This window comes from Hippopotamus amphibius, chromosome 9 (assembly GCF_030028045.1).
Source record: "Hippopotamus amphibius kiboko isolate mHipAmp2 chromosome 9, mHipAmp2.hap2, whole genome shotgun sequence".
In the NCBI taxonomy this organism is placed as follows: domain Eukaryota; kingdom Metazoa; phylum Chordata; class Mammalia; order Artiodactyla; family Hippopotamidae; genus Hippopotamus; species Hippopotamus amphibius.
In genome coordinates, this window is record NC_080194.1 from 38,405,429 (window position 1) to 38,477,517 (window position 72,089).

Below are 72,089 nucleotides of genomic sequence, written 5' to 3' on the forward strand. Positions count from 1 at the left end.
CTACTAAATGGTAATTCTAGGGAAAAGGTTGAAAAAATTCAAAATAATAGTGTGTGTTTGCAATTGTTGATTTCATTTGAGAAATAAATGATCTTAGCAGAAAGCCAGTTTTCAAGCAGAAATTAATCATAATAGATAAAGCCCATATATATGTCTTGAAGAACTTTCCTAATACTTAGGAAGTCAAAGGTTAAGAGAAAGATTTAAATGCCTTTGAGTAACAAAGATGCATAGAAAATAGCCCTAAGAAGAGACTACATTATGTGCATAGCTGTCCTACTAAAGTGTGGTAGCCTTAGGTAGACACCATTATGTAGAAAAGCAGTGGCTGGGGAAAGCAAAAAGACATAGAAAAGGGAAAAAAGTTTTAAATTTTACCTAAGAAAATTCTTGTTAAATTTTTGAGGGGGTTCATTGCCGAAGAAACATGAGCTAGGCTTTTAAAAAAGCCTTTGATTAAAAATTAAAACAATTATTGATTTTAATATTTTACAGCCATGAAGCAGTCTCCAAATGTAGTATCTTCAAAAGAAGTCACATTCTCCAATGTCTGCTTCATATAAGACAATGGGGGGCACTGAGGAAAGAACAATCTCACATATGCAGAAAAAGGGACATAGAAAACAGTGGCCAGGAGGGGTTCTCCCAGAGTCATATCCAGTGTCTAGGCAAGGGAACTTACCCAACTGCCAGGAGATAAAACTATTGCAATGCCTGACCCCAAAGTATTCCAGAATGACCACTGAGAATTCTTTCTAAATGTATACCATGCTTCACCTCCACTGGGAATCTTTTTGACTGGTATCCAGTTTCTGCTCCACTATTGAATGTGTGGTAGGAGGAGCCAGATGCTGATCCAAGAGGAACCACATCAGGACCTGATGGAGAGCACCACACACTCCTGGAGACCCTGGACTCTGTGCTGCATACAGGAACTAGATAAGAGTTTGGTTAGCCTCATTTGGGAAGAGGTTACGTATGTTTTACATGTGAGGGTCTCTTTTACATCATTTCTCTTAAGAAATAAATATTTAGTCACCTGGTCTCTCCAGCTAGATTTATGTGAAGATTCTGGCCAATGAAATGATAGAGAAAATGATGTAAATCTATCCCAGACCGAGTCCCTAAAACCTCCTACAAAATCCTGCACATTCTCTCCCTTCACTTGCCTGACAGATTCAGAAGCGCGAGTGGCAGTCTGTAAGGGACTAGAACATGAAGGAGCCAACTAGTGAAAGAAGCATGGGTCTCTAAATGCTGATGTCAAGCAAAGCCCACGGCATCGGGATGGTATGTGGATGGGAAGTAAAACTTTATTGCGTTAAGTTACTGTGATATGTTTGTTGGAGAAACTACCTTTACTTGCATTGACTAATTCAGTATGTGTTGAGTTGTGTAGTGCTCTGCCTTTGCTGTTTATAATCTGGAGCATGAAAAACTTCAGGAAACTACAAATCTATTCAGTTGAAGTCTAACAATGCAGCTCACTCCTCAAAAATGTAATAGGAAAAATAGATTTATGTAGCAAATGTGCCTAATGTCTCACTCTTGACTCTGGTCACTATTAATTAGATGATCATTAGTAATTTATCTTTTTGCTCAATTGCCTAATCTGCAAGACTGGAAATAATGATAATTTGTGTGCTGTTTTGAAAATAATCTCCCTGAAAGTAGTTTACTTCTTGGTAACTATGTATGCTAACCACTACTGTGCTAATTACATAGAAAGCACTCAACTAATTTTTGGTTGAAAAATGAAGAAATTAATACATTTTACTATTATATGTAGTCCTTAGTCAAATATTGTTAATAAAACATCTTATAAAATATTGAGATATAGTCTATCCTTATGAATACTTGACTCATGTCATTGATTTGATATTGACTCTTCAATGTCAATGGAGAAAAGAAAATCAGAGTATAAATTGTTACATATCTTTTATTTTTTAAATTAATCATTAAAATCCCCACGTGCCTTATGATCATGAAGTACAATATTTTCTTCTTTAAGCCATCCACTGCCCCTCCCCTAGTGTTGGAAATCGCAGGAGTTTTCTGATTTCAAAGTTGTCAGTTTCCTTTCAAACCCTCAGCAGAGGTTAAGTGGAATCACTCCAGAATTGCTATTCTGGTTAATAGCCACAAGGAAGCACTGTTGAGTTGCCAGCAAAGAGGCGTCTATTTGCTCCTGGCAGTAATGCCCTGCTGTTTAGAATCCTTGGCTGCACAGTGTGCGGCACACTGGGCCTCCCAGGTCACAGCTCTTGTCGTTAACACCCACATGCTTAGATTATATCTGGAGCAAAATAGAGTATCAGATGACTATGTACTAAGAGGCTCCCAAACTCCACTTTATGCTATGTGGAATACATAGTTTTATTTCCTCAACAATATTTAGGTCTTTGTCTTGAGTATTGGTTACCAGGATAGACTTCTTTTTTCTCTAGATATTTAACTCCCAGGTAACTTGTTGCTCTCTCTTGCTACTGGGTCTTGATTTAAATTTGCTCTGTTCAATGGTTTCAGATCATTTTTCTCAAAAGGATCTGTGCTGCTCATGCAAATTCCTTATGCAAATACAACAAAGCTGCAAACCAGTGTTGCAGAAATCAGTCCCTCGAGAAACCAAGCACCACACTTGGAGGGTTGGAGAACTCAGGTTTATTAAGCTGGCGGCCCCAGACGAGCTAACACTCCAAAGTTCTGGGCCCCGAACTCAAGGTGAGCTTTACTTTTATGGTGCACATGTTTACAGAGCATGGAAGTTTCCAAACAGAAACTTATAAGAGCAGGTGCAGAACATTCCATTTTTTAGCAAAACATCTTAAAGTTACATTGAATTGTTAGGTCATCCTGTTTTTCTGTTTTTCTCGGCGCAGCAAGCATACTTCACAAAAGCAAAACAAGCATGGAGTTGTTTTTAGCTGAGTGTAAGTTTCTAACTTTCCTCTTCACCAGGGAGTGGGGTGAGAGGCTTTGGTAGGTCCCACCTTCCTCTTCTCTTGTTCTTAATATATCTTCTTCCAGTACAGTTGGACCCTGGTCAGACTATAGTAGCAAGGTGACTTCACAGATTTTCTCAATTAAATTGACAAAACATTTAACTGAGTTTACTAATTTAAAATGCATTTAGTTAGTACTAAATCTAGCCAATCAAGACTGTGCTAAGAGGACATTTTTTAATACTGCTGGAATTTCATGGCAGAGTTGAATCTGCCCTTTCAGATCTGGCCCTTGGAGTAATCCTGCCCCCCATCTCCTTTACCTGTATGTAGACTCATCCCAAAGCCTGTCTTAGGACCATTGCGTCCAGTTCCTTGAACCACCTGCACTGGGTCTGACAATTCTGTGAGAACCTGTGGTCCTCTTTAACCTCTCTCCTTAGAACCAGAGCAGAGAGCCACCCTTAGGTATGTAGCTTGTCTGTTCCTTATATTTAGGGCTTGACTTCTGCGGAACTAGAGATCCGTCGTAGACACTATTTGTTAACTCTGCACTTAGACACTTCAATATCATAAGTAAAGGAATGTTTACTGAGCTCCTTCATGTGCCAAATTATGCTAGTTATTCTGAGGAATGACACCTGGTGTATCGGTCCCTACATCCTTTAAAAATCCCTACAACAGGTTGGTAGTACCTATCCTTGTGTACACCCACTCTGAGTCAAACTTCTCATAACTGTGTTGTCATTTGCATTGATTTAGAGAATCTGTATTTCCTCTATTTTCTGATTTTGTCATCAGGATAGTGTTAATTTTCTAATGATTTAGAAAGCTTTGCAAATTTTTTGATATTGCAAAACAGTTAATATAGTATAAGAAACACATGAAAAGCTATCATGACCTACCATCTTACTTGAATGAAAATCTGCAATGACATTTTTGATCATCTTCCTTTATCATTTTGATCTGTTTAGTTTTTATTTAAATCTTGTTTGTGTCAATATTATAATTTCTATTTAGAAACTGGTCATTTTTCTTTATAAATTTATACAAAGTACCATTTTTTCAGTTCACTTCCTCTCTTAGTTTACATTACCATTACCCTAACCTTACTCTCTCTATATTCCTTGCTCACTCTACCTTGAATTTCAACCAGGGTCGCATTTCCAATTAGAAGCCAACTTCATGTTTTTGCAGCTCCTAGAATACCCAAAGAAATCAATTATCCTATCTAGCTTCCATACTCAAATGAGAATGACTTTATATTATGTCAGCAGTCACTCTATTACATTCTGCCCTGAAGCTCACCCTAACCAGACCATAGGGTACGAGGTTTGCTGAAGCCTCAAGCCCAGAGAAAGCCCTCTTAACTCTTCAGGCTTTATAGTTTTCTAAATGAAAGGATCTGACCAAGGTAAGGGCTGAGTCTCTAAAGACCCCCCAAGCTCTGGGGTCATCTGGAGCTGGAGACCTCACTTCATACCAGTGACTGTACTTAAGATTGGATTTAGCAAGTTACATCTACATGCACCAGAAGTAACAACCACACTAGAAATACATGTGTTTATTTTCAAATCTTTTTATGTTTTAGAAGCTGGAAAGATTTTCACAACAGTTTTGTTTTTTTTTTGTTTGTTTGTTTGTTTTTTTTGAGTTATTTTATTGGTAAAGATATTGAAGCTCAAAGAGCTCTAAGTGACGTTCTCAGGTAAATCTTCCAGTCAAGCCCAGAGCCTGAATTTAAACCTGGATCTCATGACTCCTCATGCATTTCTCTTAGCATTGTATCCTGCTTAGTTTTCATGAAATTCATCATTTTTATAGTCCTGAACTTCAGCTTTTGACATGTGAATGAAGAAAATCCCCATGAGAAAGAAAAGCATTTAGGGTAGTTACTGGGGGCAAACTTTTTCAAACCTTTTTCTCCCTTTAGGAATTTTGTAGTATCAGTGAGGTTTATTTATTTATTTTTGTTTTTTATTTTTTTAAAGATTTTGTTTAATTAATTAATTTATTTAGGCTACGGGGGGTCTTAGTTGTGGCATGCAGGATCTTCATTGCAACATGTGGGATCTTTTAGTTGCAGCCTGTGGATTTCTGAGTTGCAGCATGTGGGCTTCTTAGTTGCAGCATGTAGACTCTTAGTTGTGGCATGCAGACACTTAGATGCGGCATGCATGTGGGATCTAGTTCCCTGAGCAGGGATTGAACCCAGGCCCACTGCATTGGGAGCTCAGAGTCTTACCCACTGGACCACCAGGAAAGTCCCTTAGTAGGGTTTAAATGTGAAAGTTTTTCCTTGTACTTTTCCTGTGGCAAAAATTAGAGTGATTATTTTGGAATCTTTAAGCTATGCCTTCTAATGTGGTGTACATTATGACTAATGAGGAAAATGCAGTGTGAGTGGCTCGTGTGGGAATGCCAGAGGATCTTAACAAAAATATTCCAGTGTTTACTTCAGTTTTGACCTTATCCTCCCACTGAACTGTCATGGAAGATCCTTTTGGGGCTAAATATCAGTAGCTTTTCGGGTTAAGCATCCTAAGTACCCGCTCTCTTATCTGCTTTGTCCTGACCCCATAGATGACAGGGTTAAGGGCAGGGGGAACAACCACATATAGATTGGCCAGAAGTATGTGGATGTAATGAGGGATGTTGTGGCCAAAGCGGTGTGTCATGAAGGAGAAGAGTGCTGGCAGGTAGAAGGCCAACATGACGCAGACATGGGAGCCACACGTGCTGAGTGCCTTGAGCCGGGCATCCCAGGACGGGAGGTGGAAGACTGCTCTGAGGATTTGGACATAGGAAAATCCAATCACAGAGAGGTCAACGTATCCCACAGAGAAAGCAATCAAGCCGTAGATAACATTGACCCTTATACTGGCACAAGCTAACTTTGCCAAACCCATGTGTTCACAATAGGTGTGAGGGATAATCCGTACATCACAGAAAGGCAATCTCAGGATAAGGAATATAAATGGAGTCACGAACACCAAAGTCCTGACTATGATGACTGTGCCCAGGATGGCTATCACCTTACTGGTGAGGATCACGCTGTACCTCAGGGGGCTGCAGATGGCAATGTACCGGTCTATGGCCATGACTGTCAGCACCACAGATTCCAGGCCGGTGCATATGTGTATTGTGTACATCTGTGTGATGCAAGCACCAAACGCAATCTCCCTGAGATTGAACCAGAAAATGCCTAGCATCTTGGGGATGGTGGCTGTGGACAGGCCAAGGTCAGTGCAGGCCAACATGGCCAGGAAGTAAAACATAGGTTGGTGGAGGCTGCTTTCACTCTGGATCACAAATAGCACGGTGATGTTTCCCAGGAGGGCTGTTAGATACACTGCAAAGAAGGGGAAGCCAATCCAGATGTGCACATCTTCCAGCCCTGGAATCCCTATTAGAAGGAAGGAAGAAGGATGGACCTGTGTATTGTTGGGGTGCAGCATATCAGTGGGAATTGGTTATAGATACATTTTTTGTAGGAGTTTTCTTGCTTCCAGCGAGAGACCGTGACCTCTTTCAGAGCATGTTGCCTATTTTCTGGAGGAATAGGAAATCCATTCTTTAATTCTATAATATGGCAGAGGAGACCTAGAGAGTGAATATGAGGCAGAGTTAAAAAGATACCCTCACTTCAAAGTTTTTGCCTCACCTACGTAGAAAGCCATGTAGAAAATTTCCAAAAACAGCAATTCTGCACTTCACTTCTTATGCCTTTTTTCCCTTCAGTCTCTAAGGAAGGTCCTACATATGGCTAGAAAATAACAAATATTTATTGTTAATTATATCTGTTAATCATGATGTAAAGCCTAAACAAGATGGTGGTGGTGGTGGTGGTGGGGTGTGTGTGTGTGTGTGTGTGTGTGTGTATGTATGTAAAATCACAGGACTTGGATTGAAGCGGATGATGCATTCTTCCAAAATAGGTCTGAAAATTAAGAAGACGCTATGCAGATGGATAAACAACAAGTTCATGCTGTGTAGCACAGAAAACTATATTTAATGTTGTGTAATAAAGCATAATGGAAAAGAATATGAAAAAGTATATATATGTGCGTAACTGAGTCACTTTGCTGTACAACAGAAATTAACACAGCATTGTAAATCCAGTATACTTCAATTAAATTAAAAAAGAAGAAGGAATTGCTAAATGAAAAAAGAAAAGATGGTATGTGGGAGGGAACCCAGTAAAAGCGGAGGATTGAATAGCTAAGGAATGCCATTAAGAAATTTTGACATATTGGGAGACTATTCTATAATTCCAGCAAAACAATAGTCCCTCTCAGAACTACAAAATCTTATTGCTTTTCCCTTCTAGCGCCAATCACCAAAATATTTCTTAACCCAGATTTAATAACATACTATCCACAGAGCCTTCTCCAGTTGGCTTACTTCATGATTATTTATTCTTTTCATTATCTTCCAGAGGTCTATTTATCTGGATGTTACAGTAGTTATCATTGGTTATCAGCGGTTCTTAGAGTGTAGTCCCTGGGCCATGGGTATCGGCATCACCTGATACTGTGTTATAAGTGCTAATTATTGGACACTACCCCAGACTCACTAAATCAGAATCTCTGGGGCTGGGACCTAGTAATATGTTAATAAATCCTACAGGTGATCCTGATGCTCATTCTAGCTTAACAAAAAACTGCTAGATTTTTACCACTAGGGTATAATCTCATTGAGGTCAAAATCAGTGTCAAATTTATCTTCGTGGTGTAATTTATGTAATGATAGGCAGTGACCAGCAATAATTAGCAAATGAAAGTTAAAAGTTTAGTGGAAACCATCTTTTCAATTATTATATATAAGGTCCTAGATAAACACAAACTGTGTTATAGAATAGTATGCACAGGAGATCTCTGAGGAATTATACTTATAAAAAACTAGTAATGTGTGATTGGACAAAAGGAGAAGCTGACTCACCATGAGGTTGCATCTGGGGCCTCCAGTGATACTACGGGAAGCTCTGGTGCTGGAACGGCCCTTCTGCGTTATCCCACAATGAGGCAAGGAAGCCAGTTATGTGTATTCCCATGGTATCCTGTGAGTTACCCTGTGTGATGGGACAAAACTTTGGATGAGGTAGTTCCTTAGGTCTGAGGACAATTCCTGGGAGGTGTGCAGTTGTGAGCTTCCCAGAAAAGCAGATCGGGAAGATGTGTTACAGGGTATACTACAGCTGGCGTGTGCTTCTACTCTCTCTTGGCTATATGTTTTCCTTCTGTCTTGGGAAAATTACTCTCTTCTTATTCACTTGTCTGCATTTAAACTTCATACCTTTGTCTTCTTTCTCTACCTGCAAATGTTCTCTGTATTTCTTGTGACAGAGGCAAAGCTTTAATTTGCTCCTATACATGGCTTGGAATAAAGTTCATGGTTACTTCTAGTTAAACAAAAAATTCCTCTTAGATACATCAGGCATAACCCCCACTCCCAAGGCACACAAACTCATGCAGTCATGCACACACACATATGCATATTTTGCTATACTGCAGAAAGGCTTAAAATCTTGGTTCGTTCCAAGCAACTTGCCTTACAATGCATGCTCTGTTTTTGTTTTTTCTGGACTTGAGACTGAATCTCATGCCATCCTCATAACGCCATCTTTCTTGTTATCTGGAGGCCAGAAATAACTAAAGATTTTGTGTGTGGCATGCAAACCGGAGAATGAGAAATCCCTCATCTATTAACATCCTTTTCATCGTCACGAAATGTTCTTATCTCTCAGCTTTTAAATCACTTCTCCCTTCTGTTTTCCTTCTAACTCTCAGATTACTACCTGAACTTTGTTTACTCAGTAAACGTCTTTCTTCATCTTTCCCTTAAGTAGTATTTTGTTCTAGACCACAGTCTCTACTCACCCAGTATGCCTCACAAGGGTGAGTTCATTCACTTCCCTGACTGCAAATACCACATTTTTTCCCTTGTGATTCTAAGAAATGTGTTTCTAGAAGACTTCTTCCCCAATTCTCTACATTCCCTCATGCTTCAGATCCAAACATTCATCAATTTCTATCTATTCTCTATTTAAACACACAAATATAATTGGGTAACATCTAGGTGCTTAGTACTAGTGTTCAAGGTGCTAGGTGGGCAAAATCAAATTCAGGTCCTGTTCTCATGAGCCATATAGTCTAGTGAGGGAGACTAACATTAATCAAATCACTTAAATAATGTAAAGTAACAACTGACTACTATTAAGTGTTACTGTACATTCCGAGCTTACTTAACCCAGTCAGAGTTCACGGGGGATGCTTCCTGAGGAGGTGTCAACTAAACTGATGGCCGAAGGATAAGAACCTGCTAATAAGTAGAAAGGAAAATGAGCAGAGAAATAATACTTCTAGTAACAGGAACAAAAGGTGCAAAGGCTGAGTGATAGAAAATTGCATGGTAAACATTAGGGAGTGAAAGGCCTAGGGCTTAGAAAGCAAGCACAGGGTAGCTGAGATGAGATAGAGGTAGGAAAAGGTTATGTAAACCCTTGTGGTTAATTTTAAGAAGTTTATCTTTATCCAAGAAACAAAAGGAAGAGATTGCCACATATACATTACTAGTAAGAAAAAAAAACCAAATTGTACACTGTAAATATGTGCAGTTTATTGCCTGTTAAAAGAAAAAAGAAGAAATGAAGGGAAGAAATGGTAGGATTTTAAGCTGCAGTGTAACATGATCCAATTTCCATTTCAAAAATATCACTGCAGAATCTTAAAAAATGACACAAATGAGCTTATTTACAAAACAGAAACGGACTCACAGATTTAGGGAATGAATTTATGGTTACCGGGGAGAAGGTGCGGGGGGAAGACAGGAGTTTGGGATTGATGTGTACACACTGCTATATTTAAAATAGATAACCAACAAGGACCCACTGTAAAATAAATAAATAAATTAATTAAAAAATGCCACTCTGGTTGCACTGTCAAAAATGTATTAAAAGCAGCAAGTGCCTTTGTAGTCAGACAATTTAGAAGGTTATCACAGATGTCCAGGTTGAATGTGATGCTATGTTGTACCATGATGTTAGTGCTGGAGTTTGATTGCAACAGGTAAACTTTATAGCTGTTTAATAAGGTTAGTCTTTAGAAATAGCTATCAAATCTATTTTTCATCCCCCTCACAACTACTGAGTTAATTAAGACTTCTATTATCTTTCATCTTAACTTTTTCTATAATTCATCCCTCTTCACCAGTGACTCTCAGTATTTTTCCTTTTGAAATACATGTAACTGATCAATATAGTACTGTCAATAAAATGTGACTGAGAAGCAGTGATTCATATCCTCGGCAAAGGGAGCAAAGGGCTCTGTGCAGAACTGGGGGAGAGGGATTGAGGTCTTCCATGTAGTTTGAGCAGTCCTCTCTTCACTCCTGGTGACTTAGATGGGCAGGAGTTTAGGGTTTATTGCACCTAGTTGGACTTATCTGATTCTTGCAATAAAAGATTAAGCTTATGTATCAAGTTCATAAAATTGTATAGGTTGTTACATGTTCTAATAACTACTTCCAATGACTTGCATTTTCCACTTTTAATATTTAGGATCATCTTTAAACATGTTATCACCACCCTCTGCCCTTGACTGTTATACTATAGAAATTCCCAGTTGTTAATCCTTTAAATCACTTAACAAGTATATTAGAGTACTTATTATCTGCCAGGTAGTGTTCCAAATTGTAGGCATGCCACAGGGATGTGTCTAAGTTCCCAACCTCATAGAGCTTAAAATCTAGTAATGCCAGTATTTTCTTTCTTGGTCTCATAAAAGGTTTCTACTGTCTTAGTTATCCTTACATTTTTTAAAACATTCTTTGTAGGGAAACCTTCTAAAAAGTACTTGGTATTCTAAATATATTATGGATTCAGAATGTTCCTGGTCAATATTAGCTTATTGTTATTGGCAGAAAGTACTGTCTATCTAGGTCACTGCCTCTGTTGCAACCCTTATCATTACTATGACCACTACTGATGCAGTCACCTTCACCTTTTGTGTGCTTAATATTTTTTTTCTGTTTAATAAGCACATCCATGTATATTTTTAAAGTTTATGTTCACCATAACTCTCTGATGATCTTTCTTTCTCTCCCTTTCTGAACCTCTCTTCCTTTTTAAACACTCAATTCCTCAGGTAAACTGTGCTGAGCTTCTCCCAAGGACTGGCTTCCATCTTTTGCAGCAGAATCGAATAATCTCTTTGCCCAGGTTTCCAGGCTTCCCATCTCTCAACCCCTCTGTGCCTTAACTCCCACTAGGATGACTGTGCCCAGTTAAGAGGTTCTCTTCTGAGACAACAAAATAGAAGGATGTAGGGAAGGAAGGATTTCATTTGTGCCGGTTAATGAGTTACCATTGTGTTTTTCCCACCTGTTTGCATATCATTCATTGTTCATATGTTTGAATCTATCTATCATCTATTTATCTATCTATCATCTATCATCTATCTATCTATCATCTATCTATCTATCTATCTATCATCTATCTATCTATCTATCTATCTATCTATCTATCTATCTATCATCATCTATCTATCTCCTGGGCTTGTTAATATCACTTTGCATATTTAGCACTGTGAGTGGTTTTGTGAGTGGTTCTGCTGTGTGGTTTTGTGTTTGACTGATGTGCAGCTACAGATTCAGGTTCTCCTCAACACAACTCCTCTCTCTCTTCTTGCTACTCTGCTGGGAGATGGCCTTATGTACAGAGACTCTTGCTGAATCGCTGGAATTCCATCATCCCGTGAATCACTTTAGTTACTGTCATTGTGATCCCTCTTCCAGCATAACCAGAAACTGACTCACCTGCCTCCGGTCAGCATGGGAGAAATCATTTGTGAAGAACTGGATGCGACAGACTGCAGCCTGCACGTGACTGAATTCTCAACAGCCAGGGCCAAGGAGTTATACGAGAACTCTAGCCCCCTGGGAAGGGCCTCCCCACCGTGAGTTCTGTGCCTGTCGTGTGGTACAGAAAATTTCCACATCCCTGAGGATAAATTTACATATTTTCTGGTCAGAGATTCATTCTGATTACAGATGATCTGTAATCTGCATCCTTCAGCAAGTACCCTCCTGAACAGGTCCCAGGAGTCAGTCAGTCAGAGGAATGACTCCCACCAACACTTTATTATTTTTTAAAGCTCTTAATTGGAATGTAATTGCTTTACACTGTTGTGCTAGTTTTTGCTGTACAACAAAGTGAATCAGCTGCATCCATACATATATCCCCGTATCCCCTCCCTCCTGTGGCTCCCTCCCACCCTCCCTATCCCACCCCTCTAAGTCATCCCCCACCATCGAGTTGATCTCCTTGTGCTATGCAGCAGCTTCCCACTAGTTATCTATTTTACATTTGGTCGTGTATATATGTCAATACTACTCCAGCACTCTAAATCTCACTGTGGATCAGGCAAACAGTTACTTTTGGAAGACAGGCAGGGAAGGCAGGGAAGAAGCGCTGTAGGAAAAAACCAGCATATCTCAAACTTGGCTCAGAAATATATGTACATGGCAGAGCCAGAATTCTTATGTAACTTTACAAACCCTGAAGCTACATCTGTTTTAAGAATTACACTAAATGATCTTTGTGAGAGTATAGCACCTCTAACATTTTATATATATGATATTAATTATGTGTCATACACATTAAGAACGTGACCTCTTTGTCCATCTCTTTGTTCTGTGACTTTGGTCAATTCAATTTGCCATTTGAGCTTTGGTTTTCTCACAGGGAAAATGAGAAAAAAATCATAGCGACTTAACAGGATTGTTGTAATGATACCATAGGATAATGCCTAGAAGGTGCTCAGCCACTGTTTATTAGAAGTTAATTGATAAATAAACACTGGGTATTATAATTATTTTATGGCATTATCTCTGGAGTCAAAGTTTTAGAGTCAGAAAACTTGTTTAAATCCCTTTTTTGCAATGCAATAGTGGAGAGATGCTGAGCACATTTCTTGGCCTCTCTGAGCCTCACCTTCCCCCTTATAGAGTCACAAGGTGATGAAAATGACAATATACATGTCACATGGTTTTTCTCCGAATTAAGTGAGATAATGCATTGAGATAGAATAGTGTTCTGCAATAGGTCCAAGCTACTATTAAAATGCATGTTGTCTTTATTATTTTATTTTTTTCTAAGTATTCTGCTTTTTTTTTTTATAAATTTATTTATTTATTTATTTTATTGGCTATGTTGGGTCTTGGTTGCTGCACACAGGCTTTCTCTAGTTGCAGCGAGTGGGGGCCACTCTTCACTGTGGTGTGCGGGCCTCTCATTGCGGTGGCCTCTCCTGCTGCAGAGCACGGGCGCCAGGCGCGTGGGCTTCAGTAGTTGCGGCACATGGGCTCGACAGTTGTGGCTCACGGGCTCTAGAGCTCAGGCTCAATAGTTGTGGCGCACGGGCTTTGTTGCTCCGCAGGCATGTGGTATCCTCCTGGGGCAGGGATCAAACCCGTGTCCCCTGCATTGGCAGGCGGATGCCTATCCACTGCGCCATCTAGGAAGTCCTTTATTACTTACTTTAAATAGATGTTTTTGATGGAACTTGAATAGAACAACTGCAGTTACTTTTTAGTTCACTAGATTGCTCTTATGAAGGACTTTTTATTTAAGAAATGCATTTAGCTTGACCACTAGGTGTCAGTAATGTTCACATAATAAGCAAACATTCCTTGATTCAACCTACACTTAACTAAGCTCTTACTGTGAGTAAGGCAACACATTATTTAGGTACTCAATAAGTACAAACTAAATCAAAAAAGTTTGCTTGTAATTTTAGCATTATATAGATGCAATGGTCAAATCAACTACCTTCCTTGAGCAAGTAACAAAAGATCTCATGTGAGGTATCAGGTAACAGTAATTTTTCAAGATATTTTAAATATATCTTTTCTTGTATGGCTCCAAAGTGAATAACCATCTTATCTTCAGAAAGCTTTGATTTATTTTATGATAAAAGAGTGTAAAGCTAAAAAGTTAGTGACTCTTCTTGATCATTTATACTATTCTCCACAAAATGTGTTACATCTCGTTATACATTTTCATATCAATGTTTTTGAATTTTAATTCTAGTTAAAGCTTTAGAAAGCTCAATATTTCCTTCAATATTCATGGATCTTATAAAACATAAGGTAAACATGGTAGATTTGATTTCAAACTGTATTAGTAACATGATTTTTTAAAATCAGCATTATTTTAGATAACTTTTCGGTTATCTAAAAGGATAAAAAAATTTCAGATCTCTTCTAAGGGGACTCTGAGAACAAAAAGGGAGACAGTATCAAGTATCACAGATATAATCCTGAAAAAATAGTATAGAATAGTAATTGAAAGGAGAATACATGAAAATGCTGGTCTTCAAGTTTTTGTTCAGAATTTTTCTCCAGCTCTTCGTTTATGTGGGCCAATGTGCTGCATGTCTTCTCTGCCTCTCTAGGACCACTCCATACTCTGTATTATCCTGAAGGACTCACAGGTATGTACTGTACTGATAGCCTCCTTTGCACTTTGACATCTGGTTGGGTTCAGAAAATAGAAAACACCAGCAGGAGGGTAGGAGGGAGGAAAGTCAGGGTATTCACTCTGGGTTCCACGTGCTTTCTTCTTGTAGATGAACCAAAGGTCATCACAGGCTGGGTGAGTTCCTCAAAATAATTCCTGACTCCTGTCAGGTAGGTTCCTTCACAGTGTCTCTGAGTCTCTAGATTCCAGGAAACACATGGTGCCTATAGCTTGCCAGAGTTTAAGGGCCTCAGATTGAATTTTCCAGACTTTTTTTTATGAAACGTTGACTAATACAGCCAGTAAGCAGCCTTATCTTTTACTGCAGATGTTTTCTATTTAAACTTACTTTTGCTTTGCATAATAATATACCATACATAAAATATAATATATAATTATGTGTGTGTATATATATATATATATATATATATATATTTTACTGGTCTTACTTTTGACACAGGCAGTTTTATCTTTGAACTCTAATTTCTCAAAGGCTTTTGAACTGCATTCAAATATATATCAAAGTAGCTAATTTTGTAGTTACTGGAAAAGACTATTACAAACTTCACAAAAGAAGACAAAAATGGCCAATAAGTATTGAAAGTATGATCAACATTAGTTGTCATCAGGGAAATGAAAATCAAAACTATGATGAGATACTGATTCCCACTCACTAGAATAGCTAAAGTTCAAAAGATCAAAAACCCCTCAAATATTGGTGAGAATATGGAGCAACTGGAATTCTCATACTTGTTGATAGGAGTACAAAATCATGAAACCACTTTGGATAATTGTTGGTAATTTTCTTCAAAATTTCCAGCTTGGCACCTGGAAAATGGAAATATCTGCAAGTATCTGAAATTTTGCAAGTTTTTTTTTTATATCAAAGCTCTGCCTAAATATTATGAATTATGGATCAATAAACCAAATGAGTAGATCAAACCTGGAACAGATCTGAGAGAGATTGTATCTGGGTTAAATGTCATGAAAGTTTACTTCTTTAAATTAGACTGAGTTATGTCTGCTCTCAAGGTGCTTGTGCATAATATAGAAAGAAACAACACTAATATTCCATGAGCTAGACTGGTTTCTGTACTCTGTGAAGTACCTTGTGATGTGTAAAGGGTTCGAATAGAGAAGGGGCATCTGGGAGCGTAAAGAATGTGTTTGGGAAATGGAATTGTCTTGGAACATTTAATCTAATAGAATATAATTAAATCTGGAGTTATTTTTCTTTTGTCACCATTCCCTTAACTATTTTTATCATTTGTATATTTTTCTTCTTATTGTATCATATATATTTGCTGTTAGGCCTATATGTCCCGTATATAAATGCATTTAGCATTCAGATACTAGCAAATTTATACCATGTGTAACACAAACATAAGCATCTGTGCACACGTACACTTACAGATAGCATCGTACACAAATCAGTAGCCAAACTGCATACATATTATTCCCAGAACATTGGGATCCTTCTCAGGTCCAGGACAGTATCACCTTGACCCAGATCACAGGAGTGAAATGGAAAGGTAGAAACTGGGTTCTCAGAGGCTGAATGTAAAAATGTATGAAGGACCTGACCTATCTCTGTATGTGGTGCCTAAGGCAAATAATTTTTGTGGGGGTTACTGAATATAAAAAAGGTTTGACTAAAAACAGTATGATAAATACTATGTTATATTGTAACTTATCAATGAAGATGTAAGATAATGAGTAGAGAAGAATTAATTATATATTTGGTTTTTGTCCAATCACTGCATATAAAGATCCTTTGTAGTTTCCAGTTACTTTCTTCTTTCTGTTCAGCTCCATGAACCATCTACTTGTTTTTTAATTGTGAAAAAAGGCTATTTCTGGCCATTTCATTTTTCCTGCTACAAAAAGAAGGTACTAACATGGCTGTTATTTACAATGACATGGCTGTTCAGAATGATATAGGTCACCCTGCTTCTAGCATTTCCAGATTCCACTTGTCTAATGCTGATGGCATTGTTAGTGGGATGCTACATCCTCCACTGTGCTTCCAATGAACAACAGCTTCCAAGGACTCTCTCCAAGGTTCTTTCTGTGCTTCACTGGTGATGACTACAAATGCCAGACTTAACCAAATCCGTCAGGGAAATGTGAATGCTTATTTTTTACTGTTTACATTAAATTTATCTTTTTGGGCCTTATAACAATGTAGAAAAGCACATCTTTTGCCACCTAAAATATGTACTTCCTAATGACTGCATGTCTAGAAGATGATCTCTTTCAATTCCTTCTGCATTGCTTCCTTTCAAAAGTCTCACCAGCTTGAAGAATAGGTGAGGCATCTGTGGGAAGAGTGAGAACATTCTTGCTCATATAAGGAATACCCCTATCTCATCTGGCTTTATTTAACATTGACTCCTGATGGCATGTCATCATATCAATTGGATGTAAAACAGGACATATTGAAAATACTTGGTGGCATTGCAGAGCAATGGTTGCAAGTCTTTTATAGTAGATAGGTACAGCTACTTCAGGAAGAATAGCTGACAGGTAGTAAGGAGCCTGTGGAGGGGGTGGGATGGTCATTCTAAGTACCAGTGCCATGGTGAGGAAGGCAGTGAGGCAAAGGAGGTCTGCTGTTCCCCTTGATACCTTTGGGTGCTGTAGCTGGGAGGCAGGATGAGAGTGCAAATGTAGATGGTTGAGAGTCAGTGAACAGCTCTAACTCATAGCTCAAGCCCAAGGTTTAGGAATGGACCATTGGTAAATCAGAGCCCTGAATTTATCCTATGTCTGCCATGAGTGATAAGTAAAAGTCACCTCCAGTCAACATGTCAGAACTCTTCTGGTGGCTTCATTTCATGTGATTCCATGAAAGTTTACTCCATCCAGAAAGACTAACCTGCTCACCAAGGCACTCTCCCGAAACCAGGTTCCAGCCATGAGATCCCAAGACAGCCCTGTAGACCTGGGTCACAGAGCTCCTTAGGGCAAATGACTGACTCCATAAGATAGTGGGTGTTGGAAAAAGAGAATCTTAGAATTATATGAAGGGGAGAATTAATGATTAGGCCTATGTGTGTTTGGTCCCAATTTAGGGCATCCTGCACAGACAACGTTGCTATCCCCAGCTGGCCCCAAGCACCAGAAGTGGACTTAGAAAATTTTGAGGAAGCTACTCCCAAGCACAGAGTTCCCCTGAGAAGGGAGCTTAGGGCAGGGGCTCTGCTCAGCCAGGTCCAAGCATGTCACTGCAGGCTGATCGTGAATCATCTCAGGGCCAGCATTACTCTGCACATCAATCCACATTGTGTACACTCTACTTTAACATTCAATTTTTCCCAATAACAGAAGTAGATTTAGTTAGAAAGTTGCTTTATATGTGTCACAGACCACTTAATAGCATTGACAGTAGAGAGAAAACATTGTCTTTATTTAGTCTGCTTATATGTGATACAGATACTGATGACCAGGGAGCTGGTCAGTCTTCACCACTCAGAATTTATGGCCATAGTGATGAGTCCTAGACCATTTCAGTCACTCCTTGCCACTACTCTGCTTGCACCTGAACTCAGAGTTTCTGTAGTCTCCTTTTTCTCATTACCAACACCAATCCTAGGCTACGTGCTCTGTCTCCCTCTTTCCTAGCTATCTCCACCTGGAACTAAAGGTGGAACTTCACTTATAAACATGGAGTATTTTCCATTCAAATGTCTTACAAGAATTCAGAGTTTGTGGTCAAATGGATTTATCTGAGTGCTCTTTTCTTGTTACATCAAAATGATGCCAAATACAGATACGTTTTATGCACAAAGTTCCTGCCTTTCTTTGAACCTTGGTTTTCTTATTTGTAAAATACAGGGGATAGATTAGATCTTCCCATCTTTAAAATTCTAGCTTCCCATAAAATTTTAGGGGCGTGAGATAGAGGCCTAAACAAAACAAAACAATTTATAACTCATGCAGACAGGCCGAAGGAAATTCCACAAGGTGTTACAGAATACAAGAATTGTACTTAGCCAATGTTAAATTTCAAAGCAAGAGCTGCCAGATTTACAAATATTGTTGCTTTCCTTGTCTTGTTGACTGTATCTGTCCCAGTTTCCTGATACCAACTCTGATGTGCTTTGTGTATTTTGCCTATCTTCATCGAACCTAAAGAATGGTTCTAAAACATACAATATGATGGAGACTTCTCCTGATTTCTACACAAGAGCATCCTGGTCAGTCACAAATTTCAATTCAGTGCCCCTTTCACCTAGTTTATCCAAACCACGTTCTCCAGCTATATCTAGAGTTTGGAAATTAGACTATATGTGTGAAATCTACAGGATTAATAAATTATAGTGAGATTATTCTGAACTTGATACCAAGACTGGCCTTATTCTTAAACCATAGGATGATTCTGATTCCTTTCTAAGTTTTCTTAAGTCCTGTATATCTGAAGGTAAATGGTGTGGCAAACAAGAAAAATTTTAAGTAGAACTCAGCTGGAATTAGACACAGTATGCACAATTATTCACATCTAAAATGACCTTGCTTCAAGGTGGAAAACGATATCATGTATTCTTTTCTTTTTAAGCTCTTTATTGGAATATAATTGCTTTACACTCTTGTAGCAGCTTTTGAGGTACACCAAAGTGAATCAGCTGTATTTATACATATATCCCCATATCCCCTCCCTCCCGTGACTCCCTCCCACCCTCCTTGTCCTGGCCCGCTAAGGCATCACCCATCATCGAGTAGATCTCCCTTTGTTATACAGCAACTTCCCACTAGCTATCTATTTTACAGTTGGTATTGTAAATATGTCTATGCTACTCTCTCACTTCCTCCCAGCTTCCCCTTCACCCCTCGCCCCCTCAACCACGTGTCCTCCAGTCCATTCTCTGCATCTGCATCCTTATTCTTGTCTTGTCACTGGGTTCATCTGTACCTTTTTTTTTTTTTTAGATTCTGTATATATGAGTTAGCACGTGGTATTTGTTTTTCTCTTTCTGGCTTACTTCACTCTGTATGACAGACTCTAGGTCTATCCACCTCATTACATATAGCTCCATTTCATTCCTTTTTATGGTTGAGTAATATTCCATTGAATATATGTGCCACATCTTCTTTATCCATTCATCTGTTAATGGACATTTAGGTTGCTTCCATGTCCTGGCTATTGTAAATAGTGCTGCAGTGAACATTATGGTACATGTTTCTTTTTGGATTATGGTTTTCTTTGAATATATGCCCAGTAGTGGGATTACTGGATCATATGGTAGTTTCATTTTTAGTTTTTTAAGGAACCTCCAAACTGTTTTCCATAGTGGCTGTACCAACTTACATTCCCACCAACAGTGCAGGAGAGTTCCCTTTTCTCCACACCCTCTCCAACATTTATTGTTTCTAGATGTTTTGATGATGGCCATTCTGCTTGGTGTGAGGTGATACATCATTGTGGCTTTGACTTGCATTTCTCTAATGATTAGTGATGTTGAGCATCTTTTCATGTGTTTGTTGGCCATCTGTATGTCTTCTTTGGTGAAATGTCTATTTAGGTTTTCTGCCTTTTTGTGGATTGGGTTATTTGCTTTTTTGCTATTAAGCTGCATGAGCTGCTGGTATATTTTGGAGATTAATCCTTTGTCCATTGCTTCATTGGCAAGTATTTTCTCCCATTCTGAGGGTTGTCTTCTTTTCCTATTTATGGTTTCTTTCACTGTGCAAAAGCTTTTAAGTCTCATTAGGTCCCATGTGTTTATTCTTGATTTTATTTCCATGATCCTAGGAGGTGGGTCAAAAAGGATCTTGCTTTGATGGATGTCATAGAGTGTTCTGCCTATGCTTTCCTCTAGGAGTTTTATAGTGTCTGGCCTTACATGTAGGTCTTTTAATCCATTTGGAGTTTATTTTTGTTTATGGTGTTAGGAAGTGTTCTAATTTCGTTCTTTTACATGTTTCTGTCCAATTTTCCCAGCACCACTTACTGAAAAGGCTTTCTTTTCTCCATTGTATATTCCTGCCTCCTTTGTCAAAGATAAGGTACCCATATGTGCTTGGGTTTACCTCTGAGTTCTCTATTCTGTTCCATTGATCTTCCTTTCTATTTTTGTGCCAGTACCATACTGTCTTGATCACTGTGGCCTTGTAGTATGGTTTGAAGTCAGGAAGCCTAATTCCACCAACTCCATCTTTCCTTCTCAAGGTTGCTTTGGCTATTTGGGGTCTTTTGTGTTTCCATACAAATCATAAGATTTCTTGTTCTAGTTCTGTGAAAAATGCCGTTGGTAATTTGATCGGGATTGCGTTGAATCTGTAAATTGCTTTGGGTAGTATAGTCATTTTCACAATGTTGATTTTTCCAGTCGAAGAACATGGTATGTCTCTCCATCTGTTTGTATCATCTTTGATTTCTTTCATCAGTGTCTTATAGTTTTCTGCATACAGGTCTTTTGCCTCCTTAGGCAGGTTTATTCCTAGGTATTTTATTCTTTTTGTTGCAATATCATGTATTCTTAATATTCACACTGCAGATTCTTGTATTCTTCAATTCAAAAAAACTTGGTTTATTGGAGAAGGAGAGAAAAGAGAAAGAAAGAAGGGGAGGGGAAGGGAAAGAATCATAAAGACAAAAAGAAGCAAAATGACAAGACTGAGGAATCATTAAAATAAAAATGAGTCCATGTTTCTAGAGTAGGGAGACAAAACTTGAGTATTACTATAAAGAATATAATTCTATGAAACAGGATACTCTAATTCAGACATCACTACTAACCCATGGTTGAACTTTATTTTCTTGATCTATATAACGGGATCAGAATGGGATCAGATTCTAAAGAGAATCTTTAGATTCTTACCTAAAAAGAAAGCATGAAGAAATGGGGGCATTCTCACCTTTTTCCACCAGCTATTCTATCCAAAACCACTGTTGCCTCCAGGATATCTTCCTTTTCTTTTTTTAGTCCTTTCTCTTTACCCAGTTACATGGGGGGAGGTGCACAGAATGGGCAAAAATGCTTTATCTGCTTATCCTAAACCATTTCCAACAAAAATGAAAAATCTTGCTAGTACTGTATAATATAATAAAAGACTTGAGAGCTTCGATTATTAAAATTTGAGTAGTATGTGGATATATTTCCCAGTCACTTCACAGAACTATTATTTCTGTACAAATATTTTTATAACCCGCTCTCGGATTTGCCTGGTCCTGACTCCATAGATGACTGGGTTAAGGGCAGGTGGGACAACCACATATAGATTAGCCAAAAGAATGTGGATGTAGCGGGGAATATTACGACCAAAGCGGTGTGTCATGAAAGAAAAAAATGCTGGTGTGTAAAAGCACAGCATGACACAGACGTGAGAACCACAGGTATTGAGAGCCTTCAGTCGGGCATCCTGAGAGGGAAGACGAAAAACAGCTTGCAGGATCAGCACATAGGAAGAGGCAATCAGGATCACATCTACAATGATATTAGAAATCACCATGAGCCCATAGATAATATTGACCTTGATGGGTGTGCAGGCCAACCGGGCAAGACCCATGTGCTCACAGTATGTATGAGGAATGATGTGATGCCCACAGAAGGGCAGCCTCAGAATGAGAAACACAAATGGAGTCACAAGAATTAAATTTCTGCCAACAACAACAGAGGCTAAAATGCCGATGGTTTTATTGGTGAGAATGGTGGTGTACTGGAGAGGATTGCAGATGGCAACAAAGCGGTCGTAAGCCATGGCCACAAGTAGAACAGTCTCCATGCCTGTAAACATGTGGATAAAGAACATCTGAGCAAGGCAGCCCCCAAAGCTGATCTCTCGGAGGTTGAACCAGAAGATGCCCAGCATTTTGGGGATTGTGGAAGTGGACAGACCCAGATCAATCATAGACAACATGGCCAGGAAGTAGAACATGGGCTGGTGAAGACTGTGTTCAGTCTTGATCACAAACAGAACAGTGATGTTCCCCACGAGGGCAATCAGATACACAACACAGAATGGGAAAGCAATCCAGATATGTGCAGTTTCTAGTCCTGGTATTCCTAGCAGGCAAAAGAATGGGGGATGGAGCTGGGTGTCATTGATAGAAGACATTCTCCTAGAGAGGTCATTGAAATTCCTGTTAGGAAGTAGGATCTCACTGTCTTTCTTATCACTGTGCTGGAAAGATGGAAAGACCTCTAATCAGTACACTGGGGTTCATGGTAGAAGCAGTTAATTTAGAAACATTAGATATTCTCCTGTTTCCAGAGGGTGATTGAGCAACTCTTTCAATACAAGTTATTGTTCTGAGATTAGTCATAGGCAATGTTATTTGTGGCTTCTATTTTTGGTAATATATGAGATCTTTGAAGGAACAGGCAATATTTCAAAAAGGAATGTATACTTACTTTTTATGGTATTCCGTCCTTTCCTTCTTCAAGTAGCTTCTTGGTTACTTTTGAGAAACTTTTATACCCATTGGTTTTCAAAGTGCAGCCTGGTGTTAAAGAATCCTAAGTCCAAATGTAAAGTGCTGACTTATACCACTGTTTGTTTTGATATAATGTAAATGCAGGGATTTACCTCATGGATCTGTTGCAGTCACATTACATAAGGGAGGTTAATCAGATGATCTCGCTTAGAATTTTCTTCATTCTATTTCTACTAGAAAGCTATTGCTATTTTTTGATGCTTGCTAATTTTATGGAAAGGCTTGGTTTCTAGTCTGATACCTGCAGGCTCCTGTTAATTCTGTAATCCCCTGATGTTCTTACAGTAGGTACAGTAAGTTGCCTTTTTCTTATCAGCTAAATCACGGTCATGTGCCTTACAGCTTATCACTAATTAACATGGAAAATTATACCCACATGCTGAAATTATGCCTTGCTTCAGGTATAAATAGATAAAATATCTAGCAAATTTAAGTGACACTAAAATTAAAGCATTGTGAATGAATCTTCCCTGATGCTTGAAAGCAATAAAGAAAATTGTTTTCTTTGAAGTTTTGGTGTCTCTAGCATATTGTACAACTCTGCAGCATCTAACATAACGGCTTTATTTATAAAATTATCTATTCTCTACTTACAGAAGTGGGGGCAACGAACCAGGGGGTATTTATTTTAACATCCTTAATACTGCCATAGGAAGATATGGCTCCCAGGTTTTCAGAATTCAGCTGTTGAACAGCATTAGGGTTTGTATATGTGTATGTTTATGTGTATGTATGGGTGAGTGTGTGTGTGTGTGTGTGTGTGTGTGTGTGTGTGTGTGTGTGAGAATGTGTGTGTGGGGTGGGGAGAGGGAGGATGTTTTATTATGTATATGGTTGCGTATAACTTTATCAGGTAGTTTTTGTACAGTAATAATACCCAAGCAAGGGAGTTGACAATCCTCTGTTCTATATGAGAAGAAAGCAAACATTTTGACCCCAAAGAAGCTGGAGAGAAAATGATCTTTGTGTAGGAAGAGCATAATGTTTACCAGTGTTGAGGGAGGATTCCAGGCTGAGAAATCAGAGAGTAATGGCTTGTGGAACTTCCTTTAGAAGAGTCTGAGGAAATAGGAAGACATGTCATGAGTTTGCCATCCAGAGTCAGCCTCATCTTCAGAGTGGTTGTTTTTCTATGTGGCAGGAGAGTTCAAATTCAATGGACAACTAATCTCTCACAATTCTCTCACAGAATGCTTGCCTTCTCTTTGCTTCAGCTGTGTGCCACCAACAAGGGCAGACAGTGTGGGGCCAATAAGCTCAAGGATCCTTCCTGGATGGCAATGTAGTAAGTTCATCCTTTTCTAAACGTGCACGTTGACAAAGCCCAGACCCAGAGTCCATTTCAGAAGCTCAGCTGACACTAGTCAGAGATCTTTCCTATTTCGTGCCTATCTATGCTCAATTTATTGAAGTTTTGGATTTTCATTTAACCTGCTCTCTTTTGGTAGAATATTACAGAAGATCTACATGGGCTTTGAAGACATTCAAACAAGTCTTGAAACATTGCTATGCCACCTAGTAGCTGGAGATCTTTGGACAAATTTGCTTTCTAATTCAGTTTGTTCTGTAAAATTGGGTTAACAAATGCTATCTAAAGTCAAATATTTAAGGATAACTAAAACATATGGGTGTCAAGGACTTGCTTACAAGGTATGCTCAATAAGTAGTTTTTATTTAAATTATTAGTCCTTCCCCAATTTTTATTTTTCTTTTAAACTGAAAACAGGTACAAATCTTACCTGTGAGAACAAATGCCTTACTTGACTGTAAAGTTCCCATTATTTATAAATAACTCCTTGCGGCTGTAAGGTGAGGTGAAGGAGCTATGTAGGGAGGAATGGCACAGAACATTCCAAAGTGAATGGGCAGCACAGGACCTCACTTTTAGACTCATTTCTAAGCCTCTGTGGATGCAGACATAAAACAATAAAACAATGCAGCTAAGTTTGAAAGCAAATCATCTTCTCCTCTGATTCCACACAGATTTTGTAAGCTTGGTGGGATCAAACAATGGATGGGGGTGGGTGCCTTCTTTCAGGCATTGTCATGATTGGACCATGAAGCAGAAGGCTAGAGGAGGGCACAGGATGTGGCTGATCTAGCAGGTATATTGGGCTCTGTTAGAAAGGCTTAGATATGTTTCCATAAAGTAGTAGGTACAGAGGGTGCAGAGTTAGAATCAACAACCTCTAAATTCAGTAGGGTTATTTGGGGAAAAAATAAGATAATAGTGTAGACCAAATGTATAATACCTACATCATCTTATTTGGATATTGACATCAGTCCACTTCCACCTCCAACCTCAAGCACACGACAGTGGGCTGAAACAGCTTCCTTCTGCCTGAGATGAACCACCGCAAGCCTAGTTGCTGGGCCTGGTACCCTGCTAACAATTTACTAGCTAGAACAATCTTCATTCTTTGATGAAAGCAGATGTGCTTTGCTACAGTAAGACTGTATTTGTGATTTTCTAGCTCTGGGAGTGTACTCTGTGTGTGTGTGTGTGTGTGTGTGTGTGTGTGTGTGTGTGTGTGTAAGGGGTGGGGGAGAGAGAGAGAGGGAGAGAGGAGAAATTCTGCATATCACTCAGTGACATATCACTGTTTTCTCACGTGTGGTTGTTTGTTCCAATCCCATATACTCTGCTGTGTTTTTTTGTTTGTTTTGTGGAGAGAATGGAGAATGGTACTTTTTTTTTTTGAAAAGTTAAAAATTCCTTATTTATTCCTGGTACCACTACCACAATTTACAGGGCAATATACCTGATGTAATGAAAAGAAAAAGACAAAGCTACAACAGATGAAAGACCTCAGGAATGTACATCTAATTGACACTACGTTGCATTAATCGATAGCTGCCCTTTTTGCACACTGTGGCTATGACAGTCCTGAACAAGAAGGGTTTCCTTTTTAAGCTGCAGTAACTTTTCTGACTATGGATCATCGTTCCTCCTGTGGCAGATTTTTGCAGTTCCTCTAATGCATTTGGAACGACTGTCTCAAAGTAACCTGCAGCTTTCCTGACAACTCCTCACTCTCTCCCCTGCTAAGAACTGTAGCCCTTTTCTTCTGAGTTTTTAGAGCCTTCTGCTACCACATCCACCACTTCCACCACCAGATCCATAACCACCAACATAGGGACTGCCTGAGCTTCTTCCACCAAAACTGCCCCCCTTCATGGGTCCATAATTTGATTGCTGTTGTCCACTATAATTTCCAAAATCATTATAGTTCCCACCACCACCATAGTTACCTCCAAAATTTCCTCCTTCATTGTAACCATCATATCCTCTACCACCACCACCACCTCCACCACCTTGGTTTCCATATTCTGGTCCACCACCACCATAGCCTCCTCTACTACTATAACCAGGTCCACTGCCATAGTTGCCACCCTCACCTCCAAATCCATTATATCCACCATCACCTCCTCCATAACTACCTCTACTGCAACCACCTCCACCACCATAGCTTCCTCTTCCACCAAAGTTTCCACTACGGCCAAAGTTACCTTCTCTACTTCCAAAGTTTCCTCCAGGACGTGTAAAGTTGCCAGATCCACCTCCACGACCTCTTTGTGATCCAGCAGATTGCATTTCTTATTTAGAAAGGGCCTTTTTCACTTCACAATTATGCCCATTAATAATGTGGTATTTCTAAACAACAATTTTATCAACTGTATCATGATCATCAAAAGTTACAAAAGCAAATCCTCTCTATTTTCCACTCTGCCTGTCTTCCATAACTTCTATGGTTTCAATCTTGCCATACTTTTCAAAGTAGCCTCTTAAATTATATTCTTCTGTATCTTCTTTAATACCACCAACAAAAATTTTCTTCACTGTTAGATGGGCACCAGGCTTTACAGAATCCTCTCTAGAAACAGCTCTCTCTGGTTCCACTACACGTCCATCAACCTTGTGTGGTCCAGCACACATTGCTGCCTCCACCTCTTCAACACAAGAGTGAGTCACGAAACCAAAGCCCCTGGAATGTTTTGTTTGGGGGTCTCTCATCACCACCACACAATCTGTAAGTGTGCCCCATTTCTCAAAATGTTCTCTTAAGCTATCATCTGTAGTTTCAAAGCTCAGACCACCAATAAACAGTTTTTTCAACTGTTCTGGTTCCTTTGGATCACGGCCCTCCTCCCCCCGGTGGCAGCGGCGACGGCCAGAGTCAGGCTGGGGACGACCGGGCATCAGTTTTACCTCGATTTTGAGACCAGACTTGCCTCTTCCAACTCGAGTTCAATATGGGACCCGAGAATGGTATTTTGGATAACTTCTCAGCAAAGGGGAGGCTACTGTCCCCTTCTCTCCACAGTTGCCTCTTCTCCTCCTCTCTGTAGTAGCTCATTTCCCCTGTCCATGTATCCTTACCTTTCTAGCATTTCTTCCTGCAGCCCTTAGTTGGAACAACATATCACAGTATAAGCCCTGGTGCTAAAGATGGTGACTGGAGCCCAGCAAACCTCTGGGTTCCAAGTCTGTCCTGTCACATGGAGAAAAGCTTTATAGTGAGTGAGGGTGCCTCTAAGTCTACGCATGTCCCAGAATCCCTGAGCCTAGCCTTCAAAGTCCCCTGGTCATAAACATGGGCTCATGGGTCATTAAATCCATCTAATTCTTTGTTCTTCTCTACCCCATCTGCAGAGACATCACCATACCAGACATAATTCCTCAGCTCACCAGAGGGGATGTCTCATGAGCAATTAGGAAGGGAAATATCCAGAAGGGGGAGGAGTCATTATAGGGGATGATATTGACTCTGCCTCCTTCAGAAGGCATAAAAGTATTAATTAGGCCATTAAGTCTTCAAAGTGTGACTTCTTAGTAACTATCCTTAGCAACTCTTCTGCTTTGTTTAATATAAAGATGTGAATCCCGAAGCAGTTTGGCAACAGTACAAGTGAATTTCAAAAGATGAGGGAGAAAAATCCTTGAAATAGACACATTAGACTCTTTGGCAGCATCTCTGTTTTTTTGGCAGTGCTTATACCTATAGGTAATGGCATCAACTTTCTTACACTCCAGTAAGACTCTCCTTCCCAAATTATAACTAATGGTAAACAGATAAAATCTTCAGAGAGGGGCTTTCATATGTTTCAGCTCTTTGGGCAGAAGCTGAAAGAAATTCCACAATCTCCTGAGAAAACAGAATCCAGGTAGAGCTCAAGGTCAAGAGTTTACCTAGAGTCTCCCCTGCTGGATGACGATGGAGTTGACCTGAGAGTACCAGAAGGTACCATAGGTCATGGTTTTCCTGAGTGCAGATAGAAAAATACTGACTGAAAATTGAATACATTAGATAATCAGTTTTTCTTTTTTGTCTTCTAAGTTCAGACAATTTTGAGTTATTATGATGGAGAAGATGATATTGTCTGTAGTCCAAAAGAGATTTTGGTTCGATCTGATATGTTCTTGTTTTCGTTACTTCTCTTTTTGAATAATGGAGACACGTACAACCTAGTCTCCCATCATTTTCTCATGGTATCCATCCCCACCACTGTATCAACATTTAACTTCCCAAATCAAGTCTGACTATCCAATCTCTTCTAAAAATTCCTTCCTAGGGCTTCCATTTCTTCACTGTGTACTATAGACTTTATATGATAAAGTACAAACACAATTGTTGCCAAATCCTTCAGTCAACACCTATCAACCTTTTAAACTAATTATACTTCATGACTCTTCAAAACATAATGTTGTTTTTGGTGATCAAAAGTCCTCCTTATGAAACCATTTATTTCTACTTTCCTTCAACTCTCCCTCATTTACCACATCCTCTATGATGGTCCTCTGTATGAAACAGGTATGGTCTGTATGTCTCCTGTGTCAGTTTGTGCTGCTATTATAACATGAACAAATTATTTTATTTGGTTTAGTGTTTACTACTTTTCCCATTTTTTCCAATATTTTATTGTAATAGAATACACATTAGATAAAATTTACTATCTTAACTAATTTTTAAGTATAGTTTGTAGTAGTGAGTACATTTATATTGTTTCACTTTGCTAAAACTAAAACTCTGTACCCATTAAACAATAACTCCTGTTGACCCACTTCTCCCATTCTTTGGCAACTACCATTCACTTTTTACTTTTTATATTCTTTTTTCTCCCATGCCCCAGCATGTGGTAACCATCAGTATACTCTCAGTTACTGTGACTTTGGCTTCTTTTAATAAAGATGCCACATAAAACCAAGATCAGGATTACCTTCTTTTTAAGGCTGAATAATATTTCATTTTGTATATAAACCAAATTTTAAAAAGTCAGTATTGAATTTTTCAGTTCAGTCATTATATTTTTTTCAGCTGCATTATTTCTGTTTGGTTCATTTTTTATAATATTTATCTCTTTGTTGAATTTCTCATTTGGTTCATGTATTGTTTTCCTGGTTGCATGTAGTTGTATGTTTTCTTTTGTAGTTCACTGAGCTTCTTTAAGATTATTACTTTGAATTCTTTGTCAAGCAGTGCACAGATCTGCATTTCTTTAGGAACAGTTATTGGAGCTTTATTAGTTACCTTTGTTGGTGTCCTTTCTGATTCTTTGTGATCTATGGAGCCTTGAATTGGTATCACATTTGAAGGAACAGACACGCCTTCCAATATTTAGACTGGTTTTGGCAGGTAATGTTCTTCTTCTGCAGGGACCTTGGATTGATGAGACTACCTGTGAGATCATTGTTGGATAGAACTAGAACTGGGTCTTACGGCTATTATCTGGTCCACAGTCAGGTCTGCAGTTGGCAAGACTGTTACCAGGGTTGCAAACGGGTGTGACTTCCATTGGATCCCTGAGAGTGCTCCCATTGGGTCCCTGGGCTGGTCTCTATTCCGGTAGAACTGCCTATAGTTTGTGTTAGAGTGGGACTGGAATCAGGCCATGGGACTGCTTCAGGGGTCACCATCAGGTCTGATGCTGGCATGTCTATTACGCAGGGAGGAGATGGTCGTGGCTCTTCCTGGGTCTCTTGGCAGAAGTAGCTAGTGGTAGAACTGCATACAAGTGGGACTGGAGTCGGGTTCATAAAGGACAGGGGTACTTCCAATATGCAGCCAGAACCATAGCATCAGGCCTGCCATTGGTGCACTGGTTTGCTTTCCCAAAGCAGCCCTGCTTAATGATAACTTGGGTTTTACAATGTCCCACCTGGATTCCAAGCTCCCTCGAAGGCATTCTTCTTCATGGATGGCTGCCAAAATATTTGTTTCTGTATGCTGATATGGGCTGGAATATTCTTGGTTGAAAGTTTTTTCCTGTTAGCATTTTGAATATGTCATGCCACTTCATTCTAACCTGCAAAGTTTCTGCTGAAAAATCTGCTGAAAGCCTTATTGGGTTTCCCTTATGTGTGACAAGTGTTTCTCTTGCTGCTAAGATTCTCTTTATCTTTAATTTTTGACATGTTAATTTTAATATGCCTTGGTGTGAATCTCTTTGGGTTCATCTTATTTGGAATACTTTGTGCTTCCTGGACCTGAATGTCTGTTTCCTTCCTCAGATTAGAAAAATTTTCAGCATTATTGTTCAAACAAGTTTTTGGTCTGTTTCTCTCTTCTTCAGGGACCCCTATAATGCAAACATTATTCTGCTTGATGACATATATTCTATTTCCCAATAATGTTATATATTTATTATTTTATTTCTTGCTTATCTTTAATTTCAAAATGCTTTTGAAAGAGAGCAGAAGCAAATATTTGTGCTCAAAGAATATCTTGACACAGAAATTTATACAGAGTTTTCCAACAAATATCAAGTCATAAAATGGCTAAGTTGAGTATTTGGCCCCTCACTACTTTAAGGGATAAAGAATATTAAACTAGATAATATATATGAAATTTAATTATTGAGTATAAAAAACTGTGGACATATTTTTTATTGTTTCTCCTCTAGTGTTACCTCAATATTAACTCTTCTCACTGAGATTGAAAGATCATCGTTAGTAATATATTTTTAAATGTTGACTTTGTATATTAAATTAATAAACACCACTAGGAATGTCATCGAATTGAGTGAGTTGATTGCTATGGGAACTTTCAAAGTCAAATTTGACCTTGAAGAGTATTCTACTTAGGTCAGTGATCCTTTAAGAGATTTTTATTTTAAATTACCATTCTTTCTTTTCTATTGCCACTTTTAAAAACCATGAATGAATTGTTTATACCTACTTCATCCCTTTTGTATATTCCTGTTATATTTACTTTTTCACATTCCAAAATTTTTAAGGTCCTTTACAATACAATTTCTGTTTCTACCTCATTTCTTATATTTGCATTTTTGAATAATTTTTCTTTTTTTCTTCTTATATATTTCAATGTTCTTAGTCATCCAGTTAAAAACCAATGAACAGGAGGAACTTCCTTGGTGGTGCAGTGGTTAAGAATCCGCCTGCCAATAATGCAGGGGACATGGGTTCAATCCCTGGATTGGGAAGATCCCACATGCTGCAGAGCAACTAAGCCTGTGTGCCACAACTACTGAGCCTCTGCTCTAGAGCCTGTGAGCCACAACTATTGAGCCCACATGCCACAACTACTGAAGCCCACACACCTAGAGCCTGTGCTCTGCAACAGGAGAAGCCACCGCCATGAGAAGCCTGCACACCGCAACTAAGAGTAGCCCCCAACTCACCACAACTAGCAAAAGCCCGTGAGCAGCAATGAAGACCCAATGCAGCCAATAAATAAATAAATAAATAAATTTATTTAAAAAAATTAAAAAAAAAAACAATGACCAAAGTAAATAAGTATTAATCCTTGCTATCTCTTGCTACCATGTGGCTAAATTGGACCCCATGTCTTTCTCTTGTGTCTCATACCTGATATTTTCCTTTTATTTGCATTGTAACTATCTGAATTACAGTTCTCCTTGAATCATAAAATTATCTGAAATTAGATTTGTGTTTCACTGATTGTCTACCTCCTCTCCATCGCAAATGCTAGTGTGAGATAAGACTTTTTAAAATCCAACATAATTATTTTACTTATTGGTTTATAGACTTCAATGCTATTTAATTTCTAAATGAATAAACTTTAGGCTAGTAAATACATCTTTTTAATCTTTCCAGAATGTGACTCAATTGTTAAGTAAGATTATATCTTTTTATATCTCTGTGTTTTTAACTAGATTGCTTTGTTAGTTGTTAAAAAATATGTCTTATAATGATTTTCATTTCTTGGACAAGCATTTTTAAACTCCAAGAAGAAAGGGGCATCACAAATGACATAGTATTAAATTTACCAGTTCACAAATGAGATTGTATATAGGAGGTTAGGCTTATGAAAAACTTCATAGAATCAGAAACTTGAGACAATGGAAGGGGAAAAAACACAAAAAAAATTTAATCTAATCCTTATCCTTTGCTTGCATATATTTTAGTAAAAATTATACTATTTATTTTTAGGCAGCATTTGATTTTTAATTTTTATTTTTTTTCAAGAGTTATGTTTTATTCAGTGGAAATTTTTAGAACTTCAACCCTGGGAGGCAGCATCTCAAGTAACCCTGAGGGAACTGTTAGGGGAACCACTGACTAAAACTGCCCACCTTGGTCAGGCACGATAGTAACTACCTGCGTGAGTTATCTTACAACAGGAGGTCCCGATAAGGAACGCAGAACTAACAAGCTACCACCATCGGGAAGAATTTGGGAAAGGTCAAAAGGAGAGAGAAAACACCAGTCCATATCCTACCAACCTCCCAGAATCCTTCTCACTGGAATCCATCTTGGCAGAGTGGTGGGGGTGCCACCAGGTAGGACCCTGAGTCAGAACAATTGGCCAGAGATAACCTGGAAACTAATACCATTACCATAAAACCCGAGACTGCAAGCCATATGGCAGAGCAGCTCTCCTGGGTTCCCTTACTCTTCTGCTCTCTGCCCAGGTGCCCCTTCACAATAAAGTCTTTTGCTTTGTCAGCACGTGTGTCTCCTCGGACAGTTCATTTCTGAGTGTTAGACAAAAGCCAACTCTTGGGCCCTGGAAATTGTCCCGCTTCCTGCAACAGAACTGCTCTGAGGAGGCAAGGAGGGGAGCCAGGATATAAAGGAGTTTTGCAAAGGTAGTCTGCATGTCAAAAGATTATTATTAATTAAAGAAAACTAAATATCTCAAGTTAAGGAATTCAGTGCTTTTCTGTGTATGGGAAGATGCAAGAGTCTGGGCTTACCGAAATCATTCCTTTGATACACACCTCAGATATCTGGGGCCAGTCTCCTGTGTTTTCACATCCTGAGTTTCCTTAGGGTTCAGTAGTTCATTTACTGATATAAAAACTTTTTGTAATTTACTTAAAACTTGTTATGTGATCTCACTGAATATCTTTATGAAAGAAATCTTATTACCACCTGAAAGAGATCTAGAACACTGTATAATTTTAACAAAAACTTCTTTCTGCAGTGAATAAAATCTCTCCTCTTTGAAATTTACTCTGGTATGGCTTATTCTATGATAGCAGTCAATAGTGAATATCATTGCAAGTATACATTGAGACACACATAAACACACATGCCTCCAACAATTACAACTAATATTTCTTATATATTTATATATATATAGTCTATGTAATATACATATAATAATTGGCAATTAATTTGGTGAAATACATTTCTTTATTAATTTTATCATGTTTCAGTCTTCTCAGACTTTATACCTTCATAACCAGAATAAATTACCTGTTATTCAAACTTTTTTTAATAAAGATACTTTTCACTCACTCCTGGATCTGCTTGGTCCTGATTCCATAAATGACTGGATTGAGGGCAAGGGGAATGACTACATAGAGATTAGCAAGAAGGATATGGATATACTGGGGTATGCTATGACCAAAATGTTGAGTGAGGAAGGAGAAGAGAGCTGGACCAAAGAAAGCAAAGATAACACAGATATGAGAGCTACAATGTGTTTAGAGCCTTTAGGCGGACATCTTGGGAAGGGAGGTGAAAGACCATATACAAGATCCTAGCATAAGAGATAATGATAAGAAGCACATCCAGAAACAGGATAGAAATATTCCCAAGACCATAGTAGACATTGGCACTAATGCTGGCACAAGCCAGACGTGCCACTCCCATGTGCTCACAATAGGTATGAGGAATGATTCTATGTCCACAGTAAGGCAGCTGCAGGAGGAGAAAAATGATGGGAACAATCATGCAAAAGCTTCTTAGAACTACCACTGGAGCAATCACACCAGTGACTGTATTGGTGAGGATTCAGCTGTACCTGAGGGGGTTGCAAATAGCCATGTATCAATCAAAACCCATGGCAAGAAGTACAATGCTCTCCATGACTGTAAAAAAATGGATAAAAAAGACTTGCGCAATGCAATACCCAAAGAACAGCTCCTGAAGTCTGAACCAGAAGATACCCATCATCTTAGGGATGGTAGCAGTAGAAATACTCAGGTCAATAACTGACAACATGGCCAGAAAGTAGAACATGGGTTGGTGAAAGCTATGATGAGTCCAGATAACAAACAGAATGATAATGTTTCCAGCAAGAACAATCAGATACATGACACAGAAGGGAAAGCCAAGCCAGATTGGTGCAACTTCCAACCCTGGAATCCCGAGCAACAGGAATGAAGAAGGATGGGACTCAGTGACATTGGGAGAAGACATTCTTCTGCAGGCAGATGGTGGCATGATTTTTAAAACTTGCTGATGGTTACCACTGGACAATTCATCCACAGTTAACTTTGAGATCTACAAAGATAAAAAATAAAAACATCCCAAACAAAAGATTGGTATTAGGAATACATTTCTCTAAATGCCTTTGGTTATTTTTATTTTTTAAGACCTCCATAAATAATCCCAGTGACACTCCTCACCTGCACTGTAAGTGTGAAAGCTGAGGTGCCGAATAGAAGTTAACACTGTACCTCTCTTAAAATTATGGGTTTAGAGTAAATACACTAATTCTTCAAGAAATAAATACTATTTCTTCAAGAAGTAAATCCTATTAGGAGATAAAAAAATTGATTAGGAGATAAAAAAATTGATGATAATAACAGTAACTACCCCAATAATAATATCTATCATTAACTGTATACCTACTATTTTTCAGACATCATTCTTACTGTTATTTGCTTATATTATCTCATTTAGTTCTCCCCACAATTCTATAGCACAAGTTCTGCTGGCCTTTAGTTTATGGAAGAAAAATGTTTTGATATGCTAATTAACTTACCATTGCTTACAAAACTAATAAGCATCAAAATCAAGATTTGAAATTAGTTTGCAATTAGGCTTTGTGACACTCATCTGGACTTACATTTGCAAACTTGTTAGTGGAGGTAGTGTAAGAAGGGAGAAAGAAAAATAAGGGATGAAGAAGAATAAAAGGACTTGGTACAAAGTCCTTTTGGTACAAAACTCCTCAAAGAAGAATAAATCTGAAATAGTCACACTATCAGATATTGAGATTTTTCCATAAAGCTATGATGAATATGACATGTTAATGGCAAAAAAATAAAAAGGTAGAAAAAGAGATGGTGGAACAGAATTGAGAATCTAGAAGCAGATCCACATAATTCTTGGGGCTTCGATATCTAAAATTCAGGTATCCCTATGCAGGAATTTAAGATAAGTTGTCAAGGGGGATGGTAATCCATGAAGTTTCCTCCTCATATGAAGTTCTTTTTTAAGAACCTGTCGACTTCTGTAACTGTTGAGAGAAATGTGGTATTAGATCTGAGCTGGCTAAACTGCAAAGTTTAAGGCACAGTTCCTAAGACTGTCCTCAATTCTGACATAAACTGCAAGTTTGTGGGTTTTCCCAAGCTATGTTCAAGTTCAATAATTTGCTAGAAGGACTCATAGAACTTACTGAAAGCTATCATACTCACGGTTAGTTTATTCTAGCAAAAGGTTAAAACCAGACAAAGGAAGAAACGCATAGGGCAGAGTGTGAGGTCCATTGTCTTCTTACATAGAGTCAGGATGAATTATTCTCCTGGCATTAATAAGTGACAATATGCATAGAGCCAGGGGGCCAGCCAGGGAAGCTCACCTGACCTCAATGTTTGGAGTTTTTACTGAGGCTTCATTACCTATACTGGATTGATTGATTGCGCACATGGTTGGACACAGTCTCCAGGTTGACTGATGCCATGTGACCAAAAGCTCCCACCCTAAGTTATATTGTTGGTCTTTATGGCATGGCCAGCCCCCACACTAAGGTCTGGTTTGGCTAGCCTTCACCCTAAACAAAGACATTCCTAACAGATATGACATAGATTATTTCCTAGAAGCCAAGAGCAAACCCAGACCTCTCTCTGGGCAAGGCCAATTCTTTATTTACATCTACTCATTTAGTTTCCAAGATTTTTTTTTAGCTATTGCTGTAGCTATGCTTTTCACTTCCTGCTTCATCTTGGGCCGTGGCATCTATCATTAATTCAGGTCTCCAAATAATCAAATTTGATTTCAGTTTAATCCCCTTGAAATATAAAGCATGGAGAAAAAGCAACAGCTGATCATCATATTGTATGCTTTTTTTTACATCTGGGTATGTGTAGAATCACTATGAATGTAAGAGAGTTCAAGTTCATCACTCTATTCTTACTTGCCTACTCAGCTTTTTTTCATTTTGCATCTTCTCACTATCATGGTAGTACGTGTAGGAAAATAATATTTAATACTACTGGCATTGTAGCATGGAATGGAGTCCTGAATCTGTTCTTACTGGCCTTGTGACCTTAGGTAAGTTACATCATGTTCTGTGATTCACTTTTGTCTAGAAATAAGCATGGTCATATTTACCTCATATTATTGGGTGGGATAAAGGAGGATATATATTTCTGAGCAATAGCTCAGAAGGTATTTTCTCTCCAACTTCTTCCCATCTTAGTCCTCCTCCTACCTCTCCCCAGACCACTGATCTGTGCTGTTTTATTCCTTACCCCAGTATTCTAGGTCTTAACTCAATTTCTGTGAATCCAGATTCTAATCTTAGGCACACATTATTTAGACTGATCATAAGCGCTTACCAAGTTCTCTGCCATCTGTCGTAGGGAATCATGTAGCAACTGAGAAGTCAGTTTACAAAATTTTTTAGGTCAGAGCCTCAATACATCCTAAGAGGTGTTAAGAAATGTCACATGTGTGTGTGTGTTGAGGGGGATTTTTAATGAAGTCTCCAGGTGCCAGACAGTCTGAAGCATTGGAATTAAAATGAATAGGAATTCCCTTTGGTTATTGCACCAGCTGAAGAGAAGCTCTAGGGAAAGCTCAGTAAACTTTGCTGCTTGATACCTGGTCAACTGTCAACTCCTGTCATTTTACATAATATTAATGACAGGTCACATTTAATCTATTTTTCCTTCCTTATTTCTTATCCTTCTCTCTTTTAGTTCATAAAATGCTGGGACAAATCCTTTGGGCTCTGTTGGGCATCTATATAACTAGCAACTCCTTTTTCTAATTGTGGTAAAATATACATAATACAAAATACCATTTTAAAATTTGCAATTCAGTGGCACTTAGTATATTCACAATCTTATGCAACTATCACTACTATCTAGTTCCATAAAATTTTCATCACTCCAAAAGGAAACCCTATACTCATTAAGCAATCACTCCACATTCTTCCTTCCCTCCAGCCCCTGAAAACCACTAATCTGCTTTCTGACACTATGAATTTTCTCTAGGAATTAATTCTAGATATTTAGCATAAATGGAATCATATATTAATATATGAGAGCTTTTTGCCTAGCTTTTTTCACTTGGCATAATTTTTTTAAGTGTATTATTTGATTTTTTTTTCTTATTAGTAATGAATATATGGCAATCCCAATCTCCCAATTAATCTCACCCTAACCTGCCCCCCAACCCCCACTTCCCCACTTTGTGTCCATATGTTTGTTTTCTACACCTGTGTCTCTAGTTCTGCCTTGCAAACCAGTTGATCTGTACCATTTTTCTAGATTCTGCATATATGCGTTAATATACAATATTTGTTTTTCTCTTTCTGACTTACTTCACTCTGTATGACAGTCTCTAGGTCCATCCATATCTCTACAAATGTCCCAATTTCATTCCTTTTTATGGCTAACATTCCATTGTATATATGTACCACATTTTCTTTATCCATTCATCTGTTAATGGACATTTAGGTTGCTTCCATGACCTGGCTATTGTAAATAGTGTTGCAATGAACATTGTGGTACATGTGTCTTTTTGAATTATGGTTTTCTCTGGGTATATGCCCAGTAGTGGGATTGCCAGGTCATGTGGTAATTCCATTTTTAGTTTTTTAAGGAATCTCCATCCTGTTCTCCATAGTGGCTGTGTGAATTTACATTCCCACCAACAGTGCAAGAGGGTTCCCTTTTCTCCACACCTTCTCCAGCATTTTTTGTTTGTAGATTTTCTGGTGATGTCCATTCTGACTGGTGTGAGGTGATACCTCATTGTAATTTTGACTTGCATTTCTCTAATAATTAGTGATGTTGAGCATCTTTTCATGTGCCTCTTGTCCATCTATATGTCTTCTTTGGAGAAATGTCTATTTAGGTCTTCTGCCCATTTTTGGATTGTGTTGTTTGTGTTTTTGCTTTTGAGCTGCTTGTATATTTTGGAGATTACACCTTTGCCAGTTATTTCATTTGCAAATATTTTCTCCCATTCTGAAGGTTGTCTTTTTGTCTTGTTTATGGTTTCCTTTGCTGTGCAAAAGCTTTTAAGTTTCATTAGGTCCCATTTGTTTATTTTTGTTTTTATTTCCATTACTTTAGGACATGGATCAAAAAGGATCTTGCTGTAATTTTTGTCATAGAGTGTTCTGCCTAGGTTTTCCTCTAAGAGTTTTATAGTGTCTGGCCTTACATTTAGGTTTTTAATCCATTTTGAGTTTATTTTTGTGTATGGTGTTAGGGAGTGTTCTAATTTCATTCTTTTACATGTAGCTCTCCAGCATAATATTTTTAAGTTAAATCCATGTTGCAGTGTATGTTAGTACTTCATTCCTTTTTTATGGTTAAACAATATTCTATTGTATGGATATATCATTTTTGTTTATATAGTCATAGTTTGGCTATTGTCAACAGTGCTGCTGCAAACATTCTTGTATATAATTTGTTTGAATACCTGTTTCAAATTCTTTGAAGTATATATCAAGAAGTGGGATTTTGGGGTTATATGATAATTCTATGTTTAACTCTTTTTTTAATTGGGATATAGTTGATTTATTTGAGGTGTACAACATAGTAATTCAAAAATCTTATAGATTATACTCCATTTATAGTAATAAAATATTGTATGTATTTCTTGTGTTGTACAATATATCCTTGTAACTTGTTTATTTTCTACATAGTAGTTTGTAGGTCTTAATCCCCTAAGCCTATCCTGCCCCTCCCTCCTTCTCTCTCCCTACTGATAAACACTAATTTGTTTTCCATATCTGTGAGTCTGTTTCTTTTTTTTTAATATTCACTAGTTTATTTTGTTTTTTAGATTCCACATGTAAGTGATAGCAACAGTATTTTTCCTTCTCTGTCTGACATTTCACTAAGCATAATACCTTCCAAGAACATTCCAGAACACTCTTTGACATAAATTGCAGCAATATTTTTTTGGATCTGTCTCCTAAGGAAAAAGAAACAAAAGCAAAAATTAACAAGCGGGACCGAATTAAACTTAAAGCCTTTTGCGCAGCAAAGGAACCTGTCAACACAACGAAAAGACAACCTACTGAATGGGAGAAAATATTTGCAAATGATATGTCTGATAAGGGGTTAATATCCAAATTGTATAAACAGCTCATACAACTCAAAATGAAAAAAATAGAAAACTGGATTAAAAAGTGTGCAGAAGTCCTCATAGACATTTTTCCAAAGAAGGTATACAAATGGCCAAAAGGCTCATGAAATGATACTCAACATCACTAATTATTAGATAAATGAAAATTAAAACCAGAATGAGATATCATCTTACACTTACCAGAATGATTATCATCAGAAAATCCACAAATAACAAGTGTTGGCAAGGATGTGAAGAAAAGGGAACCCTGGTACATTGTTGGTGGGAATGTAAATTGATGCAGCCACTGTGGAAAACATTATGGAGGTTCCTTGAAAAATTAAAAAATAGAATTGTCATGCAAGTCACCAATTTCACTTATGAGTATTTACCTGAAGAAAACAAAAACTGATTAGAAAATATATATGCACTCCTGTTTTAATTGCAGCATTATTTACGATAGCCAAGATAATTGAAGCCATCTAAGCATCCATTGATAGATGAATGGCTAAAGAAGATGCGGTATATATACAGAATAGAATATTATCCATAAAAAAATAAAGTCTTTCCATTTGTGATATCATGGATGGATCTAGAGGATATTATGTTAAGTGAAATAAGTCAAATAGAGAAAGACAAATACTGTATACAAGTATATGTAATCTAAAAAACAAAGCAAAACAAAACAAACACTTGATCATGGTGTATGATCCTTTTAATGTGCTGTTGAATTCTGTTTGCTAGTATCTTGTTGAGGATTTTTGAATCTATATTCATCAGTGATATTGGCCTGTAGTTTTCTTTTTTTGTGACCTCTTTGTCTGGTTTTGATATCAAGATGATGGTAGCCTTGTAGAATGAGTTTGGGAGTGTTCCTCCTTCTGCTATATTTTGGAAGAGCTTGAGAAGGATAGGTATTAGCTCTTCTCTAAATGTTTGATAGAATTCGCCTGTGAAGCCATCTTGCCCTGGGCTTTTGTTTGCTGGGAGATTTTTACTCAACAGATGAATGGATAAAGAAGATGTGGCACATGTATACAGTGGATTATTATTCAGCCATAAAAATGAGTGAAATTGAGTTATTTGTAGTGAGGTGGATGGACCTAGAGTCTGTCATACAGAGTGAAGTAAGCCAGAAAGAGAAAAACAATACCATATGCTAACTCATATATATGGAATCTAAAATAATGGGACTGATGAACCCAGTGACAGGGCAAGAATAAAGATGCAGATGTAGAGAATGGACTTGAGGACACGGGGTGGGGGGTGAAGGGGAACCTGCGACAAAATGAGAGTAGCATTGACATATATACACTACAAAATGTAACATAGATAGCTAGGGGGAAGCTGTTGCATAACACAGGGAGATCAAGTCAATGACTGGTGATGACTTAGAGGGCTGGGATAGGGAGGGTGGGAAGGAGCTGCAGGAGGGAGGGGATATGGGTATATAAGTATAAATACAGTTGATTCACTTTGTTGTATAGCAGAAACTGGCACAACAGTGTAAAGCAATTATATTCCAAAAAAGAACTTAAAATACAAAACAAAAGAAAATGAAAACATACTCATAGATAAAAGAACAAATGGGTGGTTGCCAGAGAGGAAAGAGGTTGCAAGGGGTGAAATAGGGAAAGGGGATTAGGAACTTACAAACCCCCGTTATAAAATAAGTCATGGGGATGTAATATACAGCACAAGGAATATGGTGGATATTATGGTAATAACTTTGTTTAAGGACAGATAGTTACTAGACTTATCATGGTAATCATTTCATAAAGTATGCAAATTTCAAATCACTATGTAGTATACTTGAAACTAGCATAATATTGTATGTCAAGTATATCTCAATAATAACAGCAAAAAAGAATTCTCTGGAGCCTATTAACTACATCAAAGTCCCCAAGATACTATTGGGTCCCATCCCAAGGGAAGTGGTGTTGTAAGAATAAACATAATACCTTCAACTCAGCATAATAAATGCTGTGCTGCAAGAAGATGCCAAGGGATGTTTCTTAGAGGTTTAAGGCCAAGGTAAGTTATATCATGGTTAGGCTGTGAAAATAGCAAGGGGAATGGGGAAAGAGCTTATGCCAAGATAGTATCAAGAGTTGAGGAAAAGTGAAAGTAATAAAAACAAGATGAAGTGAGAATGCACACTCATACTCATAACCTCCTTAGGCTACATTTTACCTACAAGTTCTTATACTATGATCGTGCAAAATCTCATATGGAAAATGCAGAAGGAGATGTGGAAGGAGGTGCACCAATATATCTTGCGTCGATTTAGCTACTGTTTCAAACCTTGTATGCAGTTGTACACATGTGAATAACAAGGGGGCGAGAACTAGCTTTCTCTGTTTTCTAGAACTGCTTTTCAATTAATGAATTTGTTAACAAATGAATCATGAAGCATGGCTCTGGAGAACAGACTTTTGTGGAGATAAGACTAAGGGCTAGGATGGTGAAACATCTAAGAAAGGGAATAGCAGGATAGCCATGAGACTGCAAAATTAGGCCAGGATGAGAAAGGAGGTGTACATACTCCTTGTGCTCATCAGTTCCAGGAAACGGGAATGTGGATATCTGGGGGTGTGGTGGTGGTTGGTGGAATAGGACAGAGCAAGTAGATGCCACATTGAAGAAATAGCTGCTGGAGAGCTGAATTTACTCTCATGTAGCACCTTAAAGTTAAAAGGTCAAATGGGGCTGGGACCAGTCTTATTTCTGAACCTAGCAAAGATTGAAAGATATACAAATATATATGTGAAAATAACAGGTCAGTATACATTATAAAATGATTAAATGTTTGGTTGCTTCATTAAGTGTTTACAGACTGGAAATGATGCTAAGAGAGGAAGTAAGCATCAATTTTCAAGTCCACCTAGGAAATCCAGAGAAATAAGTGAAGTAAGTTGATTTTCTTGGGGTATAATCACATTTCTTTTCTTTTTTTTCTTTTGAAGTATGAGTGATTTCCTTTATTTTTTAATTGAAATTTTATTGGCATATAGTTGATTTATAATGTGGTGTCAGCTTCAGTTGCACAAGTGACTCAGTTACATATATGCATACATTCATTCTTTTTCAGATTCTTTTCTCATAAAAGTATTCCCAGAATATTGAGTAGAGTTCCCGGTGCTATACAGTAGGTCCTTGTTGCTTATCTGTCTTGCATTTAGTAGTGCATATATATAAGACAAGCTCCTGATTTATCCCTACCCCCCACATTTCCCCTTTGGTAACCATAAGTTAGTATTCCAAGTCTGTGAGTCTGTTTCTGTTTTGTAAGTTAGTTCATTTGTATCAATTTTTAGATTCCATCTTTAAGTGATATCATACGATATTTGTCTTACTCTTTCAGACTTGCTTCACTTAGTATGATCATCTTTAAGTCCATCCATGTTACTGCAAATGGCAATATTTTGTTCTATTTTATGGCTGGGTCATTCCATCGTATATATGTACCACATTCATTTACCCATTCATCTGCCAATGGACATTTTGGTTGCTTCCCTGTCTTGGCTATTGTAAATAGTATTACAGTGAACATTGGGGAAGATATGTCTTCTCGATTTATGTTTTTCTCCAGATACGCTCACAAGAGTGAACTTGCTGGATCATCTGGTAGCTCAATTTTATTATCTTTTATTTTTTTATTTCATTTCATTTCAATTTCAATTTTTTGGAGTATAGTTGATTTACAAGGTTGTGTTTCTGCTGCAAAGCAAAGTGAATCAGTTATACATACACATATATCCACTCCTTTTTAGATTCCTTTCCCGTATAGGTCATTACAGAGTACTGAGTAGAGTTCCCTGGGCTATACAGTAGGTCTTATTTATTATCTCTTTTATATATAGTAGTATGTATATGTCAATCACAATTTCCAATTTATTCACCCCACCCCTTATCCCCTGGTAACCTCCATTCTTTGCTCCATAGTGTCTGTTACCAATTGGCATTCCCACCAATAGCATAGTGGGTTTCCCTTTCCTCCACACCCTCTCAAGCAAGCATTTCTTGTTTGTAAACACTGTGATGATGGCCATTCTGAGTTGGTTTCAGGTGATACTTCGTTGTACGTTGGATTTGCATTTTTCTAATGCAAAGCAATGGTGAGCATCTTCATATGTGCTTTTTTCTTTTTTCTTTTTTTAAAACAGTGTGAGTAAAATTTAGCTCTTAAAACAGGGTTATTGAAGGGTTGCCTTGTTTTGAAGTCTTTTTCGATTACCTACTCCAAGACATGTTTTGAGGCTGGTGTCATTTACATCTCCATAAGCATTGTGAATACGAAGTGCCTATAGGGTCTAGTTTTAGAATTGTTGTTATGGAAAACAGTCCTGTTCCTGGGTTGTTAATTAGAGTGGAATGTGCCTGAATGAACACCTAAGGGCTTCTGTCTCTTTACTTCCTCCCCCTTACCCTTCATCCCCACCAAAAATCCAAACCCCTGCAAAATCAACTGTTGAGGGTGCTGTCTTCCAGAGTGGGATGACCCTAATGAAAGAGGCTAGAGGTGGGAACCCAAACACCAGGAGATATTGAGACCAGGTGATTTTCCAAATTTCCATCAAGCCCAGAGGGTCCACCATTTTTTGGGTGCCAGACATATATATTTTCTAAGTTTCTGCTGTATGGAGCCCTTAAGAGAACCCAAGACATCAGACAATTGAGAGTTTGGTCATTAATCTACTGGATTTTTGGATAAGGTTATTGAGAGAATCTGTTATTCCTTTTTAATGTCCCAACTGTTCACTGTTCTTTTATTTTCACTTTATCCTTACTCTTCACTCCATTTGGAATAAAATGTATTTCCTTCTTTGTCTGAAGAACTGTTCTATGAATCTTAGCATAAGCCTCATCGCCTCCATGAAATTTTTCCTGATCTACTTCTACACCTGTAGCATTCTGTGCATATTTCTAACATAGCACTTGCAGTACAATTTCCAAATTGCACCTTTGGAGTTTTATCTCCCTTACTACTCAGTGGTGTCCTTGAGGGTATATAACCAATTTTACTCAAACTTGTATTCATATTCCCTAATCAAGGCTGGTACATAGAGGACCTCTTAAATATTTGGAGGGTTAAACTGTGAAGAGTACCTCCCACCTACCTTGTATATTCTCCGCTAATAAAAGACAGAAAACTCTCTGATAGTTTCACATTACAAGACAGAACTTCAACTGTCTCCTCCTCAGCCCTAGCAGTACAATTTTACCCCACGGATATATACATAGCATATATAAACGTATATATTTCCTGAGAGAATTTCCCAAAGCATAAAACCATCTCTCATTTTTGCTACTCTTCCTAGGTTTCAGTGACACGGGTAGCAAGTCTTGACATGGGTTTAAAGTAGAATGTACTTACCTTCATATGTATTTATCTCTGATGGACGTTTTTCAACTCTGACTTCCCCCAACATCCAAATATTCCTAAATTTGCATAAAAGCTATCTGCACAATTGCACCCATCAAACTTCCACATTTTCTATACAACTAATTTTTTCCCACAAAATTGTACAGTAGCAAACTCCCTTGTTTGATTCAAAATTTTAATTTATTATAACTAAGTTCAGAATTCCCATCTATTCTGGATGAGTGCTATGAAACAAAATCACTTGATAATTCCTTTCTATGTTACTGTAAGGGAGACATACATAAAAACATGAGAGTTAGGATAGAATCTTGGGAGGAACTAAGTTTTAGTATATCTAAAATGCATCTGTCCTCTTCCCATGGATACAAGGCAGAGATGTATTTGAAAGTTGCCTAGTCCAGATATTTAATCTCCCCTCCCTCAGCTGGCTTACCTCTGGACAGTTAGTTATTTTACTGGATGTGTTGACTTATGCACTCTCCAAATGATAGGCTTATCTAGATTAAGATGATCTCTCAATTCATATTTCATCATAACTGCAAAATGCTGTCAAGTATTTCCCTCTCCCTGCCACTATCCATTTTCCAAATCTGATGGGTAATTATTTTCAAAAACAAATTACAATGAGAACGGAGTTGTTTATTTTCTAAAATAGGGCATTGGAATTTCTTGTTTTGCTGTCTCTTCTTAAGCAGTTCATCTATTTATGAACTTTTTAAATAGAGAATTTTGTGTGGCAGAATTTTTCATGCACATGAATAAAAAAAATAGTTTCTTCTGTTCCAAAAACCTGGCCATCTAATATTAGCAAACACCATAAAAATGCATAAATACACACACACAGGATTGTGCACACTATATTTTGGGTCTTTTAGATTCCCTAAAGGGTAGTAGTTAAGATTACAAATGCCAAAGAAGTCACCATGCACATTAAACAAAAATATGTGGAACACTATCAGATACACAGATTCTGGAATTTTATTTTTTCTATTTATTTCTGGCTGCACTCCAGAGTTTGAATTTCCATTATGCTAAGGATATATTCTTCCCTCTCTTGTTTATAATCAGCCTTTTTATTAGGGAAAGTGGCAATAGAGTAAAGCAGTTTCTATTCCTGGTGCCATATGATGCTCAGGAGAGGCTAGCAGAAAGTGAGGAATGTATTTAATCTTCTCCCCTTTAAAAAATTTTGATATATTGACATTGTGTATATTCAAGTTATACAATGTGTTGATTTGATACATATATATTACAATATGGCTACCGTCACAGCCTTAATTATCAGCTCTCTTATCTCGCACAATTATCATTTTTTTGTGTGATGAGCAATTTTGAAGTATATAATCAGTAATTTTGGCCAGAATCATTAATTATCTTTTTCTTTTTGAATAGAAACAAAATATTAAAATGTTCTTTTGAGTTTTAACCGGAGTCTGGACAGACGGAGACATGGAGCAGGGATCACTAACAGGAAGTCAATAATTATCTCTGATATGGACAACAGAAAGATTGTGGCAGGAAGAATGTGGCAGAATAATTGTGGCAGAAAGAATGTCTCTCCCTAATGACACCCAGTTCTATCCTTCTTCATTTCTTTTGTTGGGCACCCCAGGGCTAGAAGATATGCACATCTGGATTGGATTCCCCTTTTTGTGTGTGTATCTTGCTGCACTCCTGGGGAATGTTGCTGTCCTGTTTGTGATCCAGACTGAGCATAGCCTCCAAGAGCCCATGTATTACTTCCTGGCCATGTTAGACTCCATTGACCTGGGTTTGTCCACAGCCACGATCCCCAAAATGCTGGGCATCTTCTGGTTCAGCCTCAAGGATATTTCTTTTGAAAGCTGCCTTTCCCAGATGTTCTTTATCCACTTCTTCACTGCCATCGAGAGCATTGTGCTGGTGGCCATGGCCTTTGACCACTACATCGCCATTTGTAATCCCCTTCGGTACACCATGATCCTCACCAGCAAAATCATCAGTGTCATTGGAGACATTGCTATTCTGCGCAGCCTGTGCATGGTGGCTCCACTGATGTTTCTCCTCCTGAGACTGCGCCTTCTGTGAGCACCATATCATTCCTCATACTTACTGTGAGCACATGGGCATTGCCTGTCTGGCCTGTGCTAGCATCAAAGTCAACATAATATTTGGTTTTGGGAATATGGCTATCTTATCATTGGATGTGCTTCTTATTATTCTTTCCTATGTCAGGATCCTCTGTACTGTCTCTGCCTGCCTTCCTGGGAAGCCAGGTTCAAAGCTCTCAATACCTGTGTCTCCCACATTGGTGTTATCTTAGCCTTTTTCACACCAGCATTTTTCTCTTTCTTAACACACAGTTTTGGTCACAACATTCCTCGATATATCCACATCCTCTTGGCCAGTCTATATGTGGTTGTTCCACCAGCCCTTAATACCATAATCTATGGGGTCAAGACTAAGCAAATTAGGGAACGCGTTTTGAGGATTTTTTTTAAAAGATGGTTAACCATTGGTAGCCTTCGAATGTTTAACAGTTCATATTTTCCCCATATGCTTATTGTCTAAAAAGATAGAAGGCAGGGAGCAAAGGTGATTGTGAACAATAATGACATTCCTTTGTTCATAATTCTTTGAGTTTAAGAATAATAATGAGTTCATTGATGATAATATTATTAACTGTAAGGACTATATTTGTTGTGAAGTGCTTATGTTTATATTGTTTGATCATCAAGATAGCCACGTGAAATAGTTACTCTATCTGCAAGTTTTCAGATGGACCATTTGATTCTTAGGATTGTTAAAGATTCACTCGAAAATCCAGCTGTTAGTGGGAGGTAGACTATTAAGTCAGACAGTTTTAAAATTGTACCAGTTTCTGAATCACCAGAGGAAATGTGAAAGCAACAGAATAAAATTTTCTTGGAGATTGTGGATAATTTTGGTGGCAGGATTTTAGAAATAAGAACAATGCCTTTAGCATCATTAGCATTTATTGTTCTAGATAATTTACTTTTATTAACACATCTATTTCTCATGTGAATTCTTTGATGTGGTTACTTTTAATATTTGCATTTCTATATGACTAACAGTGGACCAGAAAATTCTCCAAAATAAATTGTGATCATGATTTTGCACCTAAAGAAACAGAAGAAACCATGCATTAGAAATGAAATAGGGAATTCCCTGACAGTCGAGTGGTTAGGACTCTACACTTTCACGGATGAGGGTGTGGGTTCGATCCCTGATTTGGAAACTAAGATCCCACATACCACGTGGCATGGCAAAAAAAAAAAAAAAAAAAAAGAAATAGAGCAGAGAATAATAATGGTGCATAATTATGAAAGATACATTCATTAAATAAATATTTATAAACTTCTATACATGCTAAGGTGTATGTGTCTGTTTGGTGATAGATGGAAAGACAGAATCCTATGTCCTGAGAAACCCATTGGTGGGAAAATTAGGCTATTAAGGCTAAGAGCATTATGCTATAGGATCATATATTAATTTACTTGGGAGGAGCTTTTAAGAAATTGGGTAATAATATCCAAAAAACATTCCAAATATTAGGCCAATATATTGAAGATTGCCAACAAAACTAGAAATACATTTGGTTTCTTTTCATTTTCTAGAATAATCATATGAGAAATTATTGACCTAGTCCATAGAGGAGGTGTTATTTCAAATTACATTCAAGAGGGTCTGCCAGAGTTATGTTATCTCTTTTATGTCAGTTAAAGCTTCTGATTCTTCATCAGCTTGTGTACATGGACCTTCTACTGCATGACCAGGAACTGTCATAGAGAAATTTAAAAAAAATAGATATTTTCTTGTAAATCTTTTAGTTAATTCTAGCAAAAATGTTATAAACAGGACAGCATAGATATTAAATATGATACTTGCTAAAATATCCATAACAATTCTTAAATCTTTTGTATTTAGAAAATCTAGTAAGCCAAGAGGACATTCTCAGGCAAATGAATAAACAGACATCAGACAAATTAAGTGAAGCTAGCTGTATATTCAAAGCCTTCTGACTCAAGAAAAGGCAAGAAAGTTTTAGTCATCCAAATAGACACCAGAGGAGCTTATCTGTTGGTACACTAACAAGCAAAAATAATATTATCATATTCATATATAAGTAAATATAAAAATAATTATAGCATTATCTACAGCAATTTGGGCCTTTGGATAAAATAATCACTTTAAGAAAAAAATTTCTTGAAGAGTTTTGAGGAAGAATATACAGCTAGTCAATATATTTTTTAGTAATCAGAGGATGAAAATTAAAAATATTTGTTTGATACACTTAGGTTAGACATACCTGGTGTTTACCAATATTTCCAAGTTTTCTTTTCCTTCCAGGGACTTGGGAGGATTACATGTGCACAACTTCTTGCAGTTAGACTTGGAGATGGGGCTTGCTATGGCAAGTAAAATATCTGTAGAAGAAAAATATTTATAGACCTGTCAATTCTGAGTGAAATATTTAAGAGTAATTATGTGATTCTCCATTTTTTCTCCCCAAGCTCTTGTGTTCACTGAAGGCTTTTCTTCAGATGCCATGTTATAAAATTCTGATCTTCGTCACAACAGATCCCTGAGTGACTACAATAGAGCCCTTTCCCAGCCCAAAAGCCTGTATTAGTTATGTAGTATGAACAAAAATCAAAACTTTGATTCTTTAACACATTGAAATTTTGGAGGGGGGGGGTGTCACCTCAGCATAATGTAGACTATCTTGAATGATGTCATATTCATGAAGACGAAAGTGTCCAAGAATAGCCAAGTTTTCACTTTTTCTTTTACATATCTTTATTGGAGTATAATTGCTTTACAAGGTTGTGTTAGTTTCTGCTGCACAACAAAGTGAATTAGCTGCATTTATACATATATCCCCATACCCCCTCCCTTTTGAGCCTCCCTCCCACTCTCCCCATCCCACCCTCCTCACCCCTTTAGGTCATCACAAAGCACCAAGCTGATCTCCCTGTGCTATGCAGCAGCTTTCCACTAGCTATCTATTTTACATTTGTTAGTGTATATATGTCAACGCTACTCTCTCACCATGTCCCAGGCCCCCCTTCCCCCTCCTACACCTGTGTCTTCAAGTCTGTTCTCTACGTCTGAGTCTTTATTCTTGCCCTGTCGCTAGGTTCAGCAGTACCATTTTTTAGATTCCATATATGTGTGTTAGCATATGGTATTTGTTTTTCTCTTTCTGACTTCACTCTGTATGACAGACTCTAGGTCCATTCACCTCACTACAAATAACTCAATTTCATTTGTTTTTATGGCTGAGTAATATTCCATTGTATATATGTGCAACATCTTCTTTATCCATTCATCTGCTGATGGACATTTAGGTTGCTTCCATGTCCTGGCTATTGTAAATAGTGCTGCAATGAACATTGTGGTACATGTATCTTTCTGAATTATGGTTTTCTCTGGGTATATGCCCACTAGTGGGATTGCTGGATCATATGGTAACTCTATTTTTAGTTTTTTAAGGAATCTGCATAATGTTCTCCATAGTGGCTGTATCAATTTACATTCCCATCACCAGTGCAGGAGAGTTCCCTTTTCTCCACACCCTCTCCAGCATTTTTTGTTTGTAGATTTTTTGATGCTGGCCATTGTGAACAGTGTGAGGTGATACCTCATTGTGGTTTTGATTTGCATTTCTCTAATAATTAGTGATGTTGAGTATTTTTTTATGTGCCTCTTGGCCATTTGTATGTCTTCTTTGGAGAAATGTCTATTTAGGTCTTCTGCCCATTTTTGGATTGTGTTGTTTGTTTTTTTGCTATTGAGCTGCATGAGCTGCTTGTATATTTTGGAGATTAATCCTTTGTCAGTTATTTCATATGCAAATATCTTCTCCCATTCTGAAGGTTGTCTTTTTGTCTTGTTTATGGTTTCCTTTGCTGTGCAAAAGCTTTTAAGTTTCATTAGGTCCCATTTATTTATTTTTGTTTTTATTCCCATTACTTTAGGAGATGGGTCGAAAAGGATCTTGCTGTGACTTATGTCATAGAGTGCTCTGCTATGTTTTCCTCTAAGAGTTTTATAGTGTCTGGCCTTACATTTAGGTCTTTAATTCATTTTGAATTTTTGTGTATGGTGTTAGGGAGTGTTCTAATTTCATTTTTTTACATGTAGCTGTCCAGTTTTCCCAGCACCACTTATTGAAGAGGCTGTCTTTTCTCCATTGTATATTCTTGCTCCCTTTGTCAAAGATAAGGTGACCATATTTCCGTGGGTTTACCTCTGGACTTTCTATCCTGTTCCATTGATCTATATTTCTGTTTTTTGGCCAGTCCTATACTCTCTTGATTACTTTAGTTTTGTATTATAGCCTGAAGTCAGGAAGCCTGATTCTTTCAGCTCTGTTTTTCTTTCTCAAGGTTGCTTTGGCTATTCGGGATCTTTGTATTTCTATACAAAGTATAAATTTTTTTGTTTTAGTTCTGTAAAAAATGCCATTGGTAATTTGATAGGGATTACACTAAATCTGTAGATTGCTTTGGGTAGCGTAGTCATTTTCACAATGCTGATTCTTCCAATCCAAGAACATTGTATATCTCTCCATCTGTTTGCATCATCTTTGATTTCTTCCATCAATGTCTTATAGTTTTTTGCATCCAGGTCTTTTGTCTCCTTACATAGGTTTATTCCTAGATATTTTATTTTTTTTTGTTGCAATGGTAAATGGGATTGTTTCCTTAATTTCTCTTTCTGACTTTTTGTTGTTAATGTATAGAAATGCAAGAGATTTCTGTGCATTAATTTTGTATCCTGCTACTTTACCAAATTCATTGATTAACTCTAGTAGTTTTCAGATGTCATCTTTAGGATTTTTCTATGCATAGTATCATGTCATCTGCAAACAGTGACAGTTTTACTTCTTCTTTTCCAATTTGTATTGCTTTTATTTCTTTTTCTTCTCTGATTGCTATGGTTAAAACTTCCAAAACTATGTTGAAATATAGTGGTGGGAGTGGGCACCATTGTTATATTCCTTATCTTAGAGGAAATGCTTTTAGTTTTTCACCATTGAAAATGATGTTGGCTGTGGGTTTGTCGTGTGTGGCCTTTATTATGCTGAAGTAAGTTCCCTCTCTGCCCATTTTCTGGAGAGTTTTTTTTTTTTTATCATAAATGAGTGTTGAATTTTGTTGAAAGCTTTTTCTGCATCTATTGAGATTATCATATATTTTTTTCCTTCAAATTATTTATATGGTGTATCAGATTGATTGATTCATGTATATGGAAGAATCCTTGCAATCCCAGGATAAACCCCACTTGATCATGGTGTATGATCCTTTCAATGTGCTGTTGGATTCTGTTTGCTAGCATTTTGAAGCTGTTTCTAATGAACAAAGTTGGAAGACTTACACCGCCAGAAAACAAGACCTGTTCTATAGCTACAGTAATGAAGACCTATAATTACTTTATAGTATTTGGGGGAGTGTGGTTTTGGAGCAAGTATAGAAAACCAGTCGAATGAAACTGAATAGAGAGTCCAGAAACCGACCCACAGATATACAGTTGCATAAATTGTAGCAGAGATAACATTGCAGTACAGTGACAAAAGATGATATTTTCAATGAAAGATACTGGATAAATTGGGGAACCACATGAAGGAGTAATGAGATATTTATCTCACATTACATAAAAAATTCTTCCCAAATGAATTATATATATAAACTTGAAAAGGAAAACAATACAACTTCTGGAGAAAAAAGAGAGAATATCTTCATAATCTTCCAGAAAGAAGAGATTATAAAGACACAGTACATACAGATATACATGCTAACAATATGGGAAACATATTTATTGGTCAGTGTATATTAAAGTTAGTAACACCTTTTATCAAATATACTATTAACAGGGAGAATAGACAAACCAAATAACTTGTATTATAGAATATATACAAGACTCCTATAAATTGATAGGAAAATGGAACACTACCACATAGAAAACTTAGCAAAGAACTTGTATGGGGGTTTTGCAAAGGAAGATATCAAATTTCCAGTGAACATGAAAAGATGTACTACTTTCTTAGTCATAATGGAAACATATAAAATCACTAAGCAATTTCACTATATACTGACCATAGTGAATAAAATGAAAAATATTAAGTAGTAGCAAATATGTGGAGCAATTAGAATCCTCATACATTGCTGGTGAGAAGGTAAATTGGTGAAGTTGTTTTAGAAAACTATTTCGCAGTATCTCAGGAAGCTGGTCATGTGCATATCCAATGTCCTCCAGCTTACACTATCATCACGAATGCACCTTGTCTGATGTTCCTATTTTGTACAGTTGTTTATGTTAAGCGGCTATTATCATGATCAAGATGTTGGTGCCACCCCAGCTATCCACTGACATCTGTTAGACCTACTTTTTTCTTTCTCATAAGAAAGCCAGTTTCCCGTAATTCTATACTTATCCAGGCTAGACACAGTATACAATCTTTTTGTGATGTCCTCAAGTAATGTATGTTTCTATTTTACTTTGTGGTTTTTATTGTGCTACCTCCAAGCCCTTTCTAAAGGAAATTGGGTTAGAAAGCATAGAAAATTTACAGGTTCTCTGAATTTCTGTAGCTCTAAAGTTTGCATTGTACAACTTAATTTTTTGCACATTTATAAGTGGTTAGTATTGCCTATGCAACCAGAATATAAGGTTCTTGGGGAAAAGATTTATGGATGCAAAGCACATCTGAGCACGTACTTAATCTTTTTTTTTTTTTGGCTGTGCAGCATGAGGGATGTTAGTTCCACCATCAGGGATGGGACCTGTGACCCCTGCAGTAGAAGCACAGAGTCAACCACTGGACTGCCTGGGAAATCCCCACATACTTTATCTTAAGTGCTCAGTGGCTTACTTGACTTCTAGATCAAGGCAAAGTTATTTGCTGAAAAAAAAAGTGGCACAATAATTAGAGAATATAACAGCCTTGGGGAACAAGATGGAGAAATCATAGATTGGCTCAGATATTATTCTTGTGGGACTGATGGCAAGAGAATAATTAGAAACAGTGGGCTGCTAGAAAATGAGAAATTCTTGGAAGTTGGGAACCTAAAGGGAGAAATTTGAAAGCCTCAAAGGTTTTCTTTTCCCATGAGCTTTTTTATGCCCTTAAACCTGTGGTGAGAACTTGTGAATTCATTGGCTTTCATGCTTTCATCCATATGGAGCCCCAGAAGAGTAGCTACTCACTGTCAGGGAGTCTTTTCCATCCCAGTAAACTTTTCTTTTTGAAACACAGTTACGGTGCTGAGACATGCTTAGAGCAGTTATTAGTCTGGATTGTAGATTCTTTGAGTATTGGCTATTCCTGAGGCTGGTGAGATGATACAGGCTTAGCTGTTGCTATATATTTGAACATATAAATTGGGAAAGTTTAGACTTGGATCTATTGATTTAATCCCCTCATTAACTTTACATATGATGAAAATTAATTTGGAGGAGATAAACCAAAATATTGTACATGCTTATTTCTAATCAGTAGAATTGTAGGTAATTCTGCACATTTTAGTGTTATATAATGTTTTACAAGTATTCCTACTTTTAATAATAAGAAAAAGAAAAAGATAAAAACTAAACAGTCAACCAAGCAACTTGTTGAGATATTGTTAAATTTCTCTCTCCTCCTCTTCTGTCTTCTCTCTCTCTCTGTCTCTCTTTTCCCTTCCCTCCCATTTCTAATTTTCTCTTTTAGTGTAAATCTACTGAACTTTATCATGCTACGAGTTATTTTGGAATGTTGTTTTGTATTTAATATCCAAAAATTGGTATTCTCAATTTTTTTTCAAATCAAATCAACACATTTTCTATTTATATTTCATTGTCACTAATGATAAAGAACCTCAATAGTTTAATACCTTTCAGATTCTAAATAGTATGTAGTTTCTTAAAAGCATACAATGAATTTTTCCATTCTGATTTATGCTATGTTGACAATCATATTCATTCTTAATTTAGTCTTCCATATTATCAAGCAATTTTTGCTTTAAATATATAAGCTGTAGATAAAAACACACATTTGAAAAATAATGTTTTTAAAGTTACATCACTTCCTTCCTGTAAAAACGACTATTTGCAGAATTCACTCATTACTCACTGACTCTTCCAGTCTATTTATTTCTCACTATTTATTAAAATATTAGGGTCAAGTTTAGAAAAAGTAAGATGATCTTCTTTCTCTCTCTCATGAACATGAATTTATTTATTTATTTAGCTATCCACCTGTCTATCTATTTGGTATGGATTGGGAAGGTGGATCTCATCTGATTTGAAATATATCTGATATATAACAGTTGCTTCTGAACTAGGCCTGCTCAGTTGTGTGCAAAGGAACAATTCCCCTTTATCCAGGACTGCAGAATACCTGATGGAACATATTTCTAGTTTTAACACCATTCTTGAGCTTTTGCTGTTCATTCTATGTAGGAATAAAAATCTTTAGAGGGAAGAAAGATTTTTTAATTAGCTGACATGCAGAATGAGGCTATTTTGCAGCAATTTTTCTCCTATTTTCACTTTCAGTTTATTTCTGTCCTACATGGGGACCTCCTGAATTGCCTTATAAGGCTAAGGCTTTGTTTTCAGATCTCACAATTCTTTGGCATCACCTTTTTGCCCCTTGCACAATTCTATTTGTTTAGACACTCTAATACAGAATAAATAATGATTTTATGCTGAAAACAAGTTGACATTGCAAATGATTGAATAACTCTGATTTTGGAAAATGTACCACTATGAAACTATATTATTGATGTTTTATTGATGTCGTAGAGTAGTACAATAGTCAGGAGTTTCCATAAGAAGAATATGTAATGCATAAAAAAATCTATCAAGCATATTTTACTTCCCATTTCTGATTGTCATGATCACCTGCTTTTACATAAATCTCCTAGGAATGTCTGCCTTGTATTTTCCTTTTATTACATCACAGGCCCATTGATCATCCTCTTGTCAGGAAAGCCTCTGATCAGAGTTCTCTTCCTTATGTACTTAGAGTATCCTCTTTTGAAGATTATGGTTTTCCTTCTCATTTCTCCATAATTAACTGCCAGATATACTGTGGGATATCTATTTTCATTCTTTTAACAGGAGGATTTTGACCAGGAGTTAAAATTAATAAGTACCTACTTACTCAGTCTTTTTCTAAAAAATGTTTTGAGTCACAGCTGTCTGCCAAATGCTGCACTAGAGAAATAACAATGAACAAAACCACTTCCTGGCCCTCAATGCAACTCTGCATGAAGTTTGCAATTACATGGGAAGTCAGACATTGATTAAATAGACATACAGAGAGCTATGCAGTAGAGTGACAGGGTCCTGGGGGAGAATATTACAAGTTAACACACTGAATTCTGAGAAGTCTTTCTGAGCATACGTGACTAAGTTAGGGACCTGGAGGATTAACATGAGGATAATGCTGGTTCCTCTTTCTTTTCCTCATATGAGTCTAGGGGATCCCTCCAACATGTACCTTTCCATATTTAGAGATTTTATCTTCCTCCCTTTTCTTTTACAAGGTCATGTCTCTTTTACTGTTATCTTCTACTTTGATTTCCTAAAATCTTAAGTGCACAGTGTTCTGTGAAGTTCCCTAACTTCCTTACCTTCTAGGGAGAGGTCAAGTTTCCTATTATTAATACTATTTAATTCTATTCAAAGAGCTATTCTTTATGGATTATAATTAAGAACACACTCATATTTGGTTCCCTCTTCTTTGGAAATGTATATTTAGACCAATCACACTAGTAAAATATACAAGAGGTAGTAGAGAACAAGGAAGAGTAATTGGGAGGAAACTAGAGGGTGCTAACCACGAGGTCAACATAGCTCAAGAAACTGAATAAAGGACTGACTGCTTGAGACTAAGCAAAAGTCCAGTGAATAAATACATTTGGGCAGAACCCTAGGAATAGCAGAAATTCAGAGGGCTATGTAGCTATAACAAAGCAGTTTCGTTTTGAGGATGAAGATTTGCACATATGATCCAGACATAAGGGAAATCCACTTATTAAGGAACCAGAATCAGTCTTGTTTCCTCATATGGCTGAGTAGCAAGAGATAATTTCCTTGTGAGCCTGAGATAAATAATATTAAATACCTGCATAATGTCAATATTTTTAGAATTATTCTCTTCTGTCTTATAAAAATGACAGTAATAATAATGATAGTAAAAATAACAATATTCATGATTCTAAACATCCCATTTAGAAACAAAGCTGGAAATGATATAGGTTTTTTAGAAATGAAGTGAGCCCAAGTTGTTGGTGTAAGAAATGAGGGGGGAAATGGGAAGCTTAAAGGGTTCAGTCAGTGTTTTAAGTCTGAGTCAATCTCTCTAAAGAAAGATGGTTTTATAGTTAAAATTAATTATGTAGCATTGAATTTTGTGAAATCAGTGGACTTACAAGGCAAAGTCCTTGTTTTAAAGAATAAAGCAAATGTCTTCATCCACTGATGACAAAAGTAAAAAGTAACACAAATTTAGAAGCAAAAAATATATGCTTAGATTTTGATGAAAGTTATTTATAAGTATAAGCATCAGGAATAAAAGCTCATTGGTTATAAGTGCAAATGCCCAAGGACATATATTAGAGTGACATTTCTAGTTAAATAAATGATTTTAAAGGATGCTTCTGAAATCTACAATATTGCCAATGTTCACAGATTGTAATCACTTATCAGTAGGATATCAATGTGCGTATCTTCTCCTAATTTATAATTAAAGATTTCAAAAAGTTAGAGCCTAATATAGAACCTTATATCAACTCAACTGGCTTGGTCTAATTTCTCACTAAAATGAATTTAGATTATTTTGTCCAATGTCCAAATAGTCATTCATTTCTTAAGGGAATATTCTGCTTCATTTGCAAATATAGCAATGAAAGTAAATGAGAGGAAGAGAAGTCTGTGGAAAAATGTGATCTTTCTTCTGTATTTCTTGAGAAAATGTGCTAATTACATCTTATTGTTCTTATTCAGTATTAGCAGTATTTATGAGGCATTGGGAAGCCTTATACAGAATTAAAGATTTCTTCAAATGAGTGGAGAGTGACCATCAAAAACTCTTGCCAGGATGTCTCCAGCCAATACCTCATGTATTCACCCCTCATCCTTCCTGCTGTTGGGAGTTCCAGGACTGGAAAATATGCAAATCTGGCTTGGCTTTCCATTTGGCACAGTGTATCTGATTGCCCTCCTTGGGAATGTTACCATCCTCTCTGTCATCCAGACTGAGCACAGTCTTCACCAGCCCATGTTCTACTTATTGGCCATGTTGGCTCTCACTGACCTGGGCCTTTCTGTGGCCACTATTCCCAAAATTCTGGGCATCTTCTGTTTTGGACTTAATGAGATTTCCTTTGGGGGATGCTTAGCTTACATGTTCTTCATACACCTGTTTACAGGCTTTGAAACATTCATGCTTGTAGCCATGGCTTTTAATCATTATGTTATCATTTGCCACCCTCTTTGATACAACACAATCCTCACCAATAGAAATATCTGTATTATTGCTGAAATAGGAATGTTAAAAAATTTGGTTTTTGTTTTTCCACTTATATTCCTCCTTCTAAGGCTTTCATTCTGTGGATATGATATTATACCCCATACCTACCGGGAGCGCATGGGCATTGCCCGTCTGGCCTGTGTCAGTATAAAGGCCAATATATTATTTGGATTAACCCTTATTTCTTTGATACTTTTGGATGTTATTTTGATTGCTATATCCTATGTAAAGATTATACATGCTGTCTTCAGACTCCCATCCTGGGAGGCCAGGCTCAAAGCTTTTAACACCTGTGGTTCCCATGTGTGTGTCATCTTAGCTTTCTTCACTCCAGCCTTTTTCTCCTTTATGACTCATCGATTCGGACATAATATTCCACGTTACATCCACATCCTCCTGGCTAATTTATATGTGACCATCCCCCCTGCTCTTAACCCCATTATTTATGGAATGAGAACCAAGCAGATCCGAGAACTGGTGTTGACAATATTCCTTTTTAAAGAAGTTTGACTCTGAACACTTGATTTGAAAAAAATTTTTCAAAGCCTTTTTCTTTTCCATCCTTTAAAAACTGAAGTGTCCTTAAGCTTTTATGGAGCAAATGCTTTACAGAATATAATACTAAATACCACGTTTCATCATTTACATACAGTATCAAATTGGAAATAATTTTACATAGCAAATATTTGTCCCTAGACTAAATTTAAATTTTATTGTTAAATAAATAGGTGTCATTTATTTCTACAATAGATATTAAAATCAGGATTTGATGATAAAGTCTTAATGCAACTTGAGTAGTATTAAATAGTCTCTCTATACAGAATTTGTTGATTATAGTAGAGGAGTGCTGTGCTGCCAAGGACTGTCACAGCTGTAATGGGTCTGACTAGATGATGCTGCAGGGTGTGGGTTCCAGGAGCACTAATCAAAGAAATTGAACAGATCGTTTTTCTTCCATGATAGAGTTGGCTCCCTTTAAAATGTAGCCATAGGATAGAAAATAATAAAATGACATAAACACCATTTTACATTCCATTTTTATAAGTTTTGCAATAGCAACTGCAGCAATTACACAGAAATCAAATAACTGAAAGGACTTATGAGACTTTGCAGGATATACTTATTTTAGGCTTTAAGTAAGATCAAAGTCAATAAAGTACAGCAGAGTAAAGAAGCAGATATAGGAGGTAAACATGGAAAGAGATTGAATATATTTAGACATAACTCCCAGGATGCTTTCTCAATTGCACACAATGGACTGCATCTTTGTCGTGAATCATCAAAAAAGACACTTTTGTTCCACCCAAGCCAAGGCACACATTTACTGAGAGTCCTTTCAATCTTACTGGTTACATAGCAAAATATGGGGCTTCCATAATATGGATAGGACTCATCCAATTATTTGAAGGCCTGGATAGAATGACTGATCTTCCCTGAATAAGAAGGAATTCTGCCAGTTGCTGAGTATATCTTTTCCAATCATGCATTCTAGAACTGGGAAAATAACCACAAAAGAGTTTCAGAGACTTAGTGGGCCACTGTGAGATGGATCTGAGCTAAAAACATTGATCACTTGACCTCCAAAAGTCCCTTCTCTGTATGGACTTCATAAAAAATTATGTATATATATATATGTGTATATATATATATATATATACACATACACACAAACTTTTTTCACAATATACTACTGAGAAAATAAAAAATTCAAGTCCCAGACTAAGAGAAAATACTTGCAACGCATATATCAGACAGTGCATTTGCATGCAGACTACATGAAAAACTTTTACAGATCAATAATAAAAAGACAAAAAACAATTAAAAAAATGAAGGTAAAATTTTAATAGCTATTTCCCAAAAAGATTATGAATGGTCAATAAGCACATGAAAACATACTCACTATCACTAGTCATTAGGAAATGCAAATTTAAACCACACAAGATACCATTACAATTAAAATTGCTAAAATTAAAAAGACTAGCCCTATAGAATATTAGCAAGAAAGTGAAGCAACCAGAACCATGCACTGCTACTTTGACGGAAAATGGAAGAAAGACTTAGAAAACAGTTTTGTAGTTTTAAGAAATAATGTTTAACATACATCTATCATATGACCCAACCAATATACTCCTAGGTGTTTACCCAAAAGAAATTTTAAAAACAATCGTTCATACAAAGACTGTACACAAATTCTCCTAGAAGCTTTATTTGTTATAACCTCAAACTGAAAACAAGCTAGTGAGCCTACAAAATCTTAATTTTTTTTAACACAATCACACAAAGGAAAACAACCTTTTAATATACAGCACTTCATGCATTTTACTACACCTATTCAAACATACTTCTGTTAACAAAGAAATGAACTCAAAGTAAGAACACAAGATGGTGCAAAATTAGTGAGCACTAACTAAAACAAACTGAATAATTCCATTTAAGTAAATACAATCATTAAAAATATTACTAGACCATTAGATATAATTCCTAAAATATTATATATATGCATGTTGAATATTATAATCCAAAAATATTTAAATATAAATTTATTCACGGAACTTGCCTGAAGGGTTTAAATTTAATGTGTGAATATACACCTTTGTAGGTATTTGGAAAGTTCTGGTACAATGTTCTATTCTAGGTTATTAGTGTGATCTTTGCACAACCTTATTACTTGTTCCTGGAAACTGGACTTTACTGTGCATATTAGCTTCATTGTCTCCTTTTCATATCATTATCTAAAACAAAAGAAACAAATAATAAAAAATCCAAAAGAAGTAACAAGAAAACTTTTCCTACCCAATTGGAAAAAAACAAAGGCAACAACTATTAATATTTTAAAGAATTGCTTACTATATTTTAACAATTTAAAAAATAATAACACAAGAACAGTAATTTTAATAGACTCTATGTTTTATTTATTTTAATTGAAATGTAGTTGATTTACAATGTTATGTTAGTTTCAGGTATACAGTAAAGTGATTCAGTTATACATACACATCTATTTCTTTCCAGATTCTTTTCCCATATAGGTTATTGCAAAATATTGAGAGTATAGTTCCCTGTGCTATACAGTATGCCCTTGTAGACTATTAGAGAAGTTTTAGATTCAAGAAAAAATTGAGTGGAAGGTACATAGATTTCTCCTATACCCCCTGCTCTGACACATGCAGAGTCTCCCCCCATTATCAACATCACTCACCAAACTAATATGTTTGTTACCACTGATGAACCAATATTGGCACATCATTGTCACCCAGAGTGCATAGTTCACATTAGGATTCACGCTTGGTACTGTACTCTTTATGGGTCTGGACAAATGTATAATGACATCTATTCACCCCTGCAGTATCATACAGAGTCGTTTCCCTGCCCTAAAAATCTTCTGTGCTCCTGTGCTATTCATCCCTTCCCTAGCCCTCAACTACTGGCAACTGCTCTTCGTTATACTGTTTCCATAGTTTTACCTTTTACAGGATGTCATATATTTGGAACCATACAGTATATAGCCTGTTCACATTGGCTTCTTTCACTTGGTGATATGCATTTAAATTTCCTGCATGTCTTTTCGTGGCCTAAGAGCTCATTTCTTTTCAGTGCTAAATAATATTCCATTATCTAGATGTACCACAACATCTTTCATCTACTAAAGGACATCTTGGTTGCTTTCAAATTTTGACACTTACGAATAAACTTGCTATAAATATCTGTATGCAGGTTTTTCTATGGACATATGTTTTCTAATCCTTTGGATAAATACCAACAAGAATGATTGCTGGATCATATGGTAAGAGTATGTTTAGTTTTGCAAGAAACTACCAAATGTCTTCCAAAGTGGCTGTTCCATTTTACATTCCCAACAGCAAAGCTCTTTCTCTTTTCCTAATCTCTTCTTTCTCATTTTCCCTTTAGGTACCTTCAGCATTTGTGATAACCTGTGGAAATAAGAATCCAGAAAGATTTCAAACTTTTTCCACCAATCACTTTGTTTTGATGCTTTAATGGACCTACTTATCTGTGATGTGGCCTGGGATCTGGAATATTCATCTATTTTGATCTGAACTCCTGAATATGAGATGTAGGCCTTACCAGAAACCTATATTTGCTATTATAAAATTATGGTAATTTGTACAGTATAGTATTGGCATACAGATAGAAAAGTACATGAGTGAATCAAGAAACAGACCCATCTCTATACTAGTATCTGATTTACAACAAAAGTGTCATGAAATACAGTGTGGAAAACATGAGCTTTTCTATAAATAGTTCTGGATTAACTGGAATATTCATATATAAAACTTGATCCTTATTTCACATTGGACACAAAAATCAATTCTAAATGGATCATAGACCTAAATGTAAAGGTAAAATAATAAAGAATATTGACGGTAACATAAGAGAATATCTTTCTGTTGTTGAGTTTGGCAGAGTTTTTGTCAACAGGACATAAAAAACAGCAACTTTATTTAATAAATTGGACTTCATTGAACATGACAACTTAAATTTCTCAAAAAACACCATGTAAAGGGTTAAAAGCCAGTTCATATACTGAGAGAAGATGTTTGCAGGATATATATATCTGAAAAAGGATTCATATACAGACTATAAAAAGAACTTTTACACTTCATTGGAAACAATTCTACAAAAATGGGCAAGAATTTTAAAAAGTGTTTGAATAAAGAGGATATCCAAATGACCAACAGCTGTAGGGTTTCTTTTTTTTTTAGCTCTTTATTGGAGTATAATTGCTTTATACTGTTGTGCCAGTTTCTGCTGTACAACAAAGTGAATTAGCTGTATTTATACATATAACCCCATATCCCCTCCCTCCTGCAACTCCTTCCCACCCTCCCTACCCCACCCCTCTAAGTCATCACCAATCACAGAGTTGATCTCCCTGTGTTATACAGCAGTCTCCCACTAGCTATCTATTTTACATTTGGTAGTGTATGTATGTCAATGCTATTCTCTCACTTCATCCCAGCTTCCCCTTCACCGCCCCACCCCCGTGTCCTCAAGTCTGTTCTCCATATCTGCATTTATAGTTTTATGACACCATTAATAATAAAGGAACTGTATTTTAAAGCCACAGCACAATAGCATCACATATCCCACATAATGGCAACAAATACAAATACACATAAACACCCACATGCAAGTGCAAGTACAAAACAAATAGTGATTTTGAGCATGCGCAGCAATTGGCTTATACATAACCGGTGAGAATGTAAAATGATGTATAATTTTGGAAAATTGAAACTTTCTACTAATACAAAAACAATCACCCAGCAATCATACTCTTAGAAGTTATAATTGACTGCAGTGTCTCCCAAACAACAAGTAGAGAAATATTCATAACCACTTTATTCAAAATAGCCCCAAACAGGATAAAACCCAAATGTCCATCCAGAATGGAGAATTCAATTTGGTACGCTCATAAAATGAAATACTATATAATAATAAAAATTAATGTTTCATCTACATGCAATCACATGAATTAATCTCACAGGTAGAATTTGGAATAAAATAAGCTATCACAAAGGATGCATATTAATGACTTAATATTAAAGCCAGAAACTGTCTAACCATTAGTATTAGATATGAAAAAATGGTGAACTCAATGTTACTGACTGGCAGTGGCATGAAGCCCTCTTCTGAGTTGTTGGCAGTGCCACATATTTTGATATAAACAGTAGTTACAAAGCTTCTGGGCTGCCCTTAAGAGGTGCAGGTACTCAGACAAATGCTTTTTGTGGGGCTTCAGCGTAAACAATTTGAATCACTCCCAAATCAGCATGCCAGAACTATTTTTGTAGACCAACCTCTAGCAATCTCATGACATAAGTACTGTACCACACCGTGGAGCAATCTGTTTTCTGGGCCACTGCCCTAGAATTGGGACCTTTCAAAACTCCCTGGGAATCTCTATAGGCATTTTCTCTGGAGCTCTATGTGCATTAATCACATTTCATTATGAATGAAATAATACTAAAGTCAGTCTTTTTTTCTGTTCCAACATTCTGTAGTTGAGAAACACAACTCTCTTTTCCCTAGATTAAAATAGGTATCTCTGAGACAGTTTATATCAGCCTTTTCTCAAAAAGATGCTTGAAACCCTCTCCCGAATCTGCTTAGTCCTCACTCCATAGATGACAGGATTAAGGGCAGGTGGAACCACAACATATAGATTGGCCAGGAGAATGTGAATGTATACAGGGACATTCCTTCCAAACCGGTGGGTCATAAAGGAGAAAAAAGCTGGAGTGAAAAAGGCTAGAATAACACATATATGGGAGCCACAGGTACTAAATGCTTTTCGTCTAGCATCCCGAGAAGAAAGGCAGAAGACAGCTCGGAGTATTCTCACATAGGAGATGACAATCAGAACCACATCAACAAATACCATGGATATAAGAATCAATCCAAATACCATGTTTACCTTTATACTGGCACAGGCCAGCCGGGCAACTCCCATGTGCTCACAGTAAGTGTGGGCGATTATATGGTGTCCACAGAAGGGAAGCCTCAAAATAAGAAACACCAGAGGAATAACCAAAATGAAATTAACACCAAACACCACAATGAGGATGATGCCAATAGTCCTGTTGGTGAGAATCAGACTGTACCGCAGAGGGTTGCAGATGGCAACATAGCGATCAAAAGCCATGGCAACCAACACGACAGTCTCCATAGCAGTGAATATATGAATGAAGAACATCTGTGTGACACAACCCCCAAAGCTAATTTCCCTTAAGTTAAACCAGAATATGCCCAGCATCTTGGGGATAGTGGATGTGGACAGACCCAAGTCAATGCAGGCCAACATAGCCAAGAAGTAAAACATGGGCTGATGAAGACTTTGTTCATTCTTGATCACAAACAAGAGCATGTTGTTCCCCACAAGGGCAATGAAATATACAGAACAAAAAGGAAATCCAATCCAAATGTGCATCTCTTCAAGGCCTGGGACTCCCAGCAGGAGGAAAGAGGAGGGGTGGAACTTGGTGACATTAGAGGGGAACATTCTCTCCCTGTTCTTTTGGAATCACAGAGAAAACAAACAAATGATCAAAAAATTTAAAAAGTCAAACTGCATCAAATAAAAGAATACAATAAATTGACAACAGTAATCAGAAGGAAATTGTGAAGGAGATTATATGTCAGCCTTTAAAGGATGGATTCATTCAGACCTTCAAAAATATTAATACTTTTTCTAAGTGTAGCAAACTTCGATAGCATAGCAAATCAAAGTCTTTGATTTCATGCTATTACTATTTCAGGAATGAGATAGACAGTAACCAAATAAAGAACAAATATGTATATGTATATGTGTGTATGCATAGCAGGTAGATATAAGAGAAATAAATGCTTTAAAGTAAAACAAAGCATGACAAGTAGATGATGAAGCTGGTGTCATTTTAAATTTATCATGAGGAAAATCCTCTCTAACAAAGTGACATGTAAGTGGTTACATGAATGCAATATGGGGATGATTCAGCTTAACATTAGTAATGAACATTAAATATCTTTGACATGGAATGACACTTCAACTTGAATTCTGGGAAGAATACTCTTTTAGGCCTGTGGAGTGTGAACTGAAAGCGGTTACAATTGTTCTATAATAAGGCTGTAAAACAAGGGCTTTAGAAAAGTCAGTAACTCTCTGTGGGGGATCAGGAAGCAGTTTGTGAGGAGGAGTAAAGAAGAAATTGAATTCTCCCTCCTTATTTTCTTCTTCTGTGATATGTGGCTGATGTGGCAAATTGGAGCTAGGGGGTACCTCTGCTTGGGAGGTTCTCTGGACACCTCAGTTAAGGGAGACTCAGGCAAGATGGACAGACCGAGAAAGTAATTACATTCAAGGGTTTTATCAAGCTTTCTATTGAAATTTCTGTAGAAATTGACTCTAAAAATTCTGGATAGGGAAAAAAAGAATGTACCTTATTTTAAAATATCCTGTTTGATCTATGCTTTTAAGAAAACTGAAATTAAGAAGAAACAAAGTGGAAGACTTTACCTCTACCAAAAATATTCAAACAACACCTACCTTATGTTTCTCTAGTCCTCACAGGTCCAATCCTAGTCAGGGGTTTCTTATTGTCACTGTTTTTCAGACCTCCTGTCCCTCATGTCTGGTGCCTGACTCCCAGAGCCGAGCCTTGAGCAACACCACCTGTCTTAGCCATGTCCATGATCCATGTCCATGATCCCTTTAGATTACAGCGACATCTCCCCTTCCGGTTTATATATTTCCATGCCCACAGAGGAAAGTTTATACTTGTGCTGCGATTACTTCCAACCCCCAGCCCATCTCGCAGAGAATCATTAATCCCTGTGGTCTGGAAGTTTCCTCTTCCTGAAAGAAAATAGTTAATCCTCCTGTGACTGTATTTCTGAACCATGAGGTCTATGGTTACCACCGTCATTATCGGTTCCACTCTGCCCATTCCCATAGACTCTATCCTTTGGTCTAGCAGCTTTAAACTCTTAAAAGTTGTTGACTTTGATTTACAATAACAGAAGCAAGATATTATAATTAGAACCTATGATATAGCTTGGAGTTCAAATGAGTGTAAAAATAATGCTAATGCCATAGCTTGTAATGTGACACTGAATTTCTGTGAGCAGGTCTCCAGGCTTTCTGAGATATTCTTACTCTGGATTAAATAAGGGGAAATGGTCAAAGAGTGCACATGCCAAACTTTCTAGAATTGTGCTAATTAGTAGGATTTCATGGAGATTGGAATAGTAATAGGTTTTTAGGTTTTCTACTTTATATTGAATTCTGGACTCACAGAGATCCAGCATTCCCTCCCCCTGGGATCCAACATCATTGTGACTGGAAGTATCAGCCTTACTCTGTCATATCAGAATTCAGATCTCAGACATGCCTTCTCATGATGTCCAAGCTCCTTGTCCTTTTTGTTCAGATGACCAACGTATGTTAGATTCCCAGGGTCTAGACTACACCGTGGATGAATAGATTTACCCAAGAAGGATAAAAGAGTAATTGGTGTAAAAAGGCTAGGAATCCTCCCATGTATGTGTGGATACAGGTTAATAAATGCAAAATGGAAATCTGAGGGGTCAGTGAAAAATGGGAGAATAGGTCAAGGGGAAGGAATAGCAGAGAACGCAATAATTTACTGCCAAATGTGACGTGGAGAATTGCTAACATGATTCACTCTCTTCCAGTATTGAACTGGTGACTTATCTATAGCCAGATTCCCTGGTATTCTGTAGGAGACCAACTATATCTCTGAGTGCCCAGCCTGAAGGGACCCGAAAAGATTATCACTTGCTTATCAGTCTCACCACTTAGACCAAGAAGTGGTCTCTCCTTGTCATACCCAATTCCACCAGAAACCCAAGACATTTAAATCCATAAATCTGAGAGTCTGCTCACTAACATTGTTGAAGATGACACTGGTGAAGGCTGAAGAATATACTCATGAAAACTACCAATGTACAATTTATGAGGAATAGCTTTATTCAGGTTATCTATATCATTAGGCAAGTGGTTCACTTAATTCTTCAGGGGAAGCAGGCAGAGACACACACAACTTGTCTTTGTGTCAACCTTTCCAGTGTTCTCTTGCTGCCAGACTGGTGGAAGATATAAGGCATGAAATAATTAGAAAAGGTTTGGATATGCTAATGATAATGACTTATCTTTCCAAATGCTTGAATGTGGTGGAGTCTACAATTGGAAGTCAGTGCCTCTGATTTGTCATTCAGATTACGCCAGCGTCCAAGAAGGACCTTTCGCGTGTGATTCTCCCAGGGTCACAGTTATGGAACAGCTGATTAACAATTCTAACCTTACAGGGATGGTGTGCAACTTTGTAATCTTCATTGTCTTCATCTTCCAGATGGTTCACATTCTCCCTTAATATCATTTGTATGTTAATAACTAAGTGATCAACACACAAGCACAAAACCTTTTGGCAATCATGAGGAGAGCCTCTATATCCTAGTATTTTCACCAGGAAACAGTGCTGGGAATACAATGAATCTCAACACATATGCCTCCTGTTAGTTTAGTTTAAACTCACTTGGTTCCTCTTACAATTATTGACTTTATAATGGGGGGTAGAAGATGGGGAAATCATTGTCAAGTGATCACATGTACCATACACTGTAAGCCTCTCTCTGTTTCCACTTAATGAGGGCAAATAGCATCCCAACAATAGTGTGTTATATAAGAGTGATCCTCTGAGTCTCAGGATGGGAGTCAGGGATTTCGTTTGTTTGTTTCACCTTGCTATGGCGTAGTGATATGGGGAAATTTCATCAGGTGTCTCTTCTACACATTTGGATTTTTAAATCATATTTTATTCTGTACAATAAAGTTTATCCCCTTCAACATCCAAGTGGTAGTTTAGCCCATCCCTCAGTGATTCTGTGACATCTTGCTTGATTCCCTCCAAGGCCATTAAAAAAAGTCTTGGAATACTATCTCTGTTTATGAAAGACTCACCACTAGGAAATCACAAGTATTGGAAAACAAGTTCAAGTAACCTTGAACTCTTTGTTGGGTATATTGCTTATCTCCACTTGGCTTATCTCTTCTTCAAGGGTTTTATCTTCAAACAAAGGGTGCCTTTGTTTGGAGCATACTGCTTTGTTGCCTCATTTTGTCTAATTCTTATGTTTATTTGTATATATTAGGTAGGTCAGTTACATTTCTCAATCTTGGACAGGTAGACTTATTTGGGGGAGGTCCTACGGGGCCAGCAGCACACTCCTCTCTGGTCAACAGAGCTACAGACCTAGGGATGCCCCATGTGGACAGTGTGCATTCTTCTGTTATGGGGCCGACTGCTGTAGGTGGGTTTGTCCTGGATCAGTTGGTTGCAAGGCCCCATCACTGATGGGCAAGGCTTGGTTCTGGCACAATTGGCTGTGGGCCCAGAGGTCCTAGGGCTAGTGCTGGCCAGCTGGTTAGACCATAAATATTTGTTGACCGTCCTACTGTTCCAGTCCTTGAATTTGACTCTTACTGCCACTTCAAGCAGATTATTCTTATCTCTAAGTGATTCTTTGATCTCTACTTCCACTAAGCACACCATTGACTGACCAGATGATTAGGTCCCTGAACTAACTGTGCCAGACAGCTCACTGGTAAGGCCTTAAGGAGGAAAATTTATTTATTGGAAGACACTTGTGGAGAAAGGAGTAGTAACAGTTATGCAGATTTTCCTTGTCAATTGTATTCTGGGGTAGTATGCAGATGTCTTGTAGGGCCAGATGTCAGATTCTAGGAGAATGAACCCTGACCCTTGGACTGGAAACTTCAGATTTTATTAAATCACCAGTCCCTTGGGATCTATTGGGATTAAGACAATATTATGGGCTAGAAAATTAGCTTCTAACTTTATTCCAGCATCTCACATTCGTTATTTTCAGGAATAATTATTAGAGTGATTAAGGGACTAGGGTCCAAATAATGCTGATATAACGGTGCATCATGTGAAAAACTTGGCCATTCACCCATTTCCACCTCTCAGTTTTCAGGATGTGAGAATCAAACACTGCCCTGGCATGACCCAAGGGCTTATAGCCGAGCCTTGTGATTTCTGATTATAACATTGATGACGAGTACTCTGATCCACCACTTCAGGATACTACACGTGTCAACAAGCTTGAGCACTTAACAGTGACCATTCTCCATGAAGATGTGTTAGATGCCAACGATATTTCTAGGAGGACTGCATGGAGAGAATTCTTCAAGTGACCTTTTACTTTTTCTTTTTCTTTTTTTTTCTTGAAGTGTAGTTGACTTACAATATTATATTAGTTGTTAGTTTCAGGTGTAAAATTTAGTGATTCCGTATTCTTATACATTACACACCACACAAAATTACTACGATATTATCGACTATTTTCCCTGTGCTGTATGTTCCATCTCAGTGACATTTATTTTATAATTAGTTTTTTGTATCTCTTAATCTTCTTCACCTGTTTTGTCCATCCTCCATCCTCTTCCCTTCATGCAATAACTAGCTTGTTCTCTTTAGGTATGCAGTTCTAATAGAAATGCATATATATGTGTACCAAAAAAATGTACAAGAATATTTATAGACCATTAATTGAATTAATACAAAGCAAAGACAACCCAGGGGCAATCAATGAGAGATAGGCAAAATAAGTTGTGATATATTCACACAAGGGAATAAAATTCTAACAGTGAATAAAGAACAATCTACTGCTATATGCAATAGCATAAATGCTGAGTAAAAGTAGCCAGACCAAAAAAAAGAAGACTGTATGACTTTATATAAAATTCAAAAACAACCAAAACTAACCTCTACTAACAAAAATCAGAATAGTAGTTACCTTTGAAAGGTATCTAACTGATCATTTAGTCATCTCCTAAGTAGCTCTTAAACTTACTCTCTCTTCTCCGTTTCAATTTCCATTGCTTTAATTCAAGTTCTAATTATATCTCACCAGGATTATTACAGTCATGTACAACCATCTCCCAACTTTAGTCTTGCCTCTTTGAATTAAAACCTTCATTATGTGTCTGAAGCAATCTTTCTAAAACACAAATCTAATTATGTTTCCTCCCCTACTTAAATCTTTAAATGGTTCTCCATGACCTTCCAGATAAAATTCTAGGTCCTTAGAACAGTATACGAGGCAGTTTATTTTACAGACTTTATTTCACCAGCTTCATTTCCTATGCTCCATGCTGTAGCCATTAAGTTTCCAAATCAAGCTCTGCTATATGTCTCTGTACCTTTAAGTTTGGTGTTTCTCTGCCTTCAAGGCTCTCCATTCCACCCCTTCTCTGCCTCAAAAACTTTTACATATCCCTCAAAATGTATGTAGCTCAATAATTACCTCCACCAGGAAGCCTTCCTACTCTCCCTCAAACTAAGGAAGGTAGGTGATCCTTTTCTGTGAACTGAGATTTGCCGCTGATCTAGTCCTGCTCATACTGCACCTAATTATCTAATTTTCAACTGATTCCCCAACGAAACTGTAAGGAATTGAGGGCAGGAGTCATGCCCTTTACTTTTAAATATCAGTAGACAACATATCACAGTTTATTGTATGTCAATTGTATCTCAACAAAAGTTCTCAAAGAAAAAAAAAGTAGACAACATAAAGCCAGCAATAAAAAAAACCCAAAAAATTCTTTTCCTCCCTTCATTTGATCATGCCCCAGTTAGTTATCTGCAGCTTCTTTTTCTTTCTTTTTTTTCTTTCTTTCTTTCTTTTTCTTTCCTTCTCTTTCTTTCTTTCTTTCTTTCTTTCTTTCTTTCTTTCTTAGAACTTTTATTGAGATACAGTTAACATACAATAAACTGCATGTATTTAGAGCATACAATTTGGTTACCTTTTACTTTTAAGTCATACTTTGAATGTAGATCTCAAACTTCCTTAGTAGCCCACCATACCTGTATTATCTATGACGCAAATTCTCCTAGAAATTCTTTTACTTTTTGTCTATATGACTTTCCAGTTGATTAATGTAGATTAGCATTTTGTAGATTAGCAGTTATTTACCCATCCAACAAATATTTAT

The 72,089-nt window shown here is 37.3% G+C and overlaps 4 protein-coding genes and 3 pseudogenes across 4 annotated transcripts; 2 read left to right on the forward strand and 5 right to left on the reverse strand.

Moving 5' to 3' along the window:
• Window positions 1–5,458: 5,458 nt before the first annotated feature.
• On the reverse strand, window positions 5,459–6,400 carry LOC130861681 (olfactory receptor 52E5). The gene has a single exon (XM_057750772.1). It carries the CDS (start codon window positions 6,398–6,400, stop codon window positions 5,459–5,461), a length of 942 nt encoding a protein of 313 aa, XP_057606755.1.
• A 15,182-nt stretch (window positions 6,401–21,582) lies between these two features.
• LOC130861315 (olfactory receptor 52E4) lies at window positions 21,583–22,524 on the reverse strand. Its single transcript, XM_057750086.1, has one exon. The coding sequence runs from the start codon at window positions 22,516–22,518 to the stop codon at window positions 21,583–21,585; it is 936 nt and encodes a 311-aa protein (XP_057606069.1). The 5' UTR covers window positions 22,519–22,524.
• Window positions 22,525–25,973: 3,449 nt separating this feature from the next.
• LOC130860787 (heterogeneous nuclear ribonucleoprotein A3-like) lies at window positions 25,974–29,692 on the reverse strand (annotated as a pseudogene).
• A 3,927-nt stretch (window positions 29,693–33,619) lies between these two features.
• On the reverse strand, window positions 33,620–34,529 carry LOC130861672 (olfactory receptor 52E8-like; annotated as a pseudogene).
• A 12,049-nt stretch (window positions 34,530–46,578) lies between these two features.
• LOC130860788 (olfactory receptor 52E8-like) lies at window positions 46,579–47,583 on the forward strand. The gene is given in 3 exon segments (XM_057749363.1): window positions 46,579–47,088; window positions 47,090–47,261; window positions 47,264–47,583. Coding segments are annotated over 3 exon segments (996 nt in total). The 5' UTR covers window positions 46,579–46,584.
• Window positions 47,584–58,126: 10,543 nt separating this feature from the next.
• LOC130861726 (olfactory receptor 52E8-like) lies at window positions 58,127–59,068 on the forward strand (annotated as a pseudogene).
• Window positions 59,069–64,637: 5,569 nt separating this feature from the next.
• Window positions 64,638–65,576, reverse strand: LOC130861518 (olfactory receptor 52E4-like). Its single transcript, XM_057750472.1, has one exon. The coding sequence runs from the start codon at window positions 65,574–65,576 to the stop codon at window positions 64,638–64,640; it is 939 nt and encodes a 312-aa protein (XP_057606455.1).
• Window positions 65,577–72,089: the final 6,513 nt, after the last annotated feature.

Coding starts and splice junctions, on each gene's coding strand:
- LOC130861518 (XM_057750472.1), bottom strand. CDS start 65,576: ATGTTCCCCTCTAATGTCACCAAGTTCCACCCCTCCTCTTTCCTCCTG.
- LOC130861681 (XM_057750772.1), bottom strand. CDS start 6,400: ATGCTGCACCCCAACAATACACAGGTCCATCCTTCTTCCTTCCTTCTA.
- LOC130861315 (XM_057750086.1), bottom strand. CDS start 22,518: ATGTCTTCTATCAATGACACCCAGCTCCATCCCCCATTCTTTTGCCTG.